Source organism: Corvus brachyrhynchos, unplaced genomic scaffold, assembly GCF_000691975.1.
Source record: "Corvus brachyrhynchos isolate BGI_N302 unplaced genomic scaffold, ASM69197v1 scaffold152, whole genome shotgun sequence".
Classification (NCBI taxonomy): domain Eukaryota; kingdom Metazoa; phylum Chordata; class Aves; order Passeriformes; family Corvidae; genus Corvus; species Corvus brachyrhynchos.
The window spans coordinates 333,732-405,820 of NW_008237447.1; positions in this window are offsets into that span (position 1 = coordinate 333,732).

Genomic DNA, 72,089 nt, shown 5'->3' on the forward strand with positions numbered 1-72,089 from the left:
TACCCACAGTTTGTCCTTGTTTTTGAGATAACAGCTCTTACATTTGCAAATGTTAAACTAGAATATGTTCCATCTCACAAACCAACAGCCTTATGACTGTCTTCTGTTAAAGGGGGAAAAAAACCCCCAACATTTCCATATGCATATATTTTATCCGGATATCTTGCTATCCCAGCTGTCTATGAGAGGAGTGGAACTCCTGAAGGGCTCCTCATCAGCACGTGTGGGTATCAGACATCCCTAATCAGAAACCTGCTGGGGTGCCAGCAGTAGCCAAGGGGCCTGCATGATCTGCCCATATGCTCCCTCTTTACACAACAGATTGATGCCAAAGCAAAGCAGTTCAAATGTTTTCAGTGCTCCTTCATCACGGCCAGCAATCTGCAAACAATCTAAATTTGCTTTATTTAGTCACACTACAAATGCAGGTTTTAGCTTGAAGCATAGCTCCCCATTCAGACATAAAGTGCCTCCACAGAGCTGAAGACCTTCCATGCTTTGAGGAAGTCTGGATGGGAATGAGATTGAATTTTTTAACAACCTTTCAGCATTAAGGGTAAAAAACAGGCAGTAGAAAATAAACCAAATAAAAATGCTGATTAGCTCTTATTTAGAGAAGATATTAATTAAATATTATGTTTGTAATGACGGCGAGAAAGGATTGAACATGCTCTGGGGACCAAAACTAGATCCTGGTACCAGTAAAATCCAATAGCATATGACATCTTGAGACTCCAGTTTTTAGTGTATATGCTGCAATCAAACACCAGGCACTTAGAAATATTTTTTTAAAAAATTGAAAATCAAAGCCTATTTCTCAGTATAAAACCCTTCACAGAAATGTATACAATACTCAACAGCAGTAAAATGAAAAAAAGTGTAGCTGGAGAAGAAAAAGAGCTCAACAAAGAGTTCAAACTTCATAATCTGACCTAACTCTTCTTTGTCAGAAGGCTACTAAAATATTTCTCAGGCTAAAGAAAACTTCCTTAGTTCAAGATACAGCCTCCTTGTATTCAGACCACTTCACCAAAAGTTTCATCACATCAAATATATTCCAGTTTGTTCTTTACCTTCAATAGGCTGGATCTCAAACTTGCTAATGTTTGTAAGTGTTGTAGGTTTTTCTTCCAAACTGCAAGTGAAGTAAGTGAAATCAGCAAGGCTGCTTTGAAAATTGGGAAATCCACTTGCCAATAATCCATCAAACATCGAACAATTTACGGCTTTTAGCTGTACAGTCTGACATTATTTCAGAATTGGGATCCTAACATTATTCCAGTTTATCATAACACTATTTTGGTGTCAGAGGTGAGACCATAACATAGCAATATAAGGAAGTTTTAAATCGCTGAAATATCCCCAATAGGAAAAATACTGCTGCCAGAAATAAGTGTGGTGATAGAAAGGACAAACTAATAATCAAAACCAGTTAATGAAGAATTTATATGCCCTTACATCCTATTTTGGCAATTTTCTGATCATCAGGGAAGCAACCACTGATCTTGATCTACTTTTGGTTAAAAAAAAATAGTTAAAAAATACTGTGCTTCTCATTTGTGGTTTCTGCAGTAACATTTTGCTGTAGCTAAATTTTGGGAATGTCATCTTACATAATAGAGTTGTTTGCCTGGTTTAAAACCTTATTTATTATTGATAATTGACAATTGCTTCAGACTTCCCTAGGGCTACACTGTATCACTTAATGGGCCCTAACAGACAATAAAAGAAAAACCTTTCTAAATTGAAGAAGCTGAGTTCAAAGCAAGAAAATTCCACAGAAGACAGAAATTTTCTGTCCACTTTGGAGTGGCCATTTCTGTGGGAAACACTGACTGAGAAGTCCTTTTTAATTTGATTTAGGATAAGCTGAGATTGCCTTACTCAGATTTCCATGGGTTACAGTGAAAACCAAAATTATTGAAACCTAACAAAGCTACAGTGGTTTTATTTGTCCCCCAAATACAGTAAAGAACTACAGTACAGAACAGTTTTCCACAGCTGCTCTGGCAGCAACACTCATAAATCACAACCAGCAAATATAACTGATTGCAGAGATGAATGTATCAACTTCTACAGGATTTTTTCCATGCAAGCCTTTCTGAAAACTTTTTGCTACAAGAGACACGCTGTAATTAAAAAAGCAGCAGTGAAATCCCAAACAATATAAAGAATTATAGCACCAATTAATTACGGTGCTTTCAAGCTGAAAAAAAGCAATTTACTAATGAAAACCACGATTGCTTAACAGCAGCGTTAACAGCAAAAAAAAATTGTTGCAATAAATCACTCTTCATAAACATGGACTTATATTGGAAATCTTCCTAATCCAAACAAGTTACACTCAGCAAATTAGCCAAGATGTTCACTCCTCCGGGATCCACTATCCATATAAAAAAAAAAGAAAAGGTGACATAAGCGCAACCAATTGCTGAGGGTAGGAGATGCTCTGCAACAAAACCATTCCTGAGAGAGGACAGCAGGTACCTGAGGGCTCTCAGCACTCCACTGGAGAGGAAAGGGCTGGGAACACTGGCTGGTTTCAGGATAACAGGATTACAGCAGAAACACCTCTGCAGGAAGAGTCACAGTTCTTGAAGAGCAGAAGGAACCACAGGTTTCCCAGAGAGGTAGTGGAGTCACTGTTTCTGAAGATATTCAAGAACCATCTGGACGCACTTCTGAGTAGCATCCTCAATGGAACACTGCTTGGACAGGAAGGTTGGATGAGCTCCAGTGGCTCCTTCCAACCTCACCCATTCTGTGATTCCATGATCTATATCTGGGGATAAATGGCTGAACAGTCAATGTAGTCCCTGAAACAGCAAAAGAACCCTTATGTGTCACACATGAAATCTGCAACACAAAAAAAGCAGTTTATTTCTTAGCTACTCTGTTTAAAGCAGATGATGGGTGACACAATATGGGGATGTCCAATTCCAGAAAATGCCAGACAAGTCCCTTAAAGCATCAACAACTATATTGGATAATTTGTATCTTCTGGGCACTGGCTAAAGGTTATATCCTAACCAGTCTAATATCCCATGGAACAAAAAACACACAAAGTAAATAAAACAATATAAACAACACAAAGAGCTGCAAGGAAAGAGATAGTTCAACTGCATGATTTTTTTTTTTCGTGGACAATTATACAGCTACATTTTACAAAATCTCAGGGAAAAAGAAGAAATCACATGTCTAGATACCAAACAATCTATGCAAAAAAACCCTTTTTAACTGAAAGCCTCCTCAAAGCAATCCTGGGGCACAACTTCAGTTTCCCTCACAGAGAAGAGTTTGTGGGTTTGGTTTCAGTGAAGGGCTGAGGCAGTGTGTGATCCGTGGAAAGAAATATATATATAACATAAAGCACAGTCTAAACTATTCCCTTACACAGTAAAGGTCCACAGATGAACTACTTAAAAGGCTTTGGCTGCAGAACACTTCTGGAGTTCAATGCTGATCTTGACCCTCTTTATCCAAGCATGAGTATGCATTGCTTTTATTACCTGCATTTATCTTTTGTGTATTTATTTAATCTTGGCCCTATTTTTTGTCTTCTATTTCCGAAGCGAACATAACAATTTCTGGAGATCCAACTGCTTCAGCCAGGCATATTTTGCATACGTATCTTCATGGAGTATTTTTCTGTTTAAAGTTTCAGATATATGGCTGAAATTCCTGTTTCTTTAGCTTTGTGAGTCTTTACCCAATTAAAAAGTCAAAATCACTGCTGAGGAGTGCCATAGTGCTTTCACCAGCCATGGATTTTTTCTACATTAAAAAATTAATCTGGTTGTCTTGAATGTTTATCAACTGTTACTCCCTCAAAAACACACGTTACAGATCCCTGAGACAAGATTCATGATATGGATTAGAGCATATTGTTTACAGTCCATAAACACTTTTTATTATAGTTTCATCATAAGGTAATTCCATTCTGGGGAGTAAATTAACATATTTTCCAGGGCTCATTAATCCTCATTTAATCACTCTGTGAACATGAACCAAACCCATTAAAAGGAAAATCAAGACATGAACTCTAATTTAAGCCACTATGTTAACTAATTGCATTTATCTTTAGGAAATCCTTATATATAATACTAAAACCAGTTTCCCCTTCTTTATATTTAGTGTGCAAGAAGTTCTTGGGATATAAAGCATCCTCTAAAAGCCCTGTTCTCCCTGCTCCTTGATTGTCAACAGTGCCAGTGGATTTGTAGGAGTCAAACCAGGATTGCTCTGTGTATAACAAATTTATTTTCTTATGGAACAGCCACAAGGTACATAAGAAAGGGGCTTTTTACATATTCAAAATATCCAAGCTATAAACAGGGCTCCATTGTGTGAGTTTCTCATGCTGTTACAGACAAATCCCACTGAGAACTTCCAGGAGAATAAATGGACAATGGGCACACACAGAGTGATGCATGAGAAGCACCAGAAAGAAACTCAGGGCTGGAGTCACCAGAAGAGCACATGAGAAGATGCCACAACCGCTGTGAATTTTTCAGGCATCAAAAGCAAGGAGGTTTAAGAGGAGCAAAGACTGAGGGAGAGAAAGAGGAGTAATGGGAATATGAATTGAAAAGTGACCTGAAGCACAGCCCTGGAAGAGCCGAACTCCCCGACAAACCCTTTTGCTGCTGCTGATGTACATTCCTCACTCTCAACTCTCCTTCAGATACTGGGGAAAATTTGCAACTGTTTTGAATTCAGCTGCCCCCCAAACGCAAACAAATATAATTCCCTCTCTAATTTAAAGAGGAAACAGAGGAGTTTGAGCATACCAGCTTGCCGGCAGCTCACACACCACCTTTTATGAGCTCTGCCCAGCCTTCTTCTATCACAATTCCTCTTTAAACATTTTTCCAGGCTTAAAGTTGAAATCTTACAAGAAACAATAAAACAATGAACAAGAAGTACAAGCAGTACTTGAAACTTGTTCTGCATAATACAAAAGAAATAGCATATATTCAGGGACAGAGAACCAAATATTTTCATAATTTCCCAAGGTAAATATACAATTCCACTTGAGATCGGCAGGAAGAGAGCACAGACAACCCAAGATTTTTATTTATTTCAGTTATAAACCCTTCCTTACATCTAGAAAACCTGGGATGGAAATTGAAGAGGTTCAACCAGATTCCTCTGACTTTTCCAGCTGTCCCACTCATTTCAAACAAGTTAAAGGCCAGTGATGACAAAACAGATGTCAAAAGAAACTGTATAAAGAAACACAAAGTGTTGCTGAAGAGGGCTGCTTACTCTGATAATTCTGCAACACCTCAAACACACCAAAGTTGCATTGGTAACTGGCTGGTTTCATTGTAAAACAAAAAGGAATCATTACCATGCAGAAATTGAGGATTGCAGCTATCGGTTAAGAAGCCGCTTGTGTGAAGTATTTCAACAGCTGCTAATTATAAAATTTAAAAAAAAAAAAAGAAGGAAAAGCCACAAGCTGCTTCTGGACAGCTAAAAAGAAAGTAAATTAATTAGTTTTTCACACACACTTTAAAAATGTTTTAGTATTTAAAGTTACTGTGCTATTAAGAGGCCAGTACACAATGCAGAATGAGAGAATTAATTCACTCTCTTCTAGCCAAAGGCAAATATAAATAACTACCAAATAATAAATTAAATGAGGTCTAAAATGGGATCTATAATTAATGACATTTCTGCTGACCGTTTCAGTGACAGGATTATTTTAAAAGCTGCTTTCACAGAATGTCAGGCTCTAAGATAAGATACATTAAGTATGAAGTTAATTGCACAAGTATATAAATCTGGCAGCATTTCTTACCCACAGAAAGGAAGCACTGCCAGACAAAAATTACTAAAATGCCTTTAATATGTCAGTGTTGTTCTTTCCCATGAGTGTAAGGAACCAATTGCAAGTACTGTTATACAAATTCAGCAGACTTTTAGTTTAGAGTTAGACCTCTTTCTGACAGCATTTTCAAGCAACATTTGTCTGGTACCTATGGAAATTAAAGATCTCAAGGTGCTGACTGCACCAGCAAAAATGCATTTCCCCGCCCAGAGAAATGAGTTTAAAATGTAACACTGGATGTAGCTACTGAACCCAAACCTGAAACATGAATCATTCAACACTTCCACTGAAAGTGTAATTGGTAAATTCTTTGGGGAAGAGATCAGCTCCTGGTTCAATGTTTATATAACTTGCAACACACTGAACTTCTGATCCATAGCACTCTAATTTAAACAATAACAATCCCTTTAAAATGGGGGAAATTGTGTACTCAGCTTATTGATGATCTAAAAGGAAAATACAGAAAAATGTCCACCTGAGGCTAATGTAAAACATTCTCCTCTGGTCACCGGACTTGACACAAGCTATAATTTTGTTATATTTGGGTTGAACATTATGTATCTCAAAAAAAGAAAATAAAAAGAAGCAAGAGCAATGGTGGTTAAGAAGAAATTTCCATTTTTAACACACTCATATATTCAACTTAGAACAAATCTATAAGATAGTTTTATGACCTGATATTGCCTTTTGTTTTAATGAAGATCATTTTGGCCAAATAGTTCTGCTTCACATTGCTGCTAATGCATTTTCTGGACATGCTGAAAATACCATCAATATATGGTTTGAGAAGGTTTGGGTTTGCCTTCTATAGTTCTCAGTCTGGTCAACTCGATATTCTTTTTTCAAAATGGGATTCTTATCCTCGGTACATCACAAATATCACCACGATGGATCAAACACATAACCAGAAATGCCTGATGAGCACATGACAGAAATGTTTACACAAATTTACATCAGCGCTCCAAAGAGCCCCTTTCCATTCCACTCTGAAAACAGGAATTCTGGCTAGGAAAGGGAGGTGATGCTTCTTCTGTTGGATTCAAACCCTTGTTCTGTCAACAACGTGGAGAGCAGGTACAGAAAATTATCTGCCATGTGACCCTGCAGAATAATGCTTTGGATGGGTTTATTTTCTGCATGTTGCTTTGCTGAGTTAGCACCAGTGAGCTATCTCAGACAATTCCTTTTCCTTTAGCACAAGTGATAATCACAAAATTATTTTGGGGAAAAGGATCTTAAAAAAAAAAAAAAATAAATTAGCTACAGAGGCAACAAAACAATAATAATATATATGAGGTTTTAGAGCGATCAAAATACATCTTTGACCTGTAGCGTGGTGTATTAACAGAGAAAAGGGCACTTCTCTCATCCTAAGGAGGAAAGGCAGGACAAGAGCTGCAGGATACAGCACTGGGACTCCCTGTGTGCCCTGCTGCTGAAATGTGACCAGTTCCACATCAGGAGTTTATGTGTTATTCACAACAGCTGCCTTTGAGAAAAACATTAAAGCTGCTGGGACACCCTCATCTGTCACTGCCCCCCCGAAGTGTCTCCAGGAACACAAACACCCAACATCCACCGGTAAGAGGGAGGTGGCACAGGAAGAAAAAAATCTCTGGATAATGTATTGGCTACTAACATGCCACGTCCTTGGAGCATAAAAGCCAAAATGAATACTTAATGTCGTGAATTATGGATGCTGCTGAAAGGCTGTGCTGGAAGAGAGGCTGGGAAACCACTGTGGGGTTCCATGTTCAGGAGGCAGTGACAAAGCCTTGAAGGACGGGGTTTTCTCTCTACCCTTAAAAACTTCTTTCGCCATTATATTAATCATTATTGTGCCTATTTATTTTCAAATAAATAATTTCTTAAAGAATCGGAGCCAGTAAGAAACCTACAGATTTAGCAGTGAACAAACCGCTAAAAACACAAAGAATTTTATATCTCAAAGGGAAAAAACATCCTAAATAAAAATAAATGTTCAGCATTCTTGTTTCATGGACAAAAAGCAATACACAATTATTCCCTTATTTTTTTTAGTTCACCTTCAGTACCTATTTTCATTTCTCTTTTTTTTTTTTTTCCCAGGTGTTTAGAGCCCCCTTTTGTAATTCTGTGCTGCTAAACAGAGCTAGACATCGATAATTCTACCAGATTTCTGTGAAGGGTTCCAGGAAAAAAACAGAGTAAAAATATCAACCTAGGTTTCTCGTGGATATGCTGAAGGCTGAGATTGTTGCTTCTTGGGTCTCTAACTTCAAGAAAAATGCAGCTCAAACTAGAAAAAAATCTTCCAAGAGAAGATACATGCAGATAAAAAACCTTGCTTTCTGGACAATGCTATTGTTAAGTTGATTGTGCCTTTAAAAACTGTCCTGTGAGTTTATAAAACTTAAAAATAAGCTAAAAATGCATGAAGGAGACAGAAAAAACTCCAGTTTGCACTCTTTGATGATCAAGTTCTCACTAATCTTTGAAGAATGAAACAATCCTGTTATTTCAAGAACATCAGTATAACCCTTTCTCCAACATATTAAGTGAAACTTATTATTTTGGCTATTTTTAGTTTTACCTTACTCTACCAATTTTTCTTTAAGTAATTAATCCCCTATTTGAAAAGAAGTAAAAAAATAGCAATACAAAGCTCACATCTGATAAGTGAGTTATACCAAATTGTTTCCACTTTCTTTTCTTCAATTCAGCAAAAACCAAATCAGAACTGAGTCTTTTTCTTATTGTCCAAATTTCAGAGTCTTTGGAATATGAATTAATCAAGTTTAAACTTTTATATATTTCCTAAACATATATTCATGGTTTGGATATGGATTTCCAGGGTACAAAACACTTCAAAAAAGCTGAATTTTTCTGTGTGATAGATATCACACCTAATATGTGGCGAATAACTGGGCAGCAAAGGGAGGATGAAATCCAAACTAAATAAATAGAAGCAAATGCACTTCAGAAAAAAATTAGTCCTGATTTCACTTAGGAAGTAATAGTCTGTACTGGACCATGCAGGTTGTAGAACTTGTATATTTATGATATATGATTATATCCACTAAATATCACCTCAGAACCCAGCAGTGGCTAAAAAACACATGTAGAAAATAACTAGAAAATAAGCAGAGACCCAAACAATTATTATCAGGTCAATCAAACTGAATTCAAGAGAGCCTGCTTAAATATCTTCTGGAATTAAATAAAGATATATGTGCAGATTCCAAGTACCAATTGCTACAGACCATGCTCAATAAAGCTAAAATCTCAGCTGATGTTTGATAAAATATATTGAAAGTTTACTATGAGCAAAAAAATTTTGAACATTTCGAAGACAAAATGGTTCCAAATAGGTGTAGTTTCCCCACATCCCTGGCACAAAGGATGCCACCCACCTGTACTGTTCAAGAATGTTACAGAACTTATTAAAAAAACTGGCAAGTTGATCCTTCAACAAAGCTGAGCTCATGAAGTTTTCTTTCACTTTTTGTTGTACTACTGCTGAAAATGAAAAAATACACCTAGAGCCAGAAGTGAACCTGAATTTCATACCCAACCTTAAAGCTTCAATTTGCTGGTTAAAGCACAGTAAAGAGAAAAGGCACAAAAAGGACAAAGGCACCCCTTTACACAGAAATACCAAGTGACTTTACTGATAGGTACCAGTACCATAAATGCAGACATGGTTAGAGAAAATCGAACCAAAGAGCAACTGGTAAAACTTACAAAGTGATTTCATCTAATTAAAAATCTACCAACATATTCATTATGTCAGTCTTTTTCAGAAGGTGCTTTTCCTCAGACTGTATCCCAAATCTCCCAGTGCCACACTGCACACACTGTCAGGCTCAGATATTACACCACAGCTACACAGCACAGCCCCAGACATGCGCACAAATACTTTCCTCCTAAAATATTCAGCTACCAACACTGCTCTCTTTCTGTCTCACGCTGGGGTGTGCAGGAAAACAAAAGAATTCAGCTCTTCAGGAGTTCCTGCCAACAGCACTCTCTCCTCCTTTTGCTCTGCACCTGTAATTTCTATTAGGGATAGATGAAAACTACAAACTCTGCGTGACTCCGCTGCTTCAACAGCTGCTGTCACGTTCTTTTCAAGCTCTCCAAAGTAATTATTTAATTTAAAAAGCAGAACGCTGCTGCTTATGATGAGAAAAACAGTTATTACTTAACCAAAAGTGAGCATATTCAGTTTCTTGCAAATTTAAATTAAGAAATTGCTTCACCATTGGCAAAGGACTTCGCCTATTTATATCATTTGAAACTCTCTGCCTGGAAACCCTGAAATGGAAATAAGAAGGAAAAAAAAGGAAAGAGAAATTTTCTGGCAAAATTAGAACAATGAAAAACACCATCAAAATTGATGAAATTACTTAAAAATAAATGAGTCCAATTGTTTTCTATCAAAATTCAGCATCCTGAAACCCTTTTGTTCCTATTCTGACAGTACAAAACCCAAGCCATAATGATTTCCTTTCACTGCAGTGTAAAGAACACAATACCTCTATAACTGTTACAATTTAATTTTTTCGTTCTGTTCTAGATTGCGTATTGTGAAACAACTTTCACAGTGAGAGATCAGCGCCACTTATGTCTGAAACTTGTTAAAATACTGTTTCAAAAACAATGAGGCTGGAAAAGATTTCTAAAAGCGGAATCTCTCAGCAGAGTCCCAGATCACTACTTGGATATTTTGCAAAAGAAGGCCACAACAGATTTAGGTTATAAACAATATTTTTCTATTGCTCCCACCTTACCCATTCTTCATATTAGTTGCCACTTTTGTGCTAACAATGGGCTGTACACATTTCCCACCACCTTTAGGATAATTCCTGACTATGCATTCCTCCATCTGCCCTAAACAATTGACAGTGCCTCTTCACCTTCTTTCAACAACGTCAATTACACGTGTGCTCAAAGCATTTTCTGTAAGACGCAAAATTAATGTGTCATAGAGACCTGGGCACAGCATTTGAGAACAAATAATTCTGCATTAGTGGCAAAGTATTTGATCTGGGGTGGAGGGAAAAGCACATCAACAGCTTGGGTAAGGGAAACTTGTACTGATGAGAGACCTTGTAAAATTCACCTCACTGGTATTTTGATAGGAAATTTCTGTGGAACATTTTGACACTTTTAAATTATTATGGGTTTGGGCAGAACACCTCATTACTTTCTCCCTGGAGCACCTAAGTAAATGCTTTCAAATTTCATCTGCCTCTTCAGTTCACTGATCCTGCATCATCTTATCCTAATTTGGAACAGCAAATAACTATGAATATAAGACCGGGGAGCCGAAAACCTGACACACTGATGCTTTACTGGACTGAAGAAAACTTAAGTGTGCATGGAAAGAGAATTTGTGAATCAGAGCTTTAGACAGAAAATTCAAGCTGCTCTTGGGTAACACTGATATCAACCTGAACACGACCCTTGTGAATATCAAGTTTTCCAGGGTTTTTTAGCATGATTTCCAGTGCTGTCTCTGTGCTCTGGCCATTGTTAGACCTTCTTCAAGCAGAGACCACATAAATCTAATCACACGCTGCTCAGGCACACACCACTCTTCTGCTCCACCTCTTTTCTACATCCATTCGAGTCCCCAGAGAGGAAGAGGGAAGAGGCAAGGCCACAGAATAGCTAAAAATCATTCAAAGGTATTAAGCAAAGAATCTCCTCCAAGTTTTTCAGCAAGATACCACGAAGATATATTGAAAATGGTAACAATTTAAATAAAGCAAATTTAAAGAGCAAGGGGAAAAAGTCCTATGAGATGATGAGTCAAGCTGGAGGAAAACACTGGCCCCTAAACTCACTCAGTTTCTCCCTGCAGAGTAAGGCTGGAGGAAGAAATAGAAATGGATGGATGAGTTTGGGATAGCAGGTTAACAATGGAGCTGAACTTCTACCTAAAAATAGCCAAAATTAGCCTGTCTGTTTAAACAGTCATGGAAAGTGCACAGGAATCCAAACTCTCACCACTGCTCTGAAGCATGTCAGGAGTGTCCTGGCAAACTACAGTGACAGTAAAACACTTCACTCACATCCCCTATCCCCCCCTGCACTGCCTATGCACTCCTTTGCTGCATAGGTACCATCAAAATAGGCATCCACCAAAGATTAAATACCTGCAAGAACAGAATGGCTCACTGCTTATCAGAACTGCCTCCAGTGCTAGACAAAAAATTTTAATGAATAACAGAGGAAAACGTTCAAGGAGTGAAAAAACCCAAAATAATTTAATAGCAACATATTCAGCCACAAAAATCTACTTTTCTTACACTAACAACATTTTAAAACTATAAAATGTTGACAATTTCTACATAAAGGAAAATGGAAGCTCACATCTGATTGACTGAAATACATGCACACTTTTGGGAATTGTTTTTCAGTTCTAGCCCTAGATTACCATGAAAACTTCTTTGTTTGACTACATAGATATGCATGAGAAGTGAGAGCTGGTAGGAGATTGTTTTACTGCTGCATGGTGGGAGCTGTGATGCAAAGCTCCATTTTGAAAATTTCCCTTAAACCCTCACTTCCATCAGTGTGTCTCAACGGTCATGCACCTTCCGGCGACTCCCAAAAGCAAAGCATTCCTCTCCAAAGGCTCCCAGGAAATGCTACAGAAAGTACAGACACACTTCCATGGGACATTGGGAGTTTCTCGTACATCCACTGAAATATTTTGCACAACCAAAGCATGATAAAGGCTGCTGATGCAGCCCAAAGTCAGTGGGGAAAAGGAAGATGGAAGGTGAGAAACTGAGGCACTGCAGAGTATCCTGTACCTGAGCCCATGCCTGGGGTAGAGCTCTCGTTCTCTTGTGCCCCCACATTACACCCCAAGGTCAGGTTTATGGAAAATGAGCCTCTCAAAGTTTAAGACGAACATCTGTTAGCATTGACAAATATTTTTCTCCACACAGTTGCTTCAGTGGCCCCCATGGCAGCCAGAGAGGAATACCCCAGGGAAATACACAAAACACTACTCTTGGAAGTGCCTCTCCATAGCCTAGGGAGGGCTGTTTTTAAATTTAAGTCAGATTTCAGTATCTTATTCTCTGCAGTATGACTGCTCAATACATTTCCATTTATTATTTAATTTGGGATGTATTCACAACAAAGGACTTCTACGATCTGAATAACACTTTGTGCATTACTCTGGTACAGAATAGTTTTTCTTGTATTCTGATTTCATTCTTTCCAACTTGCAAATTGAAAAAGAAAAGCTGTCAGGGTAGATCATAGTTGGCATGTCACTTTCCAAATATCATTTACATTTTCCTCTTTACATACATCTTTAATAGTCAATTTCCTTTTTTCTATACATATTTTAATGTGAATATGTTTGCCATCAATATTAAAATACGAATTATCTGCATAGCCGTGTACATAGCTTACAGAATTACCTCAAATCCCATCTATTACTCTCATATTTAATAGCTAATATCCATTTTTGCTATGATATTTTAATATTAAGTTGCTTCCTTAGCTGTGCACAGAAAGAAACCTTTCTCTGTGCCAGGATATGTATATCCTCCTAAAGCAGAAATTAAAAGAAATCTTAGTAAGTTTGGGGATGTTTAAGCATTGATAAACTAAAACTCAAACCCACAGTCTAAAATATAAATAGTTAAATTTAGCTGCATTCCAAAATTAAATACCTTGGAAGGTAATTTAAAAATTCCCTTTAACTCTTAAAAAAAGCCACAGTTGGAAGTGGCAATCAAATACTTTTAATTCACTACATGCATGTTTACAGTTTCTCAGCTTGGCACTGCAGCAGAAAACCCATACAAAGGATTGTGTGTTGATCCAGGTAGCTGGTTGTGACTCCATATTCTCATGGCTGAGGCTGAGATGTCTCAGAACTAACACAGGTGAAAAAATTCAACTTTTCAATGATGACCAAGCTGTGAGACATTCCCTTAATGAATTAAAATGGTGGCTCTTCACCCTTACTATCCTACCAGGCCATACACCAAAGAGTATAAAAAATCAGAAGACAAAAGCAATGAAATTATCCTAAATTTTACAGGCTAGGGACTAATAACACTTCCCACTTCTCTTCTCCCATGCAGCCCAGAGTAAGAGTTATCACCAATGGCCAAGTACTCCCAGCAATAACTGCTCATGCTGAGACCCAGATCTAAAAAGAAATTTAAAAGACAGCACTGCTTCTCTATCTGACATTTTAAACTGAAAGCACTGAGCATGTGGGTTCTACCTAATCCACAGATAAAGCCAGGCACCCAAAATGGGGCTTAGAGAAGGTCATTACACTTGGCAGGCAGCTGCCTGATCCATTTTGAAGCCAAATACTAAAAGAGTCTCTGTATGCAAATATTACACTTTAAATTACCAAGCCTTGAAGAACACCCTCCATGCAAGACATCGAGGCTGGAGCTTGCCCTGAAGATGGATGACACATCCTTTAAAATATAACTCAGTGAAATGGTGCTGGTTGCATTTTCAGGCTGAGGTAGTGACAGTGCTGCTGCTGCTTCTGTCCTTGTTTGTGAGTGTGTTTTTCTTCAGCAGCTCACTGGTTAGAAGCAGGCAGTTTTATCCCTTTCAAATCCCAAAGCAAACCCAGCCCACTGACTACAACTATTGCTGTGTCCCATCCCTCAGATCAAGATTATGATGCGCTCTGGGATTCAGAGTTGTGACCACTCCAGTTTCTTGCATGACCTAGTGGATTTGTAAAAAATGCATGTTGTCTCCCAGGAGAGAGCAAACATCTCAATTTACAACACAGGGTAATGAGTTGGTTCCTGCCAAAAGTGAGAGGTGGATTTGAATGTCTGTGTTAGAGGAAGGAAGAGCACTGTGAGCATTCTTCACCTGGGAAAAAACCTGAAACACCAGACTGCAATAAAAAGCAAAACACAGCCTTGCTGCTCCTTCAGTCAGACAGGAATTACTCCCATTGCCACATTTGCCCTTCCCTGGGAAACTGTGAGGGGTAGGAAAGAAGCAAAAATGTTGAGCCTTTGCCAGTGCTGAGGTTCCCTGGGCTTACAAACAAGCCCCAAAGTTTTGGTACTCAGGGAACCTACAGTTCAAACGCTGAGTAACCCCTCAGTCTGATGCCTGCAAGGCTGTGAAAGACTTTGTGAGGATTTCACACCTGGAAAAACCTGCCTGCATCTTCACTGTTTTGGAATTTTTGGAATATGGCAAGAGAATACAGGGCAGAGTCACTTAAGGTCATGGTGTCCAACCTCAAAAATCCAAAATTACCTGTAACAGATGCCAAGACCAATAAACACAGCAGCAATAGCCACTGCTATCTGCAAGATTAAACATTTTACCCCAAATCTTGCAGGAAACTTGACATCAGTGAAAGAGACCAAACCCCTCTATAAGAACCAAATAGAGCCCTGGGAGAGAGAGCAGGATGAAACCAAAAGTACAAGCGCTCGTTGTGATAGAAGTGCTGTAACAATGAGCTGCGTTTCACATTAATGAGCAATTGTCACTGCATTTCATACTTTTGAGAAACTTCCACTGGTGAAGTTCTCTCCAGGTCAGGTGCTTGCTTCGGGCAATTTTAGCTCAACCCTTTGCCCACTTCAGGACACGGAAGGTATCTGGTCCCAGGTTTTTTGTGTGCTGGTTCATCCAGTGTACATTTAGCAGGTACAGGAATTTGCCCAAGCAAACTGAGAAGGAAGGGTCAAGAGTTTAAGGAACCAATGCTTATGAAGTCACATTTCAGCAGTTTTGCTGCGCACAGACATTTTTGAGCTTCAGTCTTGATAAAGATTTTAAAGGGAAGCTTTCAAAATCCACAAAAGAGCCAGAACCTTAAAAATGAGACTTGCCATCGTAACTTTGTTCAAATGCTTTTGAAAGGCCTAATTATCCACAAACCAATCTGAGTACCAATACACGATTTAAAGGTCCAAAGTGAGACAATACAGAAAACATATTAAAAAGTGCACTATAAAGACTGAAGAAGTTGCAGATAGAGACATAAAAGAAAACACAAAAGATGCAACAAGGAGAGGAGGATGAAGCTGACCAAAAAAAATGTTAGGGAAGATATATATTCTTCAACCTTCATGCCTTTTCACTGTTTAAACACATGGCTGGAAATGACTTACTAGGTTGGAAAGGCTCCAGCTTCTCTGGTGGCATGGCACTCAAAACAGCAGGTGGTTTATGGTCCATTGAGCAGAATGAGGGGCAATGTCCTCCTCCATTTCCCTGTATTCAGACTCTGCTTCCTGACTATGCACACATTCAGTCTTGGAGTAAAATTCCACATGCTCCATAAATCTCAAATTAGCTGTTGTACTGGAGGGGCTTTTTTATTACTGTTAGAAAGCTCCCAACAAAGCTGTCAACAATAGCAGGCCACCAAAATATTTCTTGTTATAAAAAAGGCTGGAGAAATCCAGAGGCATGACTGCCTGGTAATAATTTTGAGCTGTGGCTGTAAATTGCTCCATTCATTACACTGAGTCGAAAATTGCCCTGACTAGATGAGATCTCAAGAAGACTCCCACAGAAGTTGCAGAGAAAAATGGACCATGGAAGTCTCATCAGTGACTAGCCAGTAACTTCCAGTGCAGGGGGAGTTATGTTTGCATAGATATATATAGAATAAAAAAGAAAAAACTATAAACTCAGACATATATGTGCATATTTTATAATCTTAGACTGCTGGGCTTTCACAAGAATATGATCATAGCATAGATGGCTCTGCTGGCTGCATTCAGACATCAGATTCACATCTAACAACCTAAATTAATTCAACAGAATTCGTGCCCTGTCATTTTGTATTTATTAGTTATCACAGTATAGTGAGAAGGAGTCTACAGAAATGTGGGAGAGCAGTAATTTGTTCTGTGAAATATGAATGGTCATTTCCTATGAAATTTGCTTGTAAGCATTTCCAATGAACTGTACACATGCACACACAGGTCCTCTTGATGCTCAACTGAGAACTGACAGACCCAGGGAAAAACGTTCTGTAGCATAAAACACAGGAAAGAAACCAAGACCCCATGAAGCAGCAGAAATGAAAACATTTAATCCACAAAGAGAGCAATAAAGAAGTAAAGTCAAAGACAGTGTCATGTTTATGCAGAAACACAAAAGTCTGTTTCAAATTGGAAAAAATCCAAAAAAGACAGCTAACCTCATCTGATAGATTCAAGCAAAGGCAGAGGAGTTTCTTTCCCTTGTGAGTTTGGAGTGATTTACCAGTAGCACCTTCAACAGCTGTACACTGTGTTATTAAAAAAGTAACATCTTCACGGTTCGTGTGCACTGTGCAAGGGTTCTGCTGTAAAATAGCCTGCTATCCAAAAGGGAATGTCACTGGGAAAGCAGGGAAGAGGCAGTGCTACAGTATTTAGTTTACCTGGCTGTGAACAAACACTGAAAAGTCATGGGGAAGCATCAAGGACCCCAACAGAAGTCAGGGTTCAGAGAGTAGGTGCCAAATTCAGAGCCACAAAACCCCAAGGAAATTAAGTGTACCAAGTTGCTCTGAGCAGCAGAAAACTGAGCATGAGACAGATCCAACGAGAAATATCCGTGGTGAACAAGACATGATCAGAGGTGAGCCCCCACTGTCAGTCTGCCAAATGGAAGGAAAGGAACCTGTTAGTTTTACCTGGGACATCCCTGCAATCCTGGAAGCAGCATGAGAAGACACAATGAGCTGTCTGAGGAGCTTTTGTCACAAGTTTCTCTGTTCAACAGAGAAAAGGTAAGTGCAGCAATTTGTGATTTTGAACTTGAAAGAAAATGCAAGAAGATGAGGGCCTGCAGAACACTGAATCTTTGTTCATTTTTCAAACATCCACGACACCCAGATTCTTGGGAGTTTGCATGTAAAACTTCCCTTTATATAGTGCTTAAAGCAATGCAAGGAGTTAAATAATTTATAATTTTTAAGTCACAAAATGCAAAAAGTAGGACAATGTTCTCCTTTGGTAGGCTCTCTCTTGCCTTTAATTTTTTCCCAATGGCACAACTCACTCGCAAAAGGTGGAACAGAGAGAAATTCCTTCCCTTCATTTTCTGCTGAAATTCCCTTTCCCCCACATTTTGACTACAGAAAAAGCATTTAAACTCAAATGTAAACAAGATTATTTACCAGTAAAGTGGCATTACCCATCAGCACATTCTGAATGCTAATCAGGCTAGGAATCATCCTAGGGACTGCTTAAAAAGAGAATTCAAGACTTGAAACATTTTTAAGACTTTCCTGTGCATGTCAGAAATACAAAAATGTGATGAATAATAGCCAGGCACAAAAGATGACAGCCTGTCCCCTCATACGTGCAGGAAATCAGCTAAGAGCTACTTCTTCACCACAACCACTTTTTCCCACTTTGAGCAGCTCTAGAAGAAAGGGATTTATATTTCAACAGTGAAAAGTCATGAGGATCAGTGACTGCCTCAACCCTGTGGTCAGCTGAGTCCCTGCCCTAAAAGGCTTTGCACCTCAAAGGGCAAGACAAAGCGCAGCTGATGGAAAGGAGATGATTTTAACTTCATAGGTGATCAGCTGAGTGAGCTGTAACATTTCAGACTAAGAGGTTTCACTGGGATTACATTACCCAGTCTGTTGAGCAGGGTCTCAAAAATCCAGTAAGTTTTTCACACTCCATTTTACAAATAATTATGACCCTCACAAAGGTAAGGCAATGATCCTCTTAGTTTTACTTGGGAGATACCTGAAAATGTTAAAGTAGATTTGAGAAGACACACCATGTTACATCTAAAACCAAATTGCTTTTAGTCACCTCAAAGCATGGAAACCTGAATACAGGAAATTATTAAAAATCCAGGCCCCTAGGAAGCAGAAGACTTTGTCTTGGATACGTGACCTCAAATTAAATTATTTGCCTCAATTCAGTAAGCCTGGATCCCCACAAAAAAAAAAAAATCTGGAATTCTTTAAACCACCAGAGTTCAAACATTCCCTTCATACATCCAAGGCTTCAATGTGGTTGGTCTGTGCCACCACAGAAAGCTGACGCTGCCATTTCCTTTCCAGTGCCAGAAAGATCTTTGGGACTCTTGACCAAGTTTATAAAGCAAGTAGAAGGTGTTTAATGAGATGGTCTACCCATGTAAGAAATTCACTGCAAAGCTCTGGCAAAAATCAAAATCAATAAAATGTTCAAATATACAAGACTACCAAATGGGCTTTGCCCTTTTTGTAAAAAAAGTCATCTTAAGGTGGCTGCTGTACATATATACAAATATACACTTCAATTTTAACTCCATTGTTTGAGCATGAGTTCTCTAAATCAAGATCAGCATTCAAGAAAAGACTCTCAGTGCTCCACATTGTCCACAGCAGTGGATTTTAAAAGAACAACACTTGGGACTGAATTTACTACAGCCCAACCATTTCCAGCTGTGCACTGTTTACAGGCAAGTTTGGGCACTGCCTTCATTCCATTTCCTGAATTACAGCAAGTTACACATTATGTAACCAACATTTCTCATCACATGAATATAAGCTCCTCATTACTGTTTCTGTATTTATTTTTTTCTTTTTTTAAACACTTCATGTGCTTGCACAGAACTAAAAATTAGGATCAGGAGAGCCTGCCAATAGTTCAGTATGGAGATAGAAGGGGAAATGCAGAGGTGGACTGCTTGCACTGGAAAATCATCTGCCACCTGTATGAACTTGAAGAAACAGACACAAATTCACATTTATTCCTGTGCTCAGCACAGGTATCATCACTGTGGCAGCAGAGAGGTAAAGCTGTCTATATAAGGAGTCTTTTGAGCCGCTGTTCTCCAATTTGAGGTAAAGTGGAACTGCAAATACGCTTAAAACCATGTAAGCAATGGCAGTCATGTCAGTTAATTTTTGCAGTGTCCAAAAGCCTGGAATTTTCTTGGAACAAAAAAGAGGCCCTAGGATCTGCAGTCACATCATCTTATTCCACAAATAAAGCTTTTGTTTTGGAGAGTGACACATTCCTATTCTACATGCAGCTATTTTGCAAGTCTGGAAAATTTAAAAGCAGAAAATATTTTTTTAATTCTCTGTTACGCTTTTCATATAAAAAAAATTTAAATAAAAGACCTCTAACAAATGGAGTTTCCTTCCTCTGGAAATCACTGCTTCAAATTGAATCATTAAAAAGACTTTAGCAGAAACCATTATCAGTCTCACTGTGGCAGAAAAATGTGCTTACCACTGGTTTTAGTTATGCAGATAAATGATGGGCACTGGCTCTGGAATTGAAAAGCTCATGATAAAATGGCCTTGGCTATAACAATATAAAAGTTGGTATAAAACTGTGGGAATAACCATTGTTGGATCTAAATAAATGTGATGGATTGTTGCAATCCCCATGACAGTGCGGAAACAAGAAGGGTACACAGCACAAGGCATCATCCTCAAACTCTTTAAGCTATCAGCAAACACTTCCAACCCATCTTTGACACAGAGATGTTCAGTTTTGGATACACACATACATGGTAATGAACCACACCAGAACTTTTACAGTTAAATAGTCCCCTTTCCCCTTTATCAGACAATGCAGATTCATTCAAATGAGAACGATGCATATTTAGTTCATTGACATTTCAACAAAAAACTAAATCCCAAAGGGCTTCTATGCATTTACTCATAAACATGCAACAGAGGGGGTGTTTCAACCCAGTGACACCAGCTCAAAGGTCAGTAATGGTCTTGCAGAAACTGAGTAAAAGGAGCCATTTCCTCTACAATACTACTCCTACAAATAACATCCCTGCCATATCTTAAGAGCATAATTTCTCCCCGAACACTTGCTTTTCATGAAAAACCTCTATTAATTGGCACATACAAGAGACCCTACTGCCTAAACCTGATGGTTTTGACATCCTTAACTGGAAATGCATCATTTCTTCTGTCAGGGAAACCTCCTCATCTGCCTGGGGGCGATTTGCATATGGAAACGAGTGTTCTCTTTTTTTGAGCTCCTTGTTTTTAGACACATGAATTCAAATTATTAACAAGTCTAAGATGTTAATAATGAAGTGACTCAAGATAAGAAAATACAACACTGGAAAATCATCTCCTCCAGGAATTTGAGGTTTTAAATGAATATTGCTATTCATCTGAGCAATGGAGACAGCACCAACCACATTTTAATCATTACTCGCCAGCCCCTTGTTCTCCATCACAATTACTTATTAACCTAATATGAAATGGTGGGAGCTCAGTTATATTTGAACAGGAAACTGCCTGAAAATACCTAGAAGCAAAGTAACAAGTGCTCGCACAGATTCTCCCCTGTATTATTCAATTTTACATTGTGCCAAAAGCAGGATGCAGTATTTTTCCTTCTGTAAACCTTACAGAATAAAATGTTGATCTCTCTGAAGATACACTGGAATCTCTTTTAATATTTTACAATATTTTTAATATTTTACAATACAAAAAATATTTTGATATTCTACTCTAAAATAAGAGGGAAGATTTATTTCAGAACTAGGGAACATTTTAGAGTTTCCTTCTCTGATATGATATTACCCTTCTCCTTTTTTCCCTTCTGTGCAAGAGGTACTGGTGAGTGAGTAGGACCAGGACACTGCAGAGCATCCCTTGGATCCAGGGCAGACATCCCTGTAAATCCATTGTGCCCAGCCCTGACTCATGACAGAAATCTGAACACACTCCAGCACATTTCCCATTACCTCCACACTTGTTTCTCCCTTCTAAAACAGAAGGCAAAAACCCCAACCAACCAAACCTAAACAAAAACCCCAAACACACACAAATAAACACCAAGAAAACATATCTGACAGACAGAAAGCATACAAATAAATAGTCACCAAAATTAAGTGTTTCACAGAGTCCTGTGAGGAAGCTTCAAATACAAGTCAAGAGTTAAGAAGTCAATTGACTGAAAATTCTTAATTATGATATTTATCCTCTTTGAGTAACAACATACTAATTCTTTTAGGTAGGAAAGGCAGATGGAGGCACTCTCCCAGCTCAAGTTTTCTGCAGCTGTAACTTTGCATTCCAATTAGATCAATGGAGACTCTTAATCAAGATACAGAGCAGAAAATTTTAATTGCATACAGAAAATGGTTAAGAATATGGCTATTTAGTCTATTATGTGGCACTTTAAGAACATGAACATGTGAGTTGATTTATCAGGTGCCAAGATATGAACTTAATGAGCCAAAGCAGTCTATATCACATGCACACGATGCTATTTACTGCTTGCCTCACACAAATACTTTCAGCTATTTTATATCAAACGCACACAGAGCAACACTCTTCTGAAAGCAATATGCCAATCTGAGGTTCAAAACCACAGCATCCTCTGAGCACTGGACCTAAAGTAACACAGCTGACACCCAGAAAGGTATTTTTACAAAGTGCTAACTTACACACACCTGTATTCAAATAATAGCATTTCAGTCCTGAATATATTTGTCCCCCCAAAGCAAAAATCTGCTTCAAAAATCTGAATATCCTTAAACTTAACAGCACAAACTCTCCAACTGCAGTGAAAAAACCTCAGTGCAGCTCTCAGGTTTGTAACATGGTTGTTAACAGAACCAGGAAATTCAGAGTATCGGGGTGAGTATTAGCAGCAAAAAGTCTGTCTATAATTTCACCTTCATTTTGCTTTGCAGATATGCCAATTGACTACAAAGGGAAAATAATAAAGCAAATGCTGGATATTTCCAACAAAAAACCCCTATTCTGGATGCTCAGCACTCCCTGCAATGACTATGAGCTGATTAATGAACATAAAATTGTAAAACACAAAAAGAAAAGCCAACTTATCCTCGGAATTGAAAACAACAAAAAATTTACTGGAATGAGTAAATAAGCAGAACTGAGAAAAAAACATAGCTCCTTGCATCTGTAATCAGCTAATTAATAATTTAATCAGTTCATTCCACAAAGCCAAGACACCATTGTGAAAATTTACAGCAGCCCTGCTTAAAGACCAGATTTGCAGAACAAGTTCTAAGTCCAAATAAGTCCCTGCATTTTTTAAACTTGGTGACTCCCTGGAAAATTACTTTTCAGTGGCTTTCAGTAGAACCATTATAATTGTATATCTGCAACATCAGTTGTTATTATTTTGCAATAGGTTGCAGAGATAAAGTGTCATGTGTACTTTGTGTAATGTTAAGAGGTGCTCATTGGAAAAAAGCAACAGAAAAAACTAAAAAAATTACCAAGAAAACCAAAGAAAATTGGTTTTCTGCTTTGATTATTCTCAACAGGGTAACTTGTATAAGAAGGAGCTCTTTAAGGAGACAAATACATCTTTAAGAATTTACTAATTCAATTTCTCTGAATGCAGAAATTTGTAAACTGCTTGGGTGGCCTCCAGGAATAAGCAGTCTCCTACACCCATTAAAAGAGGGGTCAGTTCTTCAGATTCTCATCTACCACAGGCTTCCACCAACCAGAGCAAAATCTGGTTATCACCTACTTACACAAGTTTTAGCTTTCAAGAGCTAACTTCAGTAACCCAGTTCTGCTTTATGGTACATTTTGGGTGATAAAGCTCATCAAGCCTGGCTACTTAAAGCCTGATCTCCAACTTTGCATCCAAGCAGGAGTTCCACAAACATTTTACATAGGGAGGTAATTTTTCCAACTTAAAGACAGTACTGTGCTACCAACAGTAATACCCACACAGATATTAATCTCTTGCCTTTTCTGGAGAGGTTATTTTCATTTTAATGTTAAGTAAATGGTCCTTGATGTCAATCTGTTGAACAATTATAAATGCAAGAATGTAATTTTACCTCAGGGAAAAAAAAACCTGCTAAAAATTGGCAAATGAAACAAGAAAGGAGGCTAAATATTCACACAGATCAGTCCATAAGATGCTTTGAGAGAACAATATTTATGATAAAAAAGAGTAACAACAACAAAACTGTTGTTTTCTATTGAATGAGAGCAGAATGTCACAAGCCACAGCAGTGACAACAGGACATACAGACAATCCAGGCAGTAAATTACTTATCTCAGATTTATGGGTTCCCAAAAAATTCTGTTAGAATACATTGGTAGAAGACAGATAGTATTATTTAACAGAGCTGGACTAAAATTAATAAGTGCAAACATTCCTCACTCAGCATTTAGCATATATATATATGTACATATATATTTGCATATTTCCATTCTCTTAAAGAAATACATCAGAATTTTTGGAGTGAGGACAGAAAAAAAAACAAAACAAAAAAATCCCTAAAAAAACTAATCCAAAACCCACAAAAGGACAAGCTCTCTTTCTTCTCTTAAACAATGCTAACACAAGGTTGGCAGTTACAATGTGCAGAGAAGAACCCAGCAGATTTACAACCCACTCAAGTCTGGCTGTTCAGACAAACACCAAAGTAAAATTGCTGTTTATTAAAACAAATGGACTATAAATACATTAACAAATGCTATCCTTAAGAAGAAGTATCTGCAATTAATGTAATAGAACACGGGATGTTCGCTAATTTACAGCCAGCAAAGACATTTGATATCCATAACATACAGCAGCAATTTCTTGACAGCGTTTGAACAGCAGTTGTTCATCAAGATCCCTGCATGGGAGGATTTGAGCGTTGTCATTTACGTTCTGCACCACTCAGGGAAGTTGCCACCATTTTTCCACGGCAGAAAAACTTGAGCATGATGAAAGAAATGAGCAGTTAACTCAAATATTTTTCCATTGTCAGCTCCATTATGTCAAGACAAAGAATGGGTTGAAAAAGCACAGCAGGCAGATGAGTACCGTGTTAAAAAACTGCTCTACAATTATCAATATTGGAAAACATCTGGGTTATCTTGTAGGACTTTTGAGATAAACAAAAAACCCAATGGCAATTTTAATGTTTGTTTTGCTAAAAAAGCAAACACTGCATATAAATAAAACTTGGGTTGCCTGTCTCCCCCAATACAGATGATGTAAAAAACTCATGCTCTAGATGAACTAGAGCTAAAAACCAAAAATTAAATCAAAACCAGGCACCCATTTAAGGAGAACTCAAATGGTTCTCTCTCTGCTCTCCTCTCACAAAACCAAAAAAACCCAAAAAACAAAACAAACCAAAAAAACACCCCAGAGCTGAATAAAATACTATCATGACATTTAGTTACAGTATTTTATTTTATTGACTGTGCAAAGAAACTCATCATATCAGTGAAATGCTTTGTGGATTCCTCTAACTGTAACTGGAGGAAACACCAACATTTTCAAGTGTTCAGATTCTATTTTCACCTTGAAACACTGGCCAAATATTTAAAACATTCAGCACACTTAAACCCACCAAAGCAGAGCTCTTGAAATTCAGTGACAGGAACTATTCCCAAATAAACAGGAGTCCTTTGGCTCTCCAGAAGACTGAAAATTAGGAAGACTCAATAATATTCTCACAAAAGAGGGGCACATTACCCTGTGGTTTTGGTAAATGGGTATGACAGATCTGGACATTTTTGCTGTGCCCATTACTAAATATGTTTTTGGGTCTGGCTGCAATAAGAAGTCCTTGCCTTGCTGGTGTTGGTCTTTTTAATTTTCAAGTTTACAGGATTAAGGGTTTTTGAAAGAATCTGGAAGGTGGGAAACATAATATGATAAATATATATATGAAGAACAAAACATATGATATGTCTTGTCATATAAATCCATGTGCACTTTGAACATTCAGTCCTACAAGCTGACATGAGATTGTTGGCTATAAAGCCATCGGATTAGTGACAGCAGTGAAAGACAAAGTGAAGAATTCGTGAGTGTGCACTGGAACAAACGTAAGGATGCACACACACTTCCCATTTGGTTTCTTCAGGCATGCTTCTTTAATTCTGTGATTACACACTTTATTCTTGGAGAATGCATTCAGTCCGCCACTTGAATGTCAGGTAGCGGAAAAAGTACAGGTAATTATCATTTTAATCATCACTCTTCAAGTGATTAACTTTTACTTAATGAAAGTATTTCTGAAAATCTCTTCACGTGATCTGCTGGGCCTGCTAAGGGTTTAAATTATCCCTTTCTTACACTGGCAGCCTTTTGGATTAACTCTGCATTTTTAAGTCACTGCCTAATTTCAGCTAAAACCAAAGCATCTCCTTGCAGAAACATTCAGGTGATTTGTTTTTATCCCAACTTCATTCACCTAAGAAAAAATACTGCTCTAAAATAAATTACTGAGAATGGAACAGAATGCACCTGAAGATCAATATAGAGAATGAATCCATCTGTATTAGAGGAAAGCAGCACCAGATAACAGTGTTCTGAATTTTCTTTGGGATCCCAGACACTGATAGGAACTCCAGTCACTTCTGCCATTAATTTTGCTAAGCCCCAGGACAAACCAGCCTGAAGCAGGAGGGTAACTCAAAATGTTTTCCCCGACTTAATTTTTACCATCTACCAATGGCTGCTCTCTCTAATTCTCCAAAGTCAAAATAAGTCATCTATGACAACCACTACTCCTGATAGCACTTTATTTTGGTCTAGCTACCATTCTACCTTTCAGAAAAGAACCTTCAATGTAGCTGTCCAAATAATATGAGCAACTGGTTCTCATTTTCCATTATGCACAGAATTACCACAGAGATGATTTAATATGGAAAAAATACTTAGTAAAAAGACTCCAGTCCATATGAAGCCAAATTAATACTTCAATAACCAGCACTGTCTCATCAAGTTATGATAGGAGAACAACAACTTTTAAGTTCAAAGCAATTCATTGTATTAACTTGATAATTTCTTGGGTAGGGATGGAAAAATACACTAGTGTGTTCTGCAGGCCCCTAAGCAGCATTTCACAATGAAATTAGGCAGTACATTAACATGGTTTAGCAGAGTCATTATTTCAACTGATTCTGACCCTGGAATGCTAACATTTAATCTAACTTATACAAATATGTTGCACAGTCAGAAAATATTAAATTGTAAGACTTGGCTTAAAATGCCTTCAAAGACGCAGCATGAAGAAAAGAAGGTGAAGTCAGCACTTTTGTATCTCTCAAATCAGGAAAATAATCCAAAAATAGTCAATCTCTCTAGGCAGAAGACAACTCTTTTCATTTCTTTGACTGGTTTATTTCTCAACTACCAAGGCAGGCATCCATCCTTGAGACACTTCCACAGCATATCCCTCTAAAGGCAGCTCCGGTTCTCATGGGCACAGGAATAAAACTCCACTGCTGCTGTGGGCCAGAACCATCCTGCAGGGCAAAGCTTCCTCAAGAGGGCTCACTGGATCAGGATCTTTTGGATCAGACTCATAACAGCAGCACAGTTTGAGGACACTGCCCCAATACACACCACCCCACTAATTGCAGCTGTGAGACACCTTCATCATGAGGAAAAATGTGCTCATCTTAGGAAACCTCTATACTGTTCAATACTAACTTTATGAATACAATAAAAGACATTTTATGTGATTCTTACTAAGTACAGGATCCCATTTTGAAAAATTAAAAGCAATATTTGAAAAAACAACTACAAAATAAATTCCCCCAACAGTACTGCAGCCACAGAATCCGAACTTCTGCTTTGTATTTCCACAAACAAGGTGGAAGTGGCATAGTGAATTTTGCTCTTCACGTACAAATCCTAAACATCCTTTTTCTGACAAAAGGCACAATGCCAAGCCGCAGTGACAAACTCAGGGGTGTTTCCCATTTGCAATGGGAAAATAACAGCCACCAAGCCACTCACAACAGAGGTGCGAAGGAGCTGCTCACTTGAGTCTGGGATTCACCAAACTGCAGACGAGTGTGGCCATTTGTGCACACAGATCAATTTTGCCTAGAAAAATGTTCACAACATTCAACTGGAAGTCTTGACTTTCACAGAAGTTGCTTTCTTTTTTAATTTTTTTTTTTCTCATCCAAGAAAGGTTGAAATAATTTACGGCTATTGATAATGCAACATGCGTAAAATCTCATCGCCTGTCCTTTTAGGATATTGCATACCCCCCAGCAAATGTTACAGAGGATATTTTAGTTACCTATATAAATACTGAATCACTTTTAAATCTTCCTAAGCTCTTGGCCTGGCTGATACCTTCTGCAATGAACTCCACAGGTTATGTGCTGCATAAAGACATATCTGCAAGTGTCAAATTTAAATGTTTTGCTGGAAATTAATTTCTAGTGACCACTTCATACACCTTTCCTCCCATAATTAATGATAACTACTCTTATTAGATATCTGCTTTCTCTTTACACTCACTTAAAACTCCTCTGCTTCTTGAGGATTTCTCTATAATCTTCATATTCAGCTAGCCTCAATGTTACCTGCAGTAAATAAATTAGAGCTTTCAGATGTGTCAACCACCTTGTTAAATACAGAACTGCTTTATGATTCTGTTTAACAATGAAGCATAAAGTTCAATGTGAGCAATTTAAAAAAAATGTGTAAAAGGAAAAAAAAAATCTGTTCTTTAAAAGAAATTAGGTGAACTGACCTTCACATATTATCAAATAACATCAGTAAGCAGATAAGTTTGAAATAGCAGTGTTTGAAAATTCTCAGGCTCTGTTTGAGGTCAGCTAGAAGCATGAAACAATCTCCTGAGCATACTTTTCTGAAAACTGTTCTAAATAAAAGTATGGGTTTTTTAATTCACTGACCCAGTGTCACAAAGCCTTTCAAGCATTTCTGTACAGACTGAAAAACTCTGTCCCTGTAAAAGCAAAAGGCATCAATTGTAGTTTGCTAAATAAATTATCTTATTCCTTTCTGGACCCTCAGCAGCCTGACCTCAGGGCTGCACTGCAGGGGCGAGATGCAAATTTTTCAACACTAAAAAACTAATTTGAGCTTATGGTCCTTTTTTCTCTTCATGATTAATCCTCTGGTACAACATGATTCAGTGCAACTCTTAGCTGGCCCTACCAGAGATTAAAAATGAGTTTCAACTGGATGATTTAAAAGTCTTAAAACAATTTATAACAATTTTCAAAGAGCTGTAAAATGACCTGGTCTCTACCACAGCCTCAGAGTGACACAGGAAATGATACTCAGTGATACTGTAAATATCAGGGGTGTTTAAGAGGGGTGTCTGCACTGGTTCTCACTGCTGCTATCCAAGTATCTGACAAAGCACAGTGTATGGCACTGGTTAAATGCTGTCTTCAGCCACACAAGTGAAAATTCAGTTGGGCATTTTTGTAACTGGTCACACCGTTTCAGAGTCAAGGACAGCTGATGTTATGATTTTCTTGTTCTTCACACTAACTGCGCTGAAATACGAAACTAAATTAGGAGTATTTTTCTTTTTCATAGCAATAAATGAAATTCAGTCTCTTTCTCATCATGTCAGCTGGCAGGCTGCTACTTGAGCCTTTTCAAAATCTGGAATCAGAACCTTTATCCCACAATCACAATGAAACTTTCCATACTAAAGAGAAAGCTGGTTTTTGAAGACATATTTTCCTCTTTCAAGGTAAGCTCAGGACTGTGCAACAAAACCCAGTGATATCTGAAGCTCCCTGAAAGCATCGGAATTTTGTTTCCAGCAGCATAAATCACCCTCATCTCACCTCTGTGTTCTCAGAGCACCAAGGCACTGAAATCATCCAAAATCACACAAACTTTCTCCCCACCCTCTTATGGGCCAAAGAGGGTGTGGTATCCAAAGTCCAACAGTAATGATTCCTGTCACATCAGCTACTGCAGTCCATGAGTGCTGCCTGCCTCTGGGATTTAACCACATGTCTGACAGGAAAGCAGCAACTGCAGCAGGAAAACATTACTTCCAGAAGAAAGGTGACAAGGGCAGCTGCTCCAGAGCCTACAGGCACAAGGGAGATCTCTCAAGTTATTTCGGAATGAATTCTCTGCTTAGGACCTGTATTTGGACCCCCACAGACTTGATTCTGTTTTCACTTCAACTCGAGGAAGCTTCTGCTACTGTCTGGGGGGAGAGGAAATGGCAAAGTAAATGAAACTCTTCCAAGCTAACATAGACTCTACATGAAAACATCAGATGATTGCATTTCATTTCACATCTAATCTGCTGATTACTTCAGCAGAGGGTTTTGGTTTTTGTTTTGAGGGTTTTAATGTGATTTTCTGTGATAACAGATATTTCATAACCACTGAGCAGTATTGAGAGCAACTAAATACCTGGTTTACATAAAAAATTAAGTTTAGCCTATTTACCCACTCCAGTGTCCATGGCGAAATTGTGAGCTGCTATGCAGATCTCAAAGTCCATACCTACAGGGTGGTGGATGTATCTTGATTTTAATTGCTATCAGACTGTTACTCTGATTACTTATCTCAAGTTTACCCAAACCCAAGGTTATTCAGTTCCACTTTAAATTAAGTGATTGAGATAAAGAACTAATTGCAATATAATTAGATACTTATAGTCAGTTAAATACTAATTGAAAGTCTTACTTGAAACTAAATGCTACTGATTTTTTCTAATAAAAAGGCAAACAAAAGTGAAAAAAAAAGAAATCAGGCTTGCCATTTTTTTTAAGCAGCTATTTTGTACATTTCTCTGTGACCTTCTTTCTAAAAAGAACCTTTTATCGTATTTTCTCACAGAAAATATCTACTCAATGAGCACCATTGATTTAAATAACAGGTATCTTCAAGTTACAAAAATTGCCTCTAAGGAAAGTACTTGCCCCGAAGGACTTTATGAAAATTAGACAGTACTATGATAATGAAGTGAAAGAGGAAACCTGTGAAGTCAAGGTCTTCCAAGAAATGACTATATACTCTGTAATTTTCTCAGTGGAGCCTAACTGCTTAACTTTCTTACCCAAGCAGATGCAAAGAAGCACATGAACGGCTTTAAACTGAAGGAAGGCATTGAATTAGGATTAGATATTAGGAAGAAATTCTTCCCTGTGAGGGTGGTGAGATCCTGGCACAGGTTGCCCAGAGAAACTGTGGCTGCCCCATCCCTGGAAATGTCCAAGGCCAGGTTGGATGGAGCTCTGAGCCATCTGGGATGGTGGAAGGTGTTCCTGCACATGGCAGGGGGTGGGACTGGATGAGCTTTAAGGTGCCTTCCAACCAAGGCCATTCTATGATTCTGTGAAAGAAAGGCAAAATATATTACTGTATTAAAGAGTGAATATTATTTCCCTTGGAATCACTCATGAAGTTACTCAAATTAATGAAGTTATGTACCAAGTGTACCTCTGACAGCATTTGTCTTTTTCACAAGTCAAGAATAATATAAACCATGCATGTCATTCTGTTTGGCTTTTATGCCTATGTAACAATAAATCATAAAATTATTATACATAATACATAAAATACTTTTATTTCAGCAGTACTTTTCACAAACAAATATCAATGTATTTTTAAAATACCTACAAAGGTTTTGTTACCATTTTGATAGACACAAAAAAAGCCAACAAAACGAGAATGGAAAAGACTTAAATGTTATTCAACAGACCAAGGATACATTCACAGAAAACTAAATGATTCTGAGAATTAATCTAGCATATTATTCACTAATTTACTTAATCACTTTTGAGTAAAGGACACTCTAGATTTATTGGTTTATTGTGGTCCACAACCCAATAACATATTTACACTCATAAGTCCTCGTTATTTCTCTTGTCTGTTTTGGAATTGAAAGCACTTATTCACATTAGTCTTGCAGAATACAGATTAGTACCAGAGCAGATCTCATCTGGGTCACAGTAATAAAGTCCACGGCTCTTCTGCAGAGTTAATTGCCTGCTGCATCTGGTATTTCTGATCTAATAGAAAGGCAAAAACAATTCCAAGACCAATGTGCCTAACAAACAGTTTGATCCGTTTCAGGAGTCTCAGTCTTTAATTTTGTGCGTATCAAAGCGATACTCACTCCAGCAGAAGGCACCTAGATTTGGGGTTTGGATTTCAACTTCTTTCTGACCTGATATAAATCCATAAGCTTTCAACAGAAAAGGGTGCACACATCCATCAAATGGAGTAAGAATCTGGATGAGTAGGCATCAGTGGCTTGCTGGAAGCACCCAGCTGTGTGCCTGTCCCTGCCAGCAATGTGCAGTGGGGTGTCAGAGTTTGCAAAATCACAGCTTAATCATTAAATGGAGAAAGGACAGGAAATCTATGCTGTGCTGGCACCAAGGGTCTTCTGCTATGAAGGCAACACTCAATCTGCTCATGCCAAAGATGAGGATGATCAAACTTTGAGGGAAACAAAGAGGACTTTGCAGGAAGCACTGCTGGGCAATATTCCTGACAGCTCCTGAGTCATAAAAACTCCAAATATCTTAGGCTATCCAGGGGGCTAAGAAAGTGCACATTAATGTGATAGAGAACTCCAGAGGCTAGAAAGTTTTTATCAAAAATACCTCTACACCCCTTTCCAGACAACATTCAGTACCAGACTGCAATTAAAGTCTAAAGCCTTATTCTATTTCCCCACTCATAAAATATATAGGCATACCATCTGTCTCAAAAAAACCAAAAAACCATTATTCTTTTTCCACATCAGCAGTCTTCAACTATTTAAAAAAATAAATCTTACTACAAGGTAGTGAATTTTCTTCCAGATATGTCCAATATCAAATTAATAAAATTTCTATTAGCATATTTTTATAACATCTATAGACAAAGCGTAATGTAGCAAGCATAACGCAAAATATTCCGCACCGCATTACTTACATGTTTTTAAAAGCAAAGAGTAATGAAATTGCCCTTTTCCCTCTTCCCTCCCACAAAGCACTCCAGAAACAACCAAAAACCAGAGACACCTGAAAATTGTATAAATCCAAATGGAGAAAACAAACAAACACCGCAAAAACCACATTAAAAATCTTCCTATTCTTATATTGCCAGAATTGCAGTTGTTGGGTGGTGCCTAGATACACCTCCAGCACCATTTCAAAATCAGTGCCAGGCAAGGCACTGGCAAAAATCACTGTGTTAACTCCTCCTTGCTCCTGACAAAAGAACAATTACCCACAGGATAATTTTGTCCCAGACCACTACATCTGCACACAAACAGAGAAGTCCAAGCTGACTGAAAAACTTCATCAGGAAATCTCAGGATCAGTCCCTCATTTTACTCAGTCCTTTTTCAGTCAAGCCTTCAACAGCCTCTAAGAAACAAAGCTTAGGTCTTTAGGATCTGGCTCTGCCTGGTACCTAAATTTAAAACCTGAAGTCACCAGGATTCACTACAGTTACCTCAAGAACCAGAAAATTCTGCTTCATTCATGTCTTGTCCCTGCAGCTAGGGTTAGGGATCCCTGTAAAGGATTCGATTGTCACCCTACTCCCTTTTGGATTTTATACTCAACAGGAAACAAACCGATGAAAATTAACCTCAACTTTCTTTTAAGTTGCCCTTTTTCCTTCTTCCAAGAGGAAACTGGAGCCAAAAACCCGGTTGTGTTATGTCAAAATGTTTTGTTCTGTGTTCTATCAAAGCCATTTGCAAATGTATGTGAATGTCTGCCTTCAAAATGGGGCGGGACCCATAACCAAGCAGCAGACTGTTAAAGGTAGCTTAAAACTGTGCCAAGTGCTGCCAGCAAGGCACAAAATAGTCTATAAAAACTCAATTTAGTATTAGCATAATAGACCTCTTGCATTTGTGTAACTCAATAACATTTTCATTTTAAATATTTATTAAGAATTTCCAAATGAAACGACAAGGGTGATGTTTTCTCTAAATAATCATCACCTGTTATGACTTATTGCACTCTCTCCTTTACACATATCTTCACAATAAGCCCAGTTTTTGGAAAGGTGATAAGAGCAATGCTGAGAGACTCACTCTCATTCCCATGGGGTATTTCTTCTCTCCAGACTACAGCACAAAGAGTTCAGAAAAATGCAGCACATGGCTCATTTTTATGTGGTGACTGCTATCACAGTCACCTTAATGCAATCACATTATTTACCATCTGTTCTTTGTTTAGTCAAATAGATTTTCCACACAGTTCATTTGGACACTGCAGACAAATAAGCTATTTTTTCCCATCAGTTCAATGTTTCAGCTACTAGAATTTTAAAAAGAAAATCTTTTCCATCAGAAAATGTGTTCTCATATATTCTCCAATGTAATAAATCTCTGAATAATGGTACCTTGGTTTATTGCCACCTTTTAAAATAGTAATTACTTAAGTGTTTTGCTCTTTTTTTAATGTCTTAGATCGTATACAAGAGCTGTAAAGATGTTTAGCACTGCAATTCAAAACTAATTCTGACAAACAACTTTTCCACATTGACAATTTTCTTGGGTTAGCTTGGATTTCTCGGATTGAAGATAAACTTTCCTTTCAACTAAGTATTAATCACATTAAAGGAGAATGAAGACCCAGAATGCACTACAAAAGAAGCTGCTATAGAAAGGTTTTATGCAGCGTATTTGAGATATTTTTGTGTAAAAAAGCGCAGCATTTTGAATAAGGTGAGCCTGATTTGACGTTTTCCAATTGAAATAAAATATAAAACATCAATCAATTGCAATTATGCAATTGAAGGGACGGGGGGCAATTTGTATTTAAAATAATAAATACAGATGAAAACAGCAGAAATGGAAAAGAGTAACAAGAACAGAAGATATTTTTGCTGATTTACCTAAAGACATTTCTATCACTAGACACTAGATAACTCGTAAGTTGTTAAAAGGGATATTATTTTTCATCACCACTTCATTACTTAAATAAAATTATCTATGCACACATTTATTAAATGCATGTCATATTACAGATGCACCATTTTTCAGCATACAGGTGTTGATTAACATCATATATGCAATCCAAGTGTTGGACTTTGTGTACAATCATCTTGAAAAAGAAATTTCCCCTCTGCACATGGAGGTTTTGTCAGAGGCACGCAGGTGTGCTGCAGTGTGAGCACTGCTGAGCCCAGACTGCTGCAATCCCATCTTGCAACACTCAATCACCTCTCTTGTGTGAAGAAATAGATGATACAACGCTATCCATACGTACAGAAAGGTTCATTATCACTCACATTAACTAGGGCAAATTAAAATGAGAATTAAAATGCAGGCTATGCATGATCATCTTAAACCTGCACAGCTCAAGAGATATTGAGAACGCATTGAGAGTGCATCAACTTTATTCAGGCTAAACCTAACATTGAGTAAACCATAGGCCAGCAGATAACATATATTCATATATTGCTTTATAGTGCCTTTTGAAAGAGTCCTGGTTTCTGTAAAGTCACTCAAGAGCTTGCATACCCTGCACTTTGCAGCGTATTCCATTGTCCAGCAGTTTTATAACATGAAATAAAGGGGGTTTTCTACATCAGAGCCAGCCTGAATGGCAGAGAACAGATTTTGAGAGTGAATCTTTGAAAGAGTCTGCAGAGATCTGATACCTGGTTTTACAAAAGTGATTCTATCTCTCTGTGCTTTTTATTATTATTTTAAAAAATTGCAGGGACTATATAAAATTTCTTGATCAGTGAATCTCTTGCCCTATCATTAAAAGCAATATTCACTCAAGATTTATTTTGAAGCTCAATCTATGTGTTTTATGTTTTTTTCCTTTGCTTGAGGTGATGTTAGAACTCTGCTGGATAGACACTCATTTTCCTTCAAAGCCATTTAAATTGTATTATTAGCACCATTAACATGGATATTTAGCAATTACAGTATGAAAATTGTTTATCTTAATAGAGCTTTTATAGCAGACAGGTGGTGGAGAGACCATCTTCCAGTTTCAATTATATCTTCCTTGCTCAGTTTCCTAAGCACTTTCCACTAAATGTTAATTTTTTCCTTAAATAATTTATGCCAGATATTTACAATTATGTTACTAAGCTGAGTAATTCAAATTCAAAAACTCAAAAGGCAAAATAATTGCCATAAATTGTTGTCACATCTCTGTTTTATAAATTTGAGGCTTAGTGTATTGACAACCTGCTGAAGTACCCAGGTCTAGAATTTCCCCTCCAACTCACTGAGATCTGCTCCTTGTAGTTATTTACCTGAGAACATCAACCCAAGCACAACTTGTGTGCACTAAAATCCTCTAAAAACCTCACTGAGTGCTTGATATTGAGGGGCACACACACACAAAAAAAGTAAATTAAGAAAAATCAGACATCACAGATTAATGTGGGAGAGATTAAGAGAATACCCTGTACCCTTCCCTTCATTTTGCAAGATAAAATCAAGAAGTTGCACAGATGACCACAGCCTGCAGAAAAACTGAGTCCCAGGCAAAGAAATCAGACAAAATGTGACAATAGTGCAAATGCAGCACTTCACTCTGGAGGTCATCTGGAGATCTGAACCTTCCACAGAGTTCTAAAGGAGCTGAAAAAAATCTCCAAGAGATCAAAGCAGCCAACAAAAGTTCTTCCCTGACCTTTGCAGGCTTCTAGAAGACATCTGAAGCACATGGTTCACTCAGCACAGGTTATGAGGAAACAAAGAGGAAAAAATGAGGAAATGAAGAAAGACAACTGCTTGATGATCTGACTTAAGTGGCACATTCAGCTTGCAGTGGCTGAACTATTTCAGAGCTGAGCTTATTACAAAAGATTCCTACTTTATAACCACACTTTGAAGATGCACAAAAAATTATCTAAAACATCTGGGTTTTTTTCAATTAAATCAATTAAGGAGCATCAGAGTCAGTGGTTTTGAAAATCTTTTTCCCCTTGTGGTCTATCTTGAAGGAAATCTAAAACTTGAAGTTTGCACTAAATTAAACTAATGCATTGAAGATTCCTATTAACTTGAAAATCAGCCAGTTCATCTCAGTCCCTATTTACACCTCCAGACTGAAATCTGGAGTTGCAAGAGGTGGGGATGACAGCAAGGAACAAATGCTGCTGCCTTTTTCTCCTTCAGTTTGACCTAAGGGATTGCAGGGGAAAGGGGTGTGGAACAAACCAAAAAAAAACCCAACAGGAGAATAATGGCATTTTCCCAACAGTTGAGTCAAAAGCACTCATTGCTGTGCAACCACAATAAAGGAGGGCTGAGGATGGAGAGAAAAAAAACAGAAAAAAGTAATATTTGTCTGTTAAAATTGAACTGAACCTCAAAACCCTACCACAGTCAATGCTGTAACAATGATCAAGCTGACCAAAACGCTTCATCATAGAATCTTTAAGGGACGAACATTACGCTGTTATATCCATTAATTAGCTAATGATTGAGGAACTTTAATTGTTCCTCATAAGAGGACAGGAATGGGCGGGGATAAATGTGTTGTTGGTCCTTATTTAGTACTGTGGTAGCTTCACACGATTTAAATTTCCTGCACTTGGCTAAAAACACAGGTTCAGCAAGCCACACATGGAATAAATAATCCTTTCAATATTTCAAAAAGGAAAAAAACCTAAAATGAGGTATCAGCTTGGTCAAAGACAGTTTCCTTATGTGAAAAGGAAATCTACTACCAGCTACTCAACTGTGTGTTCTTACAGGAAAAGTACATCCATCTCTACAAAAAGGAATTAAAATTCACTAACAATAAGCAAATTTGAGGTGAGGATGAAGAAAAAGAAATGCAATACCTTCTTGAGTTCAGTGTGACTTTCGAAGCTAGCAAATATTAGGCTCTTGTTCTGTCCTCCAAGACCATTTTAATATCTCACTGACATTTGCCTACCGAAACATTTTCTATAGCTGACATTTTCTCAAACACCACAAACCTTACCTTGGTGGAGACACAGTTTCTCCAGCAGGACTGTAATAGGATGACACAGCTGTTGCCATTTACAGATATAAATAAAATCGACTGTTATAAAGGAGTAGGAGATCTCCCGAGCATGCAGAAAGAAAAGGCTTTTTAAAAAAACCCCAGTAATTCCTTTTCAGAGGAACTTTCAATTTCAAGCATTTGTCACACTCCTACTTCAAACACACAATGCAGAGTTCAGGCACAGTAAGAAAATAGCATCTAATCCTTCTATGACTTACTCAGAAATGCAAATAGACTTAACAGGAGGTTTTAACAAAGTAAGAAGAAATGTGATTAAAATATATTTCTCGGTTCACGAACTTCAGTTTAAAAAAGCACATTAAAAACTGAAAAGCCGAATTGTTCACAAGTTAAAATGCTCAAGGGTTTTCTTTTCCAAGATCTTTCTGCAGTCCCAGTGGTTTGTGGGCAGTTCTGAAACACTCTGAAGTGGATCAAAAGACCCCACAGATTTGTAACTATTCCAGAAACTGTATGCAATGCGCAGGGGGAAGCACTTCAGTGCTGGGCTCTGTGCATGGACACGGCAGAAGACAAACTACACCCTGAGGAGCTTTAGCACAAATACAGAGAAAGTAGGTAAAAGTCACCTAAAGATAAGGGCTATGACAAAGTTTGAGAGTCTTGAAAGGTTCCAGAGAAAGTTTCTGAAATTGTTCTCAGGCCCTGTGATTCCTTCAAATTCTTACACCTCTTCTTACTGACCAGATTGTTTCTGGAATATACGATAGGTCTTACCCCTTCCAACAAAAATTTTATTTAACTTTCAGCTCAGATTTAAGGAAAAACTTCTGTAGAGTCTTTGAGCAGCTACTGCCAAACCAAATTGGAGCTGGGCAGCAAACGAAGTAAAAATTAAAGCAAAGAGCAAGTATTTCAGTTAACTTAGAAATAATACATAATACCTAGACATACATCTTGTGCTAATAGCTTCAGAAGTTGTGGAATAATTTTTAATTCAACCAGAATTACTCATTTTTCCCTCATGTTCTGTCTTTCAGGTTTTTTTCCATGTTCTTTCCCAAAAGAGAAAAGGAAGTTCCTTTTTCAGGTGCAAACAGTGACTGGTCAAGCAGAAAGATGGTGAAACAAGAGCCATTAAAGCCAAACGAATCTTAAGAAAACTTCATAACAGGCATCTTAAATTTTAAAACTTGATAAGTAACACATTTGGAAACCATTGATCAGCTCTGTTATGGACTATCTTACCATTAGATGCAGACAACAGTTTATCTGATGACATTATAATACTAGAGATACCAGAAAAAAAGAACAAAAGAATAAAACATATATATGTATAAATCTAAATCTAAAATCCTTGCTACCATTCAAAGTAATATTGCTCATTTTCATTTCAAAAGACACATACCAAGTACCTCTGGCTGTCTTGCATTACAGAAGATACAAAATTCACACATTTTTAACACATGAAGTGGAAAGAATATCTTAATATACAGCCATCAGAATTTATCACCCTTTTTAAAAAATAAAAATCCCAAACTCTTGTTCCATGTAATTCAGTATTTAGAACATCATTTATAACATTTATTCTCCAAACCATTTATTCAGAGCACACCTTACATATACACACACTTTCTCATGTCACACTGACAGTTTATGTAAAGTTTTTGTTCCCCAAAAACTGCAGAAAAAGATGAAAGGTGATATTTGCTGAAATAAACCACACTGTTCCAAAGAACATCCCCTTTCCCATGTGCATGTGTTCCAGCACAATGCCAGCCTTACATAAAACTTCCCAAATAGTCTGGGCTTTGCACTGATCCCTGTCACCTCCTAGCTGGACACAAGTGGCCCAGAGCTGTGTCCCACCCTGCCTGCTAAGGCACGGCTGCTTCTTTTTGGTGCTGAATTCCACGAGGATAACACTGCCCACATGGCAGCCCTCTTGCCCAGGAACAGCATGAGAAAGCAAGAGGAGAACACAGACACACATGAGAGGCTGGAGAGAAAAATCCAGAATATGACAGGCACACCTTCTAAGTTGTTCTAAAAATCATATCAGAGCAGCAAAAATGTTTCAGATAAACCTTTCTCAACCATTTCACCCAGTGCTTCATTTCTGACACCTCTTCATAATCAGTGTCTGTTGGGGTTCCAACAAATCCTTCACACTTCACTTGTTGTTTATAGAGACTGCAACTGAAGCTCCACATTTCAGCAAGCTGGCACCTCCATTATCAACTTCTCTTCTTTTTTTTGGTTCAGCTAATTGTACAGGGGGAAAATCGTTCCAGACTGAAATCAGGAACATATGCACCTAGTTATCCTTCCCCGTATTTGAAACATTTACACATGATTCATCTTTGCTAGGCAGCACTGCTTTTTTGTCACACACTCTTGTTTCACAACAAATTGAATGCAAGTCTGGAGTTTCACTTACCAAAAATGTACCAAAAGATCAAAGCTGCACCATCATGTGCTCGGGTGATGCACACATTGCAACGATCATGCAACCACAGCTCACAAGCCACTTTCCCCTCCCCAGTTAATTTCTTTTCCTTAGGGATAAATGATTTTTCTTTAATTCCCTGTATTTACAAGCAGAATTTGGAACACAGCAAAATCTGAAGACAGACAAAAATGACAACACTGGCAGGAAAACAAAATTATCAGTGCACAGTGCAACATACCAAGAGGAAGGTACAAAACATTTTCCTCATGTTCCTGTAGTTCTTAAGTTTTCCATTGACTAAAACAGGACAAAAACAACACTGCCTGTTCTTCACAGGGAGTGTGCTTGGCTGATGCTCCTGGAGGCTGATGCACTCCATAGCTCCATCATGAACCTAGTAACAAACACACAAGTGACAACTAGACCTCAAATTCCTCCTCAAAATGCCACCTTTATGTCACTAAAAGTTCCATACCCAGTGCCCTCACAGCTTGGTGCAGCAATGGTCAGGGCATTGCTCACAAAAGTCTTCCACCTTTCCCCAAGACTACCTGAACAGCAAGGAAGGAGTCCTGCAATCCCCAGTGACTTGTAAAAGATGAACTGGTCATCTGACACAGGATTCCCCTCAAATAAGGCAAAGGTTTGGGTAATGATGATAATCTTTACCCAGATCCAACATTTGTGGGCACCAAAAACTTCCAAATTATTTTCCTGTGACAAAGCTACCTTTCTTGTGCTTGTTTCTACAGTAAAGACCTGACTTTAGCCAATTTAAGAACATATAAAGTCTCATATTACTCAAAAATCATATTGTAGAAATGACAGGATGTTAATACTCCATACCAGAATCCAAGTAGTGAATTTGCCAGCTTAGCAATGAAACTTTTACCAGCCATAAATATAAGTCATGTGCAAGAAAAATAATGGAAAAAAAATTAATGAACAGTTAGAAATTGTGGCATGGAAAATACAGAACTGTGAGGAGGAGATAACTTTATTTCATCGAGAGAGCTCTTTGATGTGACACAGGATAGGGAGGACTTGTACACTGGCAGTAATTGTTTTTCCTTCATTTAATGTCAGGGTGAAAATACCGAAGCCATGGAGGATCCAACACTACATCAGATAATTTAAAGGCTTGATAAGGATCTTGATAGCATTCAGGCCTTTCATACTTCATAGTGTTCTTACTGCTACACTCACTGAATGGATATTGAAAAGTTCAATGTATAGAAAATGTTACAAAACACTATAAATACAGGAGAACAGAAGCAAAGATTATCTTAAATAATTAACTTCTTCAGCATACCAGAAATACTTGAAATTAAGCTGGAAAAAAAAAAATCAAATTATTGTGATAATGACAATTCAAGATTAGCAATGAATTTTAAAAGTGTGAAAAGAAATATCCTTTCAGGGTTTTTTTTTTTCTTTTTAGGCTCTAGTTTAATTAGCACAACCTAAAATTTTAAAAATAACATAAACTTTTAACTCCTTTTCAATCCACCCTTCTCATAGCTGCCAACCCTTGGGTTACCCAGGTCCTGTTCAGTCTGGTGAGGATACTGAACACTATCAATTCCAAAGCTTGGAGGAGTCAAAAATACCGGTCTTCAGATCAGGTCCTTATTTTTGTCACATACGATTTATATTTGGTTTTGTTCAGGAATTCAACCACCCCTTCCTAATACGATTTCTATAAGGATGCCTACAGGTATCAGGGGTTTCCTAACAAAGTTATGTGGAGAACGCTTACAGCTTTCCCTCTTTCACCAAATGAGGACTAGGTGGTGTAGCCCAGTGAGAAATCCTTTGGAGAAAACTTTGATTTTCTCTTGTCTAATAAAACAAGAGTCAAAAAACATCATATAAGGGGAAGAAGGAAACTCCACAAACACTTTGCTCAGAACATGAAAAAGGTGGGTGATAAAGGGAGGTGAGGGTGGAAGGAGAGGAGAAAAAATTACAGAAAAGAAAATGAACTTATTTCCAGAACTAGAAATGATTCTGTGTGATGTACTCCTGCTACATTTTTAACCTTGACACTTTCATTAGTTTGTGACATATATTAACTAAGGATGAGCAGCAGAGCATGACATGATTAAATACTTAGCAATGCAGTATTAAGCTCATTAGATTGTACCTCTCCTACCAGCAATACCACCCTCTGCAAGAACAACATTGACAGAAATGAACAACTTTGACAGAAATGAACGTATTTTCATGCATTTCTCAATTCAGCAGACCTGAGCTAAACCCACATGTTCAACATCAATTGAGCAACATCACATTAACTAAGGGTAGGTGAGGCTATGTAGATCTGCACTGTAAAAATGAAGATACATTCATCAAAAAGCCACATGCAAACCATCTGAATTCTCTGTTACATAAAACTACACCTTCCTGTCATGAAGGCGTAACAGGAATACTCATGGATTAATGGAACACTTGGCAGATGGGCACTGCTACCAGGGAGACCACCACCATATGCCATCCTCATGCCATTCCTAATGTTTTCAAGCCATGCTTCTCCTACTCTTTTCTGTTGCACGAGAAGATGATAAATTTTGAAAGGCACAAAAAGGTGAAACCAGACATTTCCCGCTATAGCATCCAATCAGTCATGAAACACTTCAGCCCTTCTCCTCTCTTTGCAGCAGCCAAAAGGAAAAGAAGGTAGACAAAAAACAGCTCTTTCCCATTTACTTGTTCAACTCTGATACAAACCTTCTGTGTGCTCCACGTGCAGGTACCATCAACTTTTCCTTAATGAAGTTACCTGGAAAAGAATTAAATTACTCTCTTCTGTCAAATGGGGCTACAGTAGAACAGTCTTGTGGCACTAAAAGAACTCCTCTACAGTCCAAAGGAAGTTGGAGGACTGAAGACTACAAGATATCATCACTTAAGGACATATTTATGAATATCTATTATGTCTTTGTTAGTCAGCCATCTTCTGCTTCCTTTCACTTCCTCCTGGCCCTCATACATCTGTCCACAAAAGAGCCATTTTTAAAATAAGAGAAGAGAAACTGGCAGATTTTCTTTTTTTTACTTGGGTACTTCAAAACCCTCTGCTGGTTTCTCCAGGGTTCTCCATTATTCTTTTAAAATCCCCAATCATCCTGTCACCTAGTACATCTGCTATTTAATAATTAAACTTGGCACTTGACATCAATAAAGTCATACTGCTGGGTATCTTTGTCACAGTAATAAAAACCCCAAGTTTTGTTTCTTTTTTTTTAAGAGGTGTGTTAGAAGTGCAAAAGAAGAGAGGAAGGCTTTGGAGATATTTTATTGAATCAGAATGTTCAGGTTTTTTTCAATCTATACTTCAGAAATTGAATTACAGAAGAGAGCTATTTTACAATAACGTCACACTTTGATTCTGACTGTATTCTTTCTTCTTCTTGCACATGATGTGTTTCTAAAAGATGTGAGTAAAATCCCATTCATTCTTTACCATAATAACGCCTGCTTTATGTATGCGAGCTTCCTAATGAGCTGGCACATTAGTCAAATGCAATCAAGGTAATAACCTAATTCAGGTTTAAAATATTATCAAGATGTTTTACAAATTAGTTCTGTATTTAGCTATTCAACATACATTTAGAAACTACCTTTCATGATGAGAATCACACGGCATTGTATAAAGAAGGGAAAGAAAAAAAACCAAACCAGCAACAGAAGAGACTTCACAGTTGTGCCAAGCTGCCTGAAACACCTGACATTGGTTGTGTGTTCATCTGGTATTTCAACTCATCCATGGAAGTGCTGATCCAATACGCTGGACAGAAAATTTCAAGCCCTAGGGAACAGATGACAGGGGCTCCAGAATCTGACATCTTCAATTTGCATTTGGAGATGATTAATAAATGACTATCTATTAAATACATGGCACAAGATGACATGTGGCGGAAATGAAAGTTTAGCTCAGCAGGACTAAGGTCATGAAATATCTTCAAGATTAGAAGTGTGAAGTATAAAATGTGAAGTGAAAAATTAAGCAGAAAGCAATATATTTAGGCAGTGACTGGAACATACTCCTCAGCTGGGAATTAACCAGAAGCACTAATACGTTCAGTCCTCAAACTATTAAAAACCTGCTCATTCCTAAGAGAAATCATTTATCCTTTCATGTACACTGAATAAATCCCCTTAACCTAGGAAACAGCAGTTACCTAACTGCCTGTGAAATCAATTGTTGTCCCCTTCAGGCTCCCAGGGCAAAGTGCATGAAGTGCAGCAAAGATCTACTGCTAAGATCATCAGGTGCCTCTCTTGTTAGTTACTGAAAGTGTATGGAGAGAAAACTCCTCTTTCACCATCAGAAATGGCCCATGAGGTTCAGTCTTAGGCACATTCAAAGAAAAAACCCACCCTGTATTTAAGAATCTGAGTTTTATTCTGGAAATGAACACTCCTTGCCAAGCCAGATCAGTTATACAAATCCAGCCATTCTGATTCAACACCTCCCACGCTTCACTTCAAGCAATGCCTTCGGGAGCTAAGATAAGCATCACCCTTATGTGACACTGGGCCATGCTTGAAAGGCACCCAAGTTTCACTGTGACACCAGAGCCGAGTCAATGTCAGTATTATCCTCCTCAGCATTTTCACTACTACATTCTCTTCCTGTCACAGATACAATTTTCCACTTTATTTCTAACTGCAGGATGTGATAGACACCAGACTGAAAAAAAAAAGAAGTCTATTAAGTTTCTCTATTAATTTACTCATCACATACTATGAGAAAGGTTATATTAGGTCAGCACACTAATGCTGTCCCATCTCTTGTTTTAATCACAGAGACCATAAACACCTAGTTTAGAAATAAGATATTTAAGTGAAAAACTTCAGAATTCCTGAAGATTGAACTTTATGTTTGCAAAGTACCTTATTGAGCAGAAAACCAAATGTTGCAGCATGCTGAGATAAATAATATATCTGCATGTACCATTGGCATGCAGAGAAATAGATATTCACTGCCATCATTGCAACCTCAGATGGCTCAGATGCGTTTCTTTCCATTGCTCTTCCAGAAGATTTTTATAATCTCTAATGAAGCTACAAAAAATGGGGTTTTTTTGATCTTAGGAGACCAAAACTTACTTTTTATATTCTTTTTTCCTGTTCATCCATCTTTTGCTCTGCTTCCTGTTTCATATAAAACTATTTCATCCTCTGACATTCACAAGCAAGATAAATACTAAATTGAAAATACTCACGTTAAACTGTGAACATCCGTAAAGACATATGGCTGTCATAAAACAGCACTAAAATACCCAGGGATTGGGTCAATACCCATGAACCCCATCAATGACTGCCATTGATCCTTGGATTCTTTTGGAGCAGGGATCTTCAGACTGTTTAAATTTCTGGTTTCATTCCAGTGCTTCTCACACTGTGCATTTAGTATTAACATTGCCTCTGGGGGAACTGCTCTTTGCAATGCCTTCCAACTCATGCAGCACTTTGAAGCTTCAATAAAAATTATGGGTTTATAACAAAATAATCAGTCACGATAACAAGCAGAGCATGGGAAAAACACAAAACTGAAATTTAAAAGTTAATTTTAAAGTCTTATCTCCACAACTAAAGCGTAGTTTAATAGAACAAATAATCCTCCTACCCGAGCAGGGAAAGCGACTGCTACAGATTTTATGGGATTTTATGGGACTTTGTATAGTAATGCTTCAACTAACTTTATTTTTGTTTTGTTACCAGCTAATATTAAGTATATGAAAATGCAGAATAAATCTGTCTTGTAAAAATCAGTGTATTGACCAGTTTTGTTTTACTTTTGTGTTAGTAACTATAGTGCTAAAAGGCAAGGCTTAAGCAAAAACATGTTTGTGCTTTTAGAGGGCTACAGGTGCAGAAGAACTATGCCCTTGTTAATTTTCAGATGTATCTACCTTTTGATCTGGTTCTCTTTTGCTAATTTGTTTTTTCAAATCTAGCTCTAATATAGAGGAAAATAAATTATGCCTGAAGCTTTTTTTTAGCAGGGAAAGGGATGGCAGGCTGCAGTGGGAAGGGGAAGAATACTAAAAGGTATATGCAAAATCTTAAAGTATTCCTTGATAGTACACCAAGATATTCACATTAATATTACTTGTGCTGTGTTTATTTACTTTCAAGACCCTTTACTAAATCCAGGCTGTAGAAGGTCAACACTGACTTGAAACTTTGGGAAAACACTCCGAGTTTCTCTAAGAACATGGCAAAATATTTGATTAAATTTAGAAGAATCATAGCTTATAAAGCTATGAAACACTAAATTTTTCACAGAAATATCAATTAGCAATTAAGTTGAAAAGACCAAAAGTCCTTTAAGTGCCTAAATATTAAGAATTAAGCTCAAAAAGCAGGAGTTTGTAAGAATCCACTCCCAAGAGAAAATCTTGCATTCTTTTGCTCCTGTTTTTAATTATGTATTGCATCTGAATAGCCCTTGAAGACATTGGCTGAGGGTTGCTAAAGCCTTCCAAATAAATTTTAAGTCACTCATGGCCTTTGCACTGACCTTCTTATTAGGAGTTCATGTAATCTCTAAGAATCAGGTGCCAGATCAACAGTCCACAATTAACTGCAATATTTCAGTTCAGAAACAGCTGAATTTCATACACAGAATGACTGGACAGTCCATATGACTTCCAAAGCTCTATAAAATAACCTGCTTTAAACATTTAGTCACTCTCCAGACTATAAGCATTATCTGACTTCCATTTGGAGAATGAATGAAGTCTGAAGTTTTATATGTCCCATTATAGTATTACTAATTTGACACTTGCTAGGTGTACTCTATACTCCTTTTTTAATAAGTAACAGAATTGTGCAGCAAGTAAGTACCTATTAAACAGCTCTAAATTATCAGTGCTAGTAGTTATCAGCGGCTTGTTGTTGTTCTGTTTGCAGTTAATCATATATGTTCCTTTTCCATGCCTTGTTCCTACGAATAATGCAAAATTCCAGAACATAAATCCATGTGACAGCCTTTCTGCCATTGCAATACCTGGGGGGGTTTTGTTTTAGTTTGTTGTTGCTGTTTTTGGTTTTGGGTTTTTTTTTGAGCCAGGACACTGTAGCTATTTGTAAATAGGAAGCAAGCACCTCCCAGATACTCACAGGAATTCACACTCAGGAACGTAATGTGGTGTTGGGTTTCACTCATTTTCACTTCTCATTGGTATTCACCTAACCCACGAAATATTACTTAAGTCAGTTGTAAAACATTCTTATTTCTGGTTTTACCCAATTCTTCTCCTCATCCTCCACAGTACCTGCCAAAAAGAAGTTCCTTTTGTCATACAGCATCTTCCCCTCCGTCTACCTACCTGACCCAACACAATCCCTACTCAATGAACTGTGGCTGTATCAGCTTTTTGTGAAGTGGAAGAAAAAACCCAAACTTCATACTCTTTTCTAAGTACTGGTTAATCTTGTACCCCACCACTAATTTTAATAGCTCTGCTCCCAACAACTTCCACTATAGCCAAAGATTTGTCTGAGGGAGGAGACTTTTCTCCACCTTTCCTGTCACAGAAGGTGGATCTGCTCTGGTGCCAAGAACCTGACTGGGACACCCCAGGCTTCCTATGAAACCTTGCTCCATTCCACCTTTTTAGGCTGTTTCTTTCATGCTGTTTAATACCTACACCTGTTTTTGAGAATTATCCATCCCTGGCACGACCAGGGATAAACCCACATCTCCCAAAGAGTTCAGAGCTGAAATTCATCACTGTCTAAAACTCACAGACCCTAAAGGTATGTTACGGTATTTTCTGCATACCCAAACACAGCAGGGCTGAGCCCAAGACAAATGTGTGCTCTAGTTTAACCTGCTGACAGAGCAACTCAGGCAAAGAGTGTCAGAAAGTCTCCAGGATTCAGGAATTCCAACAGCCACCACAGACCCAGTTTCAGTGAATGACATTTTACAAATTCCAGAAGTTTTATTCGTAAGAAAGGATCTCGTAAGAACAACTAACAGGTCCTCAATTGAAAGCAACACATCAGGGCTGCGCTATTGTGCAGTACAACACCGAATTTTCTTCTAACAGGTCGGGGAACCTTGATCTCAAAACAGAAGGTGGACAACCAAAGCCCAACCCAGGAAGGTGTTTTACCTTTATAAATAATGCAGATTTTATTTTAAAAAAACCCCACACATAGAAAATCACTGAAAATTCTGTTAATTTTTTTCAGCTGTGAATAGAGAGAAATAATGAAAATTGCCTCTACTTTTTACACCTGTACCATAAAGGCTAACGAATTTTTAAAGTTGCAAAATACCTACTTATCGAGAAATACATGCAGTGTCAGTTCTAAATTCAAATTACTGTGCAATCTGAGCTCAGGTGAATTTTCAGAATGAATAATCTCGTCACATAAATCATTCCCAACCAAAAAACAAACAAAGAAAAAAAAGGCATTACTCCACCAAAACCCCAAAAAAACAAAACCCACAGGAGTACACCAAGACCAGGCCGCAATGACGGCTTTAAAAACACTCATCATGGAGCAGGTTCAGAATTTAGAATTAATTGCCAGGGCCAAATTTGTTTGCTCTAAAACATCCTTATCTCTCCTTTGTCCTATAAAAATATAGGAGGCAGAACTGGCAGCAGGGTGTTATAAGTAACATTATCTTAGAAAACATTTGTCAAAGAAAAAAAGCATTTGCTGGTATAATACCAGAAAGGAAAGAAAGACCAAAACAAGCTTCTGGGTTTATAATGAAAGTCTTCCTTGATTCCTTTTTGTGTTAGAATTAATAGATTAAAAATTCAGCATCTGAAAGACTAAGCCTCTGTCAGATCTTTTTGAATTCAAAGGATTTCTTTATATTAATTTTGTTTTGGCAAAATTGATCAAAAGCAAGTAGAAAATATGCAGCTGTTTGATAATGCAAAGGAAATTCAAGGAAAGAGAAGAAGATATTAAGATTTTCTTGGGTGTATAAGCATTTTTATATTTACAGCACTTCTTAGTATTAAGTTGTAAATAATTATGTGCATATGAAAACATGCTTTTATCTTTCATCATCATTATCTTTCATCAGTCTTTGCAATCCTTACTCTCTCAAGCCAAAGACAGATACTGGGGAGAAAAAAAAAATCTAAAGTAGACTGGAAACATCCGGTGCTCTGCTGTGCACTTGGTGCCTTCTGCCAGCTGTGCCAGCATCCAGCCCCAAGGAAAACCACACCAAAGGACAGAGGGAATAATTTCTGTACCCTACAATGTTTTTAAGAAATACATTTCTATAAGTACTCAAATTTTGGGGTTCATGTGCTGATTCTCTTTTTTTTTGTCTTTGGATGCAAACAGGGCATCACTTCCATCACTCCCTGCTATTGTCAAACTAAAAGTGCATTGTCTTGATAAGTCTCTGTTATTGAAAATGATAATTTTATTTTTCCTTCAGTTTAATTGAGCTCAAAATTCCCAGTGCTCCAACAGCTATGCAGGGTAACCATCCACAGGGTAAGCATCCACACCAATCCACAATTCATGTACTTTTCCTTAGCATTTTCCGAAGGACTTTACAGAAAATATTCAGTACCTTGTATCATAAGTGAACTCTTTGATTCACCCTCACTTCTTCCAGTACAAAAAAGAATACAAAATAAAACAAACAGGGATACCAGCAATCCATGGTCTTGCATCCAGATGTCAACAAAAAATCTGTCCATTCAATAACAACAAAAATTATCCAACAAAACAGGCATGACAGGCATCCAACATGAACCAACCATCACCACTGAGGGCTTAATAAGATGCAATAGACATCCATAGGGATTTTTTTTTCCCCCAGAAAACACCTCCTTCATGATGCTTCAAATATATTTACCAAATTAATTGTTAGTGATCAGCCTGTGCTATTTAGAGTACTCTGTGTCACCTTTTCAAGTCAGGAAGACTTGAAAGCAATTCCAAAAGGTTTGTGCTTGCAGGAAGAATGAATTTCAAATTTTAAAAATATATTCACGGTATACAAAATACAGGAAGAGAGGTACCAAGCAAAAGTACTTCATTAACCTTTTTGTGTTTGGTTTACCGATAAGTCTGAGAAAGAAAAAGCAAAATTCAATATTAATTATATCTTGACAATCTCTGTCCATTTAATAACTTGGCTTTCAATCTGTAAATCTGTTATTAATCTCATATATAGTACATTAGAAAATCTCAAATACTATTTGCAACTGCCTAATTTTCTCAGTCATCAAATAGCATCATCTCATCTCAGCATTTATTTTTTTTCCTGGGATTTAGTAATTTTATTGACATGATTATTTTCAAGTACAAGAATATTTTCTAATTTACATTAACATAACCACCAATTGAATGGGTTTGATCTGACTGAAGTAAATGGGAGAGCAACATACAAGCTGCTTCTTGTCTGTCATGGAAACATCCAGTGGTTTATTGCAAAATGAGCTATCGAGTCCACAAAGCAGAACATAAAACCTGCCACAAACAGCCATAATGCAACTACAAGACAAAGTGTAGTACCCAAAATAAATCAAGTACTCGAGGAAAAAAGAAACTTAGTTCCCCTGTGTAACTATGTCCTAATATTTGCACTCTTATTAGCTGCACAGAAGTTAATCTGAATGTACTTCTTTCCTCTCATGTTTTCAAAGAGAAGTTAATTTTGGTTGGTAACCAAACAAACAAATTATCATTTGCCTGCCTGACTGTTTAGAAGAGTAAAAGGAGGTTTTTTGCATGAACACACTCAGCCCCAGTTAGCACTAAGAGCTATTACCATGTGCTGCTCAGAAATAAGAAAATCTTACTGTCTTTATTCACACTGTCTTTAGTACAAATCCCAAACACAGCCCCGTTCCAGCCACTGGGAAGGAAATTCATTCTACCCCAGCCCAAACCAGCACAGCCAGAGAAACAGATGAGCATAGATTGTTCACCTTTTAGCATTATTTGTATGAATAAATTGTCTCAGTGGCATCTCTTTTTTTGTTGTTTCTCACCACTGAAGCAACAGGACATGGCAGATCCCTTCAGGAAAAAGTGGCATTTGAGGTACTAGTGAAGAGATATATTTTTTATACCAAAAGCCTAAACAAAATGGGTGACCTGAATTGTCCTGTAAAGGGACATATTTCAGTTAAAGTCACTTAAATTCATGTCCAGATATCAACCTGCTAAGCTGTAACATCACTGACTTGCTTTTCACAGAGGCTCTTGCAAGTACTTGGGTGCTGATCCTTTGTTTTACGTGTTGTAAATCTCATTTATTTCACCTATAAAATTATCTGCTCACTAATCAAAGGCAGCTTTTTCATGTCAAGCTTGGGGAACTCAATTTAGCAACTTTTAAATAACATCATTCAGGTTCCTAAGGCTTGAGTTTGTAACTTAAAATTATCTGCCTATTCAGACAGCATTAACTACCATCACACTCAAAGTCGTATGCATCACACCTGCCTGTAAATCTATCCAACACCCCTTTGTATATATAAGCTTAATTTTTGTTGACAAGGCTAAATTGGAATTTAACTCGTAGCAGGAGAGCGCATCTAAATGTAAATTTACTTTTTTTCCAGCATCAGATTTTCCAAACTTTGCATGAGAAACCTGAATTTAATCAAGATATTTGCACACACAATTTCCTGTGAAAAACAATCATGCAGGCAAATTTAGCAAGCGAGATATTTCCATTTGGTTGCAAGGGTCTGTGAACATCCAGTCTGACTGGGTAAAGCTTTGCACATGCATACAATCCAAGTAGGACAACTGCATTGAAAACTGACCAAAAGATTAGGTTTCAAGAGCTAAAACTGTTTGAAAGATTAGAATACTACAGAAAATTATACTTCAGATGTGTGTTTCTTACACAAATTTATTTCATTACACATTTGTATCCACATTAAAAAGTAAAAACCATGGGGCAAGAAGAGTAAAAAGATAGAGAGGTTTTTGTTTCCCTTTGTTAAAGATATTATTGTAGCACTGTCAGTGTGGAAACCAGCATCAAAGAAAGAGAAAGAAGCTACAGAGAAAGCACCATTTTATAATTCAATGTCTCTTTGTAAAGTCTATTAGCAGAGGAGATAAAAACCTGTGCAGATACTTGCAGTATCTGGGACATGTAAAAAAAGTTATTTGTCATGAAAATTCTAGCAATGTGTTTTTTTCTAAGCCAATCATCTACTCTGAGTTTAAAATAGGGTTGTACTTAATACAGTGTTAATATTCATGAGTAGCAAGGAAGTCACCTGGACAGGCAAATAAAGTGGGCAGAGCCAAATTTCACTCCAGAGAACCATGGAAGCCCCTGCCTCATTTCACATCAGCTTCCCAGAAAGTGCTTGACAGGCCTGACAAAAGCAGCAGAAGAATGCTGATAAGGAGTGACAAAACTGTAATGGACCTTCAGATATTTAGACAAGTCAACTATTCCTCTCATTATCTCCTAAACAGCTGCTTACAAACAATGAAAATCATTAACAACTAAAATGGAAATGAATAATGACGTTAAGTTTGTTACCTCTCTGCAACAGCCTCCTAGATTTGATGCCCAGGAAGATGATCTTTCTGGTAAATCACTTATATCCTTTCTTTGCTTTCATTTCTGTATGAGGACTCCACCATAAATATTAAGAGTGGAAGCTTCAGTGTCACAGGTTGAACTGAAAAAGTGGTTGCAAGAAGACATTATCATCACACCAGGGCCATAAAATGCATGGTAGGCTTTTTCCACCTGAATCTGAGCCTGTAGTTCAGAATAAACATGTAGGTATTACCTTACTACTAAAACATTGTCAGTACAAACCATTCCATACTCTCAGATGTAATTAAGGCTTTTTAAGTCCTTGGCATGCACTGAGGGTGGGATGTTGTATCATGTTTTAGATATAAATTAAGATACTATGAACTCAAGTTCTACCATACAACAACTCATCTCCACAGCTGCAGAGAGTGACCCTAAACATCTTTCTCAGCCTTCTGCTTATATCACCTTGTTCAGTTCTAATGTATTGAGTATCTTTTCTTTCTTGATTTAGCTGCTGAGTTCTGGAAAGCCACTAAGCATAAACAGTTGCAAATTTCACTCCTTTCTATCCTTTCCTTAGCTCCTTCCCTTTAGAGATTTCCAGAGTTAAAACAATATATATCCTAGGTTAATAATTTGTTTCATTCCTGAGGGTAACCAATGATGCCACCAATTTTGCTATAAAATTAGACCAACAACATCTGAGACACTGTCATGAAAATCTGAAGTTTTCATGTTACTTTTGCAGCATAACAGGTGCTGTTTGCAAAAGAAAGATGTTGAATGCTTCTGATTTGTTCTTTTGTTTTGGAACAGAACATAACAATCCCCACATTCCTGAAAACTTGACCGGTTTCTCTGCCAATACCAGTTTCAATTACTAAAACTGAGTAACTCTTCTCTTTCCCCTGGCACCCTCCCCACAGCTCCACTAAATGCAGGAAACCTAAAGAGAATGAATAAAAGACAGTGGAGGTTCTTGAGATTGACGCTACTCTGGAGGTTGTAACACCCACAAAGGGAGTGAAAAGTGACTTAGCCAACGTAATACACTCGAGTTCGACACAAAGCTGAACGTTATCAGCTTCCTTACAAATAATGAGAATTTTCCTGCAGGTAGAATGGCTGAGAACTCAGTAGCAAAGAGTTCATGATACTGAGTCATGTGCAGCTCCAGCAACAGAGGGGCCTGAAATAGAACTGGCAACAAAATTTTGCAAGGAGGAAAAATAAAATAGTGAGTGTATGCAGACAAGGGATGAAGATGTATTTGTTTAATCATGTTATGAACATGATTATGTTATTACCACAAAAAGAGTGGCACAGTTAAAGCAATAACATCATCCCTAACCATACAATGGTATTAGAGATTTATTTATTAGATTTTGACTGTAGCCAGTGAGCAAGAGAGTTCAAGCCCTTAAGCATAACTACCAAACACACTCATTCAGCCATTACATACTCAAAAAAGAATTCAGAAGGAACCTAATGTTTAGGACCTAGAATACACATAAAATGAACCAAGACAGATGTAGCATGACCTGCAGAAAACCTGCAAATTAGACAGCTATGGATCAATTACTGTTTGGAAGTAAATGGGAAAATATCAGGGCAGTATAGAGATCTCAAAGCTTTTTGATGCAATAATACAACAGAATAAGGACAGGGGAGTGCCTTTTGTCTAATTTTGACCTGAGAGTCCAAGGTAAGAATGATCAATGCTTCAAGAAACACAGAGGCAATAAAGCTCCAGTCCCAGATGATGGTGCCAAGCACAATGCCTATTCCAAGCAGCAACCATCAGTGAGAGTGGTTGAGAAATTTTTCTTCCTCAAGGAAAAGCAAACCAAATCCACCACAAAATTGTCAAATACTTAAGAGCTCTAAAACTCAGTAAGACTTGTGAACATTCACTGTCTCACTCTGTGCATCCCTAATTAGAGCAAGGCAGGACAGCATCTGCACTAACTACAAGAAAATATGACAACTGCATCTTACTGCACCTCAGGCTCCAAAATAACACTGGATATTTGGCACACAAATAGTGACTGGAAGCAATATCTTTGAGGAATATTGTAATTGTGAGTAATGCTTGTTTAGACAGCAGAATACTAATAACTTAACACAAAAACATCCAGTCATAGAGTGGGAAATTAATTAGATAGTGATCTCTTATTAGAGTCCCTGAAAAAATTCACAGAAGGACTATCCTTTGGCAAACACTCTGCTTTAAAACAATAAAAAATAATCTATTCATTGCAGGAGAGAGAGGAACATGGTAAAATAGCCACCTTAAAAGTACAATATAAAATTCTACTCTAACAACAGCAACAGGAATTACATCTCAGTGATGTATTAGAATTGACCTGCACGTAATTTCTTCCTCTGTATTTGCTTTCTGAAACCTCACTGTTGATTCCTCCTTAAAACCTTTCTCAGCTTTTTTTTTTTTTTCTTTGCCTCCAGGCTGTTGTTCTCATTGTTTATTTCAGCATTATATTCAACACATGTAAAACTTCGAAATCATGGGCACAGGCAGTGCTTGTTCTATTACCTCACAAGTGGGCTGCTCTCTTTTCTAGGTCAGCATTACCTAAGAGATGACACCTCCTTCACAACAGTATTTACTACCCAGATGTCCAGTGGCAAAGCAGGAACAGCATTAACTCAAACTCTGAGGTCTGAGATGATGCCCCATCTCCAATACTTCTCTGGTCCTGTCTTTTAACATTACTTGATCTTTTGGTATCGATATTTTCCAAATGAGGACAGATTTGCTCTGGTTGGAGGCATCTGGAAGTCCAGGACATCTTTGGGTGCACCAAGAACATCTCATCACCTGATTTACATCCACATCACCTTTTTGTTCCCAAAAGATTTCTCGTGGGCTCACAGCTGCAAGACTTCTACAGTCTGTGTGTTTATTTTTCCTCTTACTGTCCGAACCGAAGTTGAAGTAGAACTTGAAAAGGGCTACTACAATGAAAATGGTGAGAGCTAACAGAAAATATGGATCTGTTCCCAGAGAGCATAATGTTATCCAGAAAACTCTTACCCCTATATTAAAGTGTAACTCATGGATTGCTTAATATACAGGAATTAGATCTCCCAGTAAAGGCCTGAGAGTAGACCTCTGCTCCTTTATTCCTAATTTACCCCTGCAGGAAACAACAAAATAGGGGAACACACCAAGAAGAAATCCCCAACACCCATAGGTAATGTACCTGGATAATGACAAAATTATTAGTTCTTAATTACCAAGCTCTAAGAATAGCTGCTGTTCACACAGCAGGTTGGAACAGCCATTCAGATTTGCCCATCAATTCTAGGTTTCAACTCAACAGAAAAATACAGAAATATATACACATACATCCATACATATCCACCCAAACACATATGGATAGATGGATATATATATTTAATTTAGGACAGCATTCACTTCCTAAATCTAAAGAAAGCTGCTCAAGTGTTTATTGCATTTTTTAACTGCCTTTTTTCCTCCTGCTTTTTCTCCCTGGCTTGGAAACTACCTGAGACTTATGCCTGCCAGGCAAGACTGAGGTATAAATGGCTGTAGCCTGGCAAAGGTCCAAAGAACTGAAAACAGACTTTTACTAAAGCAGGTGCTGAATAACTTTGTCTGCGCTCAATGATTGTAATGCCACCAACAATAATCATGAAGATGTATTAAGGTTTCAGAAACAAATGGATAAACATCCAGGTGCACTGCTACAACACAGCAGTACAAATGGCAGGGTGCAAGAGCTCTGTTTAAGTACTGGCAATCATGTGAGTAACACAATAGTACAGCATTAAATTCGGTATTTGCAACATCAAATTTAAGAGTAGCTTTGAAAGAAATCTTTTTTGTAATAAGCATCTACCCTGCAGAATATTAAATTTATCATAACCAGTTATTTATAACTTATACTTTAGCATCAAAGAGTAAAAACTTTTAAAGATTATATTTCAAAGGGTCTTTTTTTCCCTTCAAATTATAAAGCTATTTTATGGTTTGGGTTGGAAGAGACCTTTAGGATCATCTATCCCATCTCCCTGCCATGGGCTGGGACATCTTGCAGTAGATCAGGTGGCTCAAACTCCCATACAAACTGAGCTTGAACGCTTCAATCATGAAGAATCCACAAATTTTCAGGGCAATCCCTTCCATTTCCCTGCACTACCTTTGTAGGCTTTTTTTTTCCTTATTTGCAATCTAAGTCCACCCCTTTTTCAGTTATTACATTATGTAAGGGTGTATTTGAATTATATGTTTAGATAACTGAGTGTTCTGAGAAAACACAAATTTAAATTTCTGTATTTCATGGATTATTTCTTGTGGTTTTGCTTATGCTGACCAAATCCTGGCAATAAGAGAAGGTTAAGTTACACTCTTCTTTGTAGTTATACATAAGCTTTCATGTTACTACATAAACTATTGTCATTACACACTATTCACTATATACTATTTTAATATACATAGAAGGCATTTTTATGTAACATATGGTTGCAACAAAGTATTAAGCAAAATTCGAGGGTCCTCTTGATCTCTCAAGTCCTGTGCATGAACATTTTCAGTTCAGTGGTAATGAATAAGCACTGACTACACTACTTCACATGCTACCTCCCTTATAATCAAGTTGATTGAAGTCAATATAACAACAATTAGTCATTTTCTGTGTCCACAACATTGCTTACATGTACATTTCATATGAGTCTGCTTGCACAGGTATGTGTTAATATCAGTATCACAGATTTCAAGGTGATTCTGTCTAAATTTGTTCCTCTTCCAAAAGAGTTTAATCAGTGTCCTTGGAATTAGAGCCACTTTCCACTACTAAGCAACATTTTCAGCCCACTGAAAATAGTATTTCTTTCCTGTTAAGAATTCACAGGGGTAACTTTTGATTAGAAATTCCCTGCTGAAGACCAGAGATGAAGTGTATCACCAGGCAGCAACATCAAATCTCACACTGTTACATCACAGTCAAGACCTGGTTATTACTGTGTTAATCCTTTCTCAGTACACATTGTTTTCCATTTGAGATCTCTACAAATAAATTTCTTTTGCTTGTCCATTGTTAGATCTTAAAAGGCACCCTGCATACTAAACACTGGGTGCCTAGCCCTTTCCAAAAATGAAGTCATTTCAAGGCATTTCATTCAGAACATGTAGTGATAATACACTAAAAAAAAATAAAAAAAACCACAATCAACAGCTTTTTCTGCCCTCAAGACTAAACATTACCATGAATTTTTCTGAGAGGAGCTGCAAACAAGAAGGGCACTTGATTACTAACAGGACTGGACAAGGGGGGCAACCCAAGTAGAACTGAAGGTCTGTAATGAAGTTTTTTGTGGGTTGCTTTTTTGTTTTTTCTATCAAAGGCAAAAGGACAAGGAAACTCTTTGTAGGGTTATTCTGGAAACTATACTTTTATTCCCTTGGGGTGGGCACTCTGGACCCTGAGACACAGAACACACATGATTTTGAAAAGATACCTCTTTTTTTCCCCTCCCAAAACCCAATTGTCCAAAAACAAAGAAACACATGAAACAGAGACACACTCTGGTCACTTCTGTACTTAGTTCTTAATTAGATGCTTCTACCAGTATGAAGAAGTTCTGACAGATTTGAGAAACTGTAGATGAGAAATGAACAAACACAAACTCTAGTAGTAGATTCTTGATCCAAACCTTCTTCTTGGCCTTTTGATTTGTTGTTTGGGATTTTTTAACAGTGACTAAATTTTTAGGGTAGATAGAAAAAACTTACTTGCATGTTTTAGGACCATTCATAGAAAAAAAACTTTCATTAAGAAAATCTGCCAAAGCTATTTGGAATTTTACTTTTTTTTCCAGTTTACACCATTTTAATTGTGAAGTTGGCAAGAGGATACAATATTATATGACCAAGACCAATCACACAGGAACATAAACAGAATAGCTGAAGACAAAAATTTGTGAGGATGCCAAGTGTTTCTCATGCTATTTTGAACAATCAACAAATGCATTAAGCTGTAACAACAGATGATATACAATAAGGGAGAGAAGAAAGCACAGTGAATAAACAGCTCACAAGTTTCACAGAAACTGAAGGAAATACCAAAGTCATTCATTCATCCAGATATAATTCAGATCCCACAACTGAAAGTGTCTAAGCCAGAGGAGGGCCAGAAGACGCTTTGGGAGCTGGAGCCCCTCTCTTGTAAGAGCATTTCTCCAGCTTAAGAGAATTGGATTTCTTCAGCCTGACGAAAAGGCTCTGAGGAGACCTTATAGCAGCCTTCTAGAACCTAAAGGAGGCCTACAAGAGAGGTAGAGAAGTTTTCAAGCAGCCTGGACTATTGGCAGGCAGGAGGTTGGAACTAAATGGTCTTTAAAAGTACCTTCCAAGCCTTTCTATCCTTCTATGATACACAGAGCAATCCTGAAGAAAAAAGTTGAAGATGGAACAGACAAGCCCAAGAATACAATTCATGCACCACATTCAGGTTTTAAAGATGTTTATGCACATGATACCAAAATGTCTTCATACCTCTCCAGATACTTGGCATAAGGCTACACCTTTGGGGGAAAAGTCCACATTTTGCTTAAACACACTGGTCCAACTTAATTGAAAAATATAAGCTATTGCATTCAGAGCCTAATATGACTGAGCAGCTTTTCTGAGTATAAGACCATCTTTCTGCTGATTCTCCCTCTTCTAAAGCAGATGCTGAGTATTCACCATGATTAAAAACCTACCCAAACAAAACATGGTAGTCAGTAAGGGATGGATGCCTAGAGAAGCCCTGTACTGAACTTTGCAGCAATCCTGGTAAGTCTTTAGCCTGATTAGTCTGGAGGGCAGCAACTCCCAGCTTTATGTGATATACTGCTGGAGTCAGAAGGCATCAGAAAGAGCAGTAAGAAGTGAATGGATCCCTTTGTAAACACTATTTGCTGGTGTTGTTTTACGCTTGAGGACACTTGTGTCAAAGGTTGTGACTAAAGCCACCTCTCTGGCTTAGACAACATCATAAAAGAGGAAAAGAATGAACAAGTTGGGAATTCTGTGGCAGCTCTGTATTGCTTTTCATTGTTCCTGAGCAATGTACCTGAATAAAAAGGTATTGCATTGAAACTGCAACCGAGAAAACAAAAAAAAAAAAGGCAGAAAAAACCAAAGACTAAATCTCCAAAGATAGATACAGTGCATTGTCACAGTCCCAGACAGTTTTGATCCAGCTAAGGCTTCTGAGTGATAATCCCTAAGAAGCACTTGTTTAATATTCAAGACAAATAAGCAGGGTGACTAGAGAGTATTAAGGGAAAAAAAAGCTTGGAAATAAGAAAGTCTCCCTGGGGATAACTGCCAGAATTCATACATCTCTGAACATCTCTGAAATCTCTAAACGGTAAAGAATAAAAGAAATCTTCTGTAAACTTCTTATATCTAGGATGACACCTGTAGTTCATTTAATTTTGTCTAATTAAAATATCAATTAGTCTTTGCAGTCCTATCAGCCTTCTGAAACACTCTAATCATAATACAAACCCTGCTGTGATCCAAATTGCTGTGTTTTATAAGATACATAGTCTTTGGGTTTTGTCTTTCCATACCCACTTTTTTTAATACCCTGGCATTAATTCTAACCACATATCACTTCCCAGAGTGCTCTACATGGAGAAAGAAGTGACCTTTGGGTACTCTCAGAACTGTCCTTTAAAGCTAATCACTTTGCTCTATCACTCACAGGACTGTTACCTGGAAACTCCATGAACTGAAGGTGGCATGATCACACCCCAGTCACCAGGCTTGTTCATCAAAAACAAAGATAGCTTGATATGCCAGGGGACTAGAGATTGGCAAGAATAGAAGTTATCAGGTAGCTGACAATGAAACAAGAAAATGGTTGAGTCTGAAAAAAGAAAAGTAAGTTATATCTCAAACTGAGAGACAGTGACAGCTTTGATACACTTTTCATTTGCTTCAGAGAAAAAAAATCCTACATTTTCATAGTGAGGGACTGAATTAGTAGGAAACACACTTGCCTGAGGAATTTTAATATTTCATACTCATCTCTCCCAATTTATATAGGAATTAATCTTTGGCTTATTGTCATCTTTCCATCCTCACAGGGCTCACTTTGGCCTACTTGCTGTGACAGAGTTTCCCGGTAGGAAATACAATGCAAGCAATGCAAACTATCACCACTGAGGAGTGAGTCACTACAGATACAGCTGGCCCAGGCTTCACATATACCTTACAGGACATCATCCTGAAATTCCATTGCTGTGACCCATGCAGGATATAACCTCCACCAGTTTGGTTCATCTGCTGTCCCTCCTCCATCCTATTTCCATCAAGTCTCCCAGCCTAACTCCAAAAGTCATAGTCACAGAATGGTTTGGGTTGCAAGGGACATTAGAGATCATTCAGTTCCAACACCACACCACCACGATTCCTCCCCTCAAGGATGCCACCCATTAGATCAGGTTGCTCAGGGCCTCATCTTACCTGGCCTTGAACACATCCAGGGATGGGTGATGGGACATCACAACTTCTCTGGGCAACCTGTTCCAGGACCTCACCACCCCCTGAGTAAAGAATTTATTCCTAACCTCTAATCTAAATCTTTCCTCTTTTAGCTTAAAACCATCCCCCCTTGTCCTATCATTATCTGTCCATGTAAAGAGTCACTTTCCCTCTTTTTTATAAACACCAAGTATTTATGCACTAGAACCACCAAGCCCTTCTCCACAGGGCTGCTCCCAGTAAGCTCTTCTCCTGGTCTGTGCTCATATCTAGGATTGCTGTCAGTGCTGGGACAGAGGACTCTGTTTTACAGGGAATATTACTGTGCTTTCTCAGATTCTATGCATTTTAACAATCGCCTCCACCAGATTTCCAATTGTTAAGAGAAAGGTGGAAAATAAACCAAACAAAAGCAACAATAAAAACAGATTTACAGCCTGATCTGACAGTGCGAAGGAAAAAATATTTTCCCAGATGGAACCAGTATCTTTGCTCAGAAGCCCAGCTCCACTCCAAATCAAGGTGCTGAAGAAGACAGAGCTCTCTCTTGCACCAAGTGTCATCCTAGTTAGGTAAAAAATTTATAAGCACACCACTGTCACAAAACCCTCAACAAACTACTGCACCATTTCATAAGACTCTGAAATGAAGTACTCAGATATACAGAGTCACCATGGTTGACTCTACAAGGACAAAGGAGGGAAGACACTCAGAAAGAGCTCCCTCTTCCACACACAAATTTGCTGAGGAAACAGGATGAGGACAACCAAGCTGTTCATGCAGGGGGCTGTACTTTATTCCTCTACAAGCTACTTATGTAACACAGTCTCTGTTAGCAGCTCTTCTGTTTTTCTTGTTTGCACTGGTTACTGGCACCTGTATGAAGAGCTTATGGAAACATCAGGGTATATCCACCTGCATCCCATGTTCTGGACTTTGCCACACATTGCTTTTCAGGTATTTTATGGCACCCAGACATTCCTACAGGTGGTTTATAGCACTCCCAGAAGGAACAAATTTCAGAAGAGATGGGAGGTTTCCAAAAGTCCCCACCAGCATACCTGTGCTTCACACATCGTATTCAAATGAGTTAACTGAATGTGGAATATTTTTCAGACAACAAAGCTATTACTTCATGGAGGGAAGAGCCTATGTGTAGATATGGGTGCAGTTCAAATCCACTTTTTCTGAGGTATTTCACTCCTCTTTTAATAAGCTTTGTAAAGTATCAGTGGACAATACATTTTTGTTTGGAAGACCTGCACCATGACATCAGATAAAAGTCTTTAGTGAACCACATCCCTCTCGACTCATTATACAGTTCTCTCCATTACAGCTAAAGTTTTCAACAAATAGAAGCTGTGCCCATTATCCAAATTTAATTTGAACATTCTTCACAGCTCTGTACATAATAGAAATGCAACAGAATCTATTCAAGTGAGTATCTGATAAAAGAACGGGTTTCCTAAAAAAATGTAGGCCAGCAAGTCTCCCATTCTCTGTGAATTTTCAGCAAAAGTGCACCACTCCACAACCTGACATATCTGGAACTCAGTATCAGTGTTAACTCAGGCTATGATGTTAACCAGGAGCAGCATCTGCCGCTGAAGTGAAGAAGGTGCTTTAAGGATTAATCTATCCGTTACTTTATCCCCCAAATTTTCACCTCCATGTAACTTCTACCTCAGTACTGCCATACCACTACAACCCAAATATTCTTTTCATCCCTTGAAGGCAAAAGAATTAAAGGACTGACCTATAAAAGATATATCTTCTGAGATTCTTGTTGAACGTGTGTAGCAAAGATTGATGTCTCCATGCCAATCTACAGTCAGAGAACTAGAGCTTCTGTTCTCAGAATCTTGTAAAGCTTTCCTTTTTCTTCTTCTTAGTCACATGAAGCAGCCCTGGCAAACTGGGGCAAGGCTACTGCAGATTTCTCAGCTGGCTTTTTTGAGTCCTGCTGTATAAAATATACTACAGGATTCTAAATAAGAAAACCCCAAAACGTGAAATGGCAATTTACATTGCAATGTACAATAACTTGTCCTCTTAGCAGCTTTATGTACTGGGAATCCAAGCCTGGGGATATATCTGCTCAGCCTCTCACAAAGAAGGAAATGTAAGCATGCAAAGATTAACACTCTTCATTTTGCTTCTATATTAAACTTTCTATCACTGACTGTACCCTAATATTTGACTCATTTTCAAGATCATTAATTTATCACTGTTAAAATATTTGGGGAGAAAGGAAAATTTCCAGTAGCCTGAAGTTGCTCATTTAGAAGGGAAAATAATGGGAACTCTGGTGTTCCACTTATCAGCTGTTCAAGCTTCCGCTCTTCTAAAACACCACTTTATCAACACTTTCAATGTTAACTATGTACAACCTTTCAACTCATCTTTTCTCTTTGAAGTTCCCTAAGCCTAGACTGCAAGCCACATGTAATGCTTCTCTTGGAGCATTCTTGAAAATGCTCATGTTTTTACCATGTCAGGTCCCCCTCTCTTTTATGATCAATGTGAGCTGCATTTTCATTCTCTCAAAAGAAGCTCCTTTTATAGTGAAGAAGATCCAAGCACTGCAGGTGCACCAAGTAATACTGTGGGCTTTAGCAGTAGCCCAGGGCTTAAAAGCCTCTGTCTGTCTCTGACCTACTTTGCACTCCACATGTAAGTATTCTGAGTCAGTAAGACCACAAAGACTTACCTGAGTGAAAAGGGAAAGCCTGGTTAAGACCAGCAAATCCATGCAAGGGACAAAGCCAAGCACAAAACCTATGCAGTGCAAGGAAAAAACCCAACAAAATGGACAAACCCCAGGCCAAACATACACACACTGCACGCCCAGCATGGGGCTGTAACACGGCATTCACGAGCCAACCACATGCCCTACAAGTGACATGGCCACCACAGGCCTGTCCTGTGCACATCACCAGGAGGTCACCACCACTCACTTTGTCCATCATAACAATCCCCCTGAACTGCTTTTTACTCTAATCAACATTAAATTAGCAAATTCTGGGTACTTGTTTAATAACTCTCAATCAGAAAAACAAGACTTGATTGAGCTGTGTAATGTGAGGTTGATGGGTGCACATTAAATGAAGTAGAACATTTTCAGATTCATCCAGATCTGAGAAGTTAAAATAATGCCAGGTGTAAATAGAACTGTATCATCCTGAGTTTTCTTTTGCATTTTGCTCATTCTTTTGATATGAAAAACTGCTACAATTCATTATCTTGGCAGAAGGCATATTCCAAGGATGAAATAAGTTGTGATTTGAGGTGAGCTAAATCAGGATGGAAATATTTTACAACAAGAGAGCTGCAAGGAGCAAAAAAGAGTAATTCTGCTATTAAAAAGTTATTGCCAAAAACAATAACCTTTATGGAGTTGTCATGCCTTTGATTTAGCAAAGCACAGAACTGAGGCTTCAGTCTGAGATATCAGTGCAATATTTAACAAAGACAAATGATGCTTTGGATGAGAAGAGGCATTTCTTATTACTTCACACATCAGCAATCTAAACTTTTTCCACTTACTTTGGTTTATTAATTTTAAAGATAATGACACTTAAGGGCCACTGTTCTCACAGGTCTAGGTATGTTTGCTGAATTCTGTAGACTTGGAGGATTTAAAACAAAAGACAAACAATTCTTGATGTTTGCCTAAAAAAAGACCCCAAACTCTTTTGATAATGGCAGATGAATGGTGCCAGTGTTGTGCCCTCATGTTCTTAGCATAAAATGCAAACACAATCTTTTAATATTTGTAATAAATACAGCTAAGTGAATTAGCATTGCAGTGCTAGATTATTTTTTCTTGAATACAAGAAAAGGTCAGAAGAATTCTTCTTATTGTTCTACTTGATCTTTAATGAATAGATATATTGTTCCTCTGAGGACCTAGCCCTAGGCTTTGACAAGAATGGAAACATGATGCACCATTTGCTCTCTGAGATAAATACTTAACATTTAATTGGTATTAACTGATCTTATGCCAATAGTAAGAAAAAAAGTCACACTTTTCCTTGAGAGAGCTGAGAATGCTTTGTGTTTTAAATTTGACCTCCATGTTTATTATTAGAAAGGATTATTACTGTGGCAACCAATGTAACATTTTTTTGGCAACACTACCTGGCTTTTCATTACTGCCTGTTACATTAGACAAAGTCAATCAAGAAGTTGTTAAATTATTTTCTCCATCATAATGAGTCCTATCCTACTGTATTGTTTTTCACCTTTATAAATTGCCACATTTATTTAAGTTTTATCTCAGTGGACACTGGGAGGGTCAGAGGATCAGCAGGACGAGGAAAGACCTGGTATGATGAATATGAGGACTTTTAGAAAATTAGAAGCAAAAAGTGACCTAGTTTTATTAATTTATTTTAGTCTTGAAAGCTACTGTCTCCTGCTTCAATCTTTATTGCCAAGAATGAGAAACCAACTACTCACCATGTAGTCACTCACAAAAATAGGTAACATGAAAGAATTTTCCTTTATAACTCTTTTATAACTCCCTATAATTATTTTCCCCAAACCTGTAGACTTCCTGGCACAACCTACATTAAAAGACTGCCTCACTTTGAAATCTATGATCTCCGTTGGGGTTTGCTGACATTTACAGGGTTACTAGCACAGAAAACAAGGTACAAACTCCTGTCATTTTGCACAATGTGGAGGTACTCTTCTACCACGTGCCAATCCTCATTTACAAAGCAGCGGCAGTGAAAAGAGTGGCTAAAAGTGATTAATAGCAACTTGTCAGCAGTGTGGCTCTGCCTACACCGGCTGCACCTCTGAGTTCCTAAATATTCCATAGAAACCCACATCTGAACCACTTAGCTGTTCTGCTATCACCGCATCAACCACACAGATGGCAAAAGGGATTTTGGAGTTCCAGCCAAAACACCTCTGAAAGTGCACCGACAGTGGTGGGAAAATCCTAATAACTCGAGGTAGATTGGCACGAGAAGTGCACCAGCCTGACAACTTTGCAGACATAGTCCACAAAACAGCGAGGGCAACAGCTGTGCCATCTTCTCCATGCTGCCCCATCAATTCTATTTCACTGCAGACCTGGAGGGAGCACCAGCAGAAGCAAAGAAACGTTTCAGTTATTTTGGCATCTCGGATGAGGCTGCTAGCAAGGGTGCCAATTAGTGCCAGGTTTCATCATATTTGTAAGGTGGAAATGTGTTTTACTCAGAACTGAGCTGAGACTACCAAATTAATTTTACATAGAGAGCTCAGCCACCAGGTGGTAACAACTGGCAACTGCTAATGATTTGGCTGGCTTTGAATCCTAGAGGTAAAATGGGAAAGGCTGCCTGTCCCACTGGTCCCTTGACATACCCTGACCTGCACTAAAATTTTATAATGAGGAAGGAAAGTTGTACAGCTCTTAGGCACGCCAGGACATGAAAGATACCTGTTGTCATATTACTTTTCTTTTCAAACACACTTAGGACTACATAACATACGACAATTAAAAGAACCACTGTGAACATGTTGCAATCTCAGAGCTAAAGTAAGATCTCTTGTTTGTGTAGGTCACAAAGACAGCCTTCTGCAGGTCACTGAGGATTTTTAATGCTCTAAGGTATAGTGTGCATGATGCACTTTGCACTGTTTCAGTATCAGGAAAATCTGCCAGACTAATGCTTCCTACCCAAGGCCGTGAGAGGTCCATTATGTTTTAGTAAACAAGACAAATATTTCCAAATGTCTCCTACTACTAACATGCAAATAGCACAGAGGCATGCTTAAAAGAATATTTATCTTACAGTTGAGAGTTCTACCCAAATTTTAAGGGAACAAATACCACTACAATCCCTCTTATGTCTGGAGTACAAGTACCATAAATGTGAAAAAAAAGCATTCTAAAACCTGTCCATTAAAAACATGCCAAGTTCCTTATTAAGCACTACAGTCAAGAGATTCTTTTTGAATTCAAGAAAAGAATCTAACTTCTCACAAATAACTTCAGCAATGCTGTATTTCGTAACCCTCTCAAACACCACACCACCAGATATGCGTGAGACACTACAAAATTGCCTGGTACGTATTTAGCATCTTTCCTGGTCAGGTTTTCTTCACAGCAAGCCTTTTGTACGCTTTTTTTATTCTGACAAGGATGTTCAAGCCACTTTTTAAAATTACTGGGAACCAATATAAAATACTTCAGCTCACATTAGAAGAGGTATTATTATAGTAATTTGTCCAGCTGAAGTGTAATGAGCTACATTTTTGAATCTGAAACTTGTAGACCTATGCTACATTAAAATCTGCATTGTGAAGCTCCACAGGCAGATATCATCCTCCAATTATCGTAAGGTTAAAAGAAAAAAAGTCCTGTGCTTCATTCCATCTACCCACCCTAAAACCTTGGAAACGCATCTAAACTTTAGCTCAGCAGTTTGGGCTAGAACATTTTTTCCTTTGCTGGCCTAGATGATGAGGGAAGGGAGTGAGAAGGGGACACATCCCCTTCCTAAAATAAACTTACATGAACTTGGCTTCCATAGCTAAAGCCTTTGAACACCACGGTCCTGGGGGGTAGATGTGCTGATGGAAAAAAGAAACGAAGTTCAGAAAGTCCAAATGTCATCTTGCAATTGCAGCAATTTACTGGGTCTACCTGAGATGGGGTTAATTTTCTTCATAGCAGTGCCTCTGGTGCTGTGTTTTGAATTTCTGATTGAGGTAGTGCTGAGAACACACCCGTGTTTCAGCTGCTGCTGAGAAGTACCTCCACAGTATGAAGGATTTTTCTTTTTCCTCCATGCTCTCTCTCTCCCAGCAAGCAGCCCATGGGGTGGGCAAGAAGTTGGGATGGGACACAGCCGGGACCGTTGACCTCAACTGGCCAAAGGGATATTGCATGGATATAGCGTCATAGTCAACAATAAAAAACCTAAGTAGAAGGCAGCTTCAGGAGGTAGCTACTGCTCAGAGACTGGCTGGACATCAGGCTGCTGATGGGAGGTGCTGATGGCCTTGCATCACTTCTGGGCTTTTCTTGTTTGTTTCTCTCTTTCAAAAAAAATAACTATCTTTAGCCTGACAATTTCCTAAATTTTGTCTTATTCTCTCCCACATACTGCTGAGAGGGGGAAGTGAGCAAGCAACTGGGTGATGATGGCTTAGCTGACGACTGGGGTCAACCAAGCACAATCAACTGTAACAGAAAATATTCTCTAAAGAAGTATCCAAAGTACCATTCCAGCTATTTTCCTTCAATGAGTAAGGTTAAGGAGGAAATAAGGAAGCTGACATAGTGCAGATAGCTCTGAATTTAGAGTCCACTTTTAATAAAATGCATTACTCAAATTAATGAGATTTAAGACAGTCATTTAAATTCAAGCGCAGAAATTTAATAGCAGATGTTCAATGAAGTCTATTGTTGAAATGAGTTTGTGTGAAAGAGGTGAGATAAAGAGCAAAAGTGGGAAAAGTATTCTGTATCACAGAGGTAACCTCTGATTTATTCAGTAAGAAACCAGAAATTTTGCCCATGTGTGGACACAGGTGAAAAATACACATATACAGGCCTGCAGCTGTAATGAAGAGGAGCATGCGAGGAAATGTCTTCCTGTCTTCCCCACAAGTTCCTCAAACTGATATTTATGGAGATAGCAAAATAGCAGGAGTTACAGAACAGGGTAACCACAATTTTTGGGAGGTCACATCTAAAGGTTACAGAGGTTTCACACTGCTGGGGGCAGTCATGGAAACAGCTCCTGCAAGACCACAGGTAGGTAGCAAAAGCCACCCATGCTGCACTGATGATACCACTCCTACAGGCTGAAAAAATACGTTCAAACCTGTTGGGAGGAGGTTTACCTTTTGAACTTTTGTGTGTTTATACTACATCAATCACTATTAGTCAGGCCTTGGTTTTATTATCAAGCCTTCTGGTGCCTCTAAAAAACCCCCAAAAACAAAGGTGGTCATAATTGTCTTTATATTTCACCCCAATCAACTACATGAGGTCAAACTGCAGTAAAGCAAAACCTTCTGTAGCCACCAAGCCTTGCACTTGTGCTATGTCCTTTTTTTTCAGTAGGATTGTCATTCAAATTATTAAGGATACTTTAATAGAAAGAATATAAATAACATGTGGGAGTGCTGGGACAGATTATCCCACAGCTAGTGATGAGCATACATTGGAGAGATGGAGATGCTAAATTTTACAGGAAAATTGTCCAAGAACCCGAACCAATTATGAACCCTCTGGTTTCACTGAGAAACTGAGTAAGCTAACAGGTAAAAGGAAAGGACCAAGAAAAACAAAAAGATCACAAAACCCATTCAGTAGGAGTTTTACAAAAAAACCCCCACAAAAACTAGAAATCCTCCCAGAAATAAACTGAAAAAACAAGTAAACAAGTTGCAGTACACACAATAACTCTTCCTTTTTCTTCTCGTGTGCCTCCTTCTGCCAGCTATATGGGGTTTTTAATCAATAACTTAATTGAATCTTCTATAATAATATTACCACATTCCACGCTAATTTTGCAAGGCCACAACTACATCAAGGGCTGTGTGCAGTTATCACTGCCATCATTTGAGTTTATCCAGCCTACAGCATTAATAATAGAGATAAACTTAACCAAGAGCCATAATTCCTTCCTCCACTGCACTAAAGCAAATGGTGTTTACAGTTTGTCTGGAGCATTAATACAGTAAAAATGTCAAGCACAGAGTTTTCTTCCAATCAAACAGGCAGAAAAAAAGCCTTCCATTTTTAATTACTCTTTTATATCTATGATTTAAAAACAGCCCTGGAACTCAGTTCTGGAAACAGTACCAGCCTAATAAAACAGCCAAACACCCTCAACAGACATTGTCTTCTCTCAGTGTCATCGTATCCAAACCAGCCTCTCCACCATTTTTCACTTTTACTTTGGATAGCAAAATAGTCCACTGATGAAAGGATTTATCCAGTTATTATGGGCAAAGTAGCTTTAACTTCCTTTACATATCCACTAACAAGATATAAAATGACACTTCCCGGACACATCACCAGCACAATAGGGCCTTTATTGATTTTCATATCATGTTCTTTAGACTGAGATGACTCTCCTGTGGATTCTGCTACCCAGCAGGAAAAAAATTGCCTTTTCTATGTTTGACTTCAATCTATTAATGCATCCCTTTCTGTTGACAGTGTCTTTTTGCTTCTTTCCCTCTGTAGCTGATGTGTCTACACCTTGCTGGCATGGGGTCCTAATGGATCCCAGGGTTAGAGGTCAAGGTACAAAAACCAAAGATGAAATTGCTCAGCGTAGGAATCAATAAGAAAGAGACTCTTAATCTTTCTGAGGGTAAAAAGTGTAACCAATGAGGCGTGATAAGCATGTTCAACCTTGTGCCAAAGCTATAAATAGAGTATCAAATCCAAAAAAGTTACACACCTAAACAAAGATGAAAGAGTTAATATTGTTGTTCAGCTTGCATTAATGCCATCAGGAAATTCACAGCTGGAGGAACAGATACTACTCCTCTGTCATTAGGAAGATTCCTCTTGTGCAATGCTGACACCATCTCTACCATACAATTTAAAAAGCTAAAAGACATTAATTCAAATTACTTCTGAGGTAAGTTTCACAGATCAGGATAAATTAACTTCAGTCATAAGTCTGCATATACCTGTGATTACAAATCCAATCTGGGAAAAAGAAACAACAACACAAACTTTTGGAGCTGGCTGGAAGAAGTTCCCAAGGCCTTCACTTGGCTCTTAAGTACAGCAAATTAGCTTTGTATTGTGCAGTCTATAACTTGCAGGAAAGAATGAATTTGAAGAAACATTTCAAGTTTGCAATACCAAAATTGCTGTATAAAAATACAGCACTTGATGTCTTGTACCACCCAGTACACAGTAATATTGTACTTAACAGCCAACATTTACAGATCTTAGATCACTGGAAGATGAAAAAGGGAAAGTTAAAAAGGCACAAAATAATTGCATAGCTCAATTTTTACCCATCTATCTTTGTACCAGACATAAAATACAGCTGTGTGACAGTTCTTACAGGAGCTAACTCAGTTACAAAATGAGGAAGTCACTTGACAGCTAAAGAAACACATTCTAACAACAGACACTACACACACTGAAAACAAAGCCCTCAGCCACAAACCCTGTGACATTCACTCATCTGTAAATTTATTCTTCTGTGCAAGGGTGTGGGAGAGCATCAACACCTGGGCCAGGAGCTTGAAGTAACCTTCATTCCCCATAGAGAATAGCTGACCTGCATTTTAAAGACATGGCATGCACACAGTCCATGAGTCCATCTTTCTGGATCTTGGCCTCCAATTCTTCTGGCCCATTGCAGCCCCAGGCCATGGATGTGCTCCCCCTTACCTACTGGGGGAAGAGAAGACCTGCTGCAACCTTGATAATCATCTGCTACAGTGAAGTGTCATAGGCTTAATTCTGGGGGAATAATGGGAAGATTACATCCATGTGGACACCCAAGGACAGTTTACATGTATTCACAGTAATGACTGGAGCAATGTGGATGCAGTTCATCACTGAGCTATAAGACTCCTGCACAGAACTCTTAAAACCAGCCTTGCAGGAAACAAAAAAAAAAAAAAAAAAAAAGCCCTTTTCTTTACCCTGTCCTCATAATGTTGTCCTCATTGCTTGCCAGCCTCTGACCACAAGTAGTCAATTTTATAGTCAGAACTTAAGAATGTTTTGTGCACATTCCTGCCTCCCTGGCAAGATTAGCAGAAGAGGTGATATACAAAGCATCCAGGGAGAAACCCCAACCATCCCCTCACCCGCCTCTCTTACTTCAAGTAACAAAGTCACCAAGATGAGGAAGAAATCCAGCTCAAGGTCTTATCATCCAGTTTGTACCTTGCACCTGAGCAGTTCTGCTCCCCAGCATCCCATCTACTCAAAAGTTAAATGCAGCAGGTCACTAAAAAAAGGTGTCCTGAACTAACTTGTGTGAGATTGATTTTGTATTTTCCTAGTGGACCACAGGCATCTTGCAGATTTTGTTGTGAAACACCAAGTTTCTTAGAACAAAATATCTTCACCTTAAACTTGCCTTCCTTATAAACATGTGAACATGGTGCACTGCTCTCTACGTGGAATTC